This window comes from Dreissena polymorpha, chromosome 2 (genome assembly GCF_020536995.1).
Source record: "Dreissena polymorpha isolate Duluth1 chromosome 2, UMN_Dpol_1.0, whole genome shotgun sequence".
Taxonomy (NCBI): Eukaryota; Metazoa; Mollusca; class Bivalvia; order Myida; family Dreissenidae; genus Dreissena; species Dreissena polymorpha.
The window spans coordinates 11,220,388-11,282,030 of record NC_068356.1 but is presented as its reverse complement, the minus strand read 5'-3'; the positions used below and the strand labels follow the sequence as shown (position 1 = coordinate 11,282,030).

The 61,643-nt window shown below is 34.3% G+C and overlaps 3 long non-coding RNA genes across 3 annotated transcripts; all 3 read right to left on the bottom strand.

Moving 5' to 3' along the window:
• Window positions 1-2,264: 2,264 nt before the first annotated feature.
• Window positions 2,265-17,131, bottom strand: LOC127865855 (uncharacterized). The gene is made up of 4 exons (XR_008042789.1): window positions 16,516-17,131; window positions 10,623-16,388; window positions 9,825-9,939; window positions 2,265-2,437 (listed from the first exon to the last, which is right to left on the bottom strand). It is a non-coding gene; the product is annotated as an uncharacterized LOC127865855 (long non-coding RNA).
• A 2,015-nt stretch (window positions 17,132-19,146) lies between these two features.
• Window positions 19,147-21,784, bottom strand: LOC127865856 (uncharacterized). The gene is made up of 2 exons (XR_008042790.1): window positions 20,760-21,784; window positions 19,147-20,395 (listed from the first exon to the last, which is right to left on the bottom strand). It is a non-coding gene; the product is annotated as an uncharacterized LOC127865856 (long non-coding RNA).
• A 29,738-nt stretch (window positions 21,785-51,522) lies between these two features.
• On the bottom strand, window positions 51,523-53,141 carry LOC127865869 (uncharacterized). Its single transcript, XR_008042805.1, has 2 exons — window positions 53,032-53,141; window positions 51,523-52,558 (listed from the first exon to the last, which is right to left on the bottom strand). It is a non-coding gene; the product is annotated as an uncharacterized LOC127865869 (long non-coding RNA).
• Between the last annotated feature and the right edge of the window lie 8,502 nt (window positions 53,142-61,643).

The following is a 61,643-nucleotide window of genomic DNA, read 5'->3' as shown; positions in this document are numbered from 1 at the left end:
GGGGTGTGGGGTGTGGTGGTCATTTGTGAGATGATCTCGAAAAAAAAAAAAAAATTAGGGGGGGGGGGGGAGGGCGGAGGAGGGGGGGAGGGCACGGGGGATGTTTTGGGTGGAGTCTTTGTGGTATGTCAGGTAAGAGTAGTTTCGTCAAAGTATCAATCAAATCTAATCATAAATAAAGAAGTTATGGCAATTTTAGCAAAATTTAATAATTTGACCTTGAATCAAGGTCAATCAAAGAACAAGGTCAATTCAACTTGCCTGGTACAGTACCCTCATGATAGTAAGAAAAATTTTGAAGTTTGAAAGCAATAGCCTTGATACTTCTGAAGTAAAGTGGATCTAAACATAAAATTTTACAAAATATTCAAAGATACTAAGACAGAAAAGGGCCATAATTCTGTTAAAATGGCAACCAGAGTTATGCAACTTTGCCTGTACAGTCCCATTACAATAGTTAGCGAGTTTTCCAAGTCTGAAAGCAATAGCTATGATACTTTAGAGAAGTAAACTGGACCAAAATACAAATCTTAACCAAATGTTAAGATTCTTGTACGATGATCATAAACCAACCGACCAACCAACAGACAGGGCAAAAACAATATGTCCCCCACTACTATAGTGGGGGACATAAAAACCGTATGATTATCGCAAGATCTCGCCAAAAGTCAACAATTGACAGACCCAGCCGTACCTCATTTAAAACAACAACAATATTTCTTATATTAGGACCCAACAATATTTCTATAAAGTACCTGACAATATACCTTATACGGGACCCCCACAATATTACTTTTATGGGAGCCCAACAGTATTTCTTATACGAGACCCAACAATATTACTTATATGAGACCCGAAAATTAGTGTAAACATGTTTATTTCTGATATGGGACCCTACAATGTTTATTACTTGTAAGAGGTCCCAACAATGTTTATTACATGTATTTAGGCAGAGGAAGAAATATTGCAATAATAAAGCTTCAAACTAGGATACATTGTAAACAACCTAATTAATAAATATTAGGCCCATTGGGAATTGGCAAAAAATGACTTCGCAAACTGGAAATCTGAAATTGGAAATTCGGCAATTTTGTACAAGATGGCAAAGATCACAGCTTAATTGCTTTATTTGTCCGTCAGACCTTATGTATCTGTTTTACTTGAAAACATTTTTTAGAATAAAATTTTCACAATTTCAACCAAAATGTTGCTAAAACTTTCAGCATGCCCTTATTTTTGCATATTGAGTTTATAGCAGCGCCCATGCCAAAGTTTAACATGGAATATCGAAGAAAAAATATTTTATTGTAACAGAACAGTTTATTTCATTGCCAGTATGTGTACATTTTTAATTCTGCCAAAGTAAAATTGGAGTCTGATGCGAAAAAGATTAAGACATGGAATTATAATAAGTGAGACCAATTTCGGACAAATGTGTGTTTTCGGATTAACTGAAGGTCGGGTGTGTTAAAAATTATTGACATGTGGATTCGTAATTCTATTTTTGGAGGACAAGCGTATCTTTATAGTAGTATTCGGGTAATTTGGCGTCAGTTTTGTTTTGATTTAAACGCCCTTTGTTGCACGAAAAACTTACAAAGATTCTGCTTATAATCAAATTTTTGAATCACTCAAAATAAAATTTGCTAAAATTACTTGGAATAAACAAGGTACTCTTGTCAGGGGTGTGATTATCAAAAAAAAACATTAAAAAGCCTTCAGGAAATAGCCCCTACCCCTGCCAGGGTTTAAAAATGTATGCATTTCCAAACAGATCCAGCAGAATCCGTCACATTTTGTTTATGAAATTTTGTCATAAAAGATGAAATCAGCTGAAAAGAGGAACAATCGCACCCCTGGATGTGCGAGCGAGGTAAGTATTTTTATTTAATGTTCTTTTTTAGCATGTTCTATGTTTTAAAGCTTATATCTAAATGTACGATGGTAAACAATTGTTTGCGACTATGATGTCAATGTACGATGGGTCTGATAGAACAGTTGTACGAAGAAGCGTACGATGATCTTACGCTTAAAACGTATGACGATCTTAAGATAAACATACGATGTTTGATAAAATGAGCCCCTGGACTATATGCAATGATCATTGAAATTACCCAAATAAAAACGTATCTCTTTAAATTAAAATACAAGGCTTCAGAAAAAGGAATTAATAGCTTTCATACATCCTTATCTTCTAAAGATGTTTTATCATTATTAATGTAAATCATCAGACCAAAAGCTGCTGTTTTTAAAAATGGAAGAACATAAAAGTCATCTGCTTACCACCACTGCTTCCCTTTGAAAGAAAAGAAGAATCTGAAGACAGAGACAGACATTAGTTCTCTTTTATTGCCTTCTTCTCCTGTGATTAATTCTCCATGATAGGTAAGGAGAAAGTCGCCCTTGTTTCTATGAACTTCTGTTCTAACTCCTCTACCTGGTAAAAGTTGTATAAAACATTATGCTAACAACCTATATGCCATATGGAACAAGAGCACAGCAGAGGGAGCATTTTACACTCAAGGAAAATTACATAATTTAAGTATGACAATCATTTATCATCTGACCTTGAAACTGCTATATATATAATGACATTTAAGTGAAGTACATATAAACATCGGTCAGGTTAATGTATGGTAAAAGACAATTGACTTTGTCTCAAGTGTGAACAAGAGCACCACATAAGGGGTGCCACGCTCAGCTGCGAAAGCTTGTCATAATTTTTTTAAGGTCACAGTGACCTTGACCTTTGACCTAGTGACCCACAAATGGGTGTGGAGTGTAGAACCAGGGCTCCACACTAACGGTGGTCCATTGACCCGGGGTCAGTAAAAAAAAAGGGAGGAAATATATTCAGCTAAACTAGAATTTGGTTGATCCGTAGGACCAGTTAAAAATCCCGACCAACTTATCGTAAATACTGGTGGAAAGCCGTTTTATCAATAAAACAACTTCATATGTTCATAATAAACCGATAATTTCATCATTACTTTGTGGGCAATCTCGAGACCAGGATAAACAAGGGCTGTTTGTAAAACATGCATGCCCCCCCATATGGGCTCTCCATAGTGACAGCCATTGTCTACGTTAGCGTTACCGATTGCCAAAATCGCCATTGGCGTTTACAATTCCTGGCTGGCGATTAAAAATATGATTTTCATGAAATTGGCGATTGAAAAAAAGACCCTATGCTTTACAAATGCACACTCTAAATGCCTGTTTTCAGACCGTATAAAACGCCAAAAACATCGCTAAGATTACACAATCATTACCCTTACCGGAAAGGCCCCAGGGGATAATGACGACGGCCTAGGTCAATAATCCACATGGCTAATGTCTTAAGTGGTCATGCTTTACACTGCGACCAGACTTTTCGAGTATTTGGGTTACTTGGAGATTTACATGATAATCACTGAAGCGTGCCGTGTAATGGCCTATGCTCTAGATGTTACGATTCAACGTCATCGAATCGACCAGTACGGAATTGTCATTTAATCAGATGGGCAGAGTTATGGCATTGACATAGCCACTTAAAACTAATTTCAAAAGAAACAACGATTTTGATTGGCTAAAAAAGTAGATATGAGTAACTTCCCTTTACGGTAGCTATGCGACATGAAAGACCGATTTCGAAAGCGAGTTGCAGATTCTGGGAAAAATGGATGCTGTGAACGAAAATGGAAAGTCAAAGCAACATAAATTAACACAATTCTTTAGAAAAGAAAGCGGACAGAATAAGCTAAGGAAATTACCAAATGTTAGGTTCGCAATCCGAAGACGTCTAAAATAGCGCAGACCTGAATGCAGAATCGGAAACATCTACCTGTCAAGTCTCACGGTTTCGCCGTGAGTCTCACGGTTTTTGACATGGAATGACGGTCTCATGCTGACTAAGTAATTTCTCACGCATTTCTTCAAAACAAAAAAAAAATGAAAAAAAGTAGTGTTTGGATTACATTAAATGTTGTATAATTACTACCGAGACGGGAGGGCTGTGGTTTCTAACCTAAATACCACATGTACCGAAAACTGTTTTACGGTGGTAACAGGGATCATATTTTCCCGCAACATCAATCGGTCCGGATATAAAAGTATCCGAAAATGTGTGTCCGAAATCATGACAAATTACGTTAAAATATATAAATAAGGTGGTAAAATACATGTACAAGTACAATTCCCATAGGCATTTTTTTAAACGGAACGAGTTTTCTCAAATGGTTTTATCATTTGGTATTTCATTGTTGTTTCGTGTGCTGTTTTATCAGACTTTTTTCATCGTTGTCAATATTATTAATCTGTGAAAGTCTATACCCATGTTTTAAATTGTTGTCGACACAATAATATCTTACAAACATGCACTGAACCAAACAAATGTATGTGCGTAGGTTGGCTACTGACAACAACAAACCAAATAATTAAGAAATAATTTGTTGTCAAATAACCCACGTCCGATAGTTTAGATGCGCAGGGATTTAATCACCAGAGCAAAGCATTTGAAACCACGAATCTAATTTTCCGGCCGTGAGTTATTCAACAACGAAGTACAAGAATTATTTCGATTCTAACACGGTTTTACTAAAGATTTATTCAATGTATTTTATTTTTCTTGTGCACTATTTTATGTGAAGTTCCGCCCATAAAAATAACTTTCGGCTGTTCTGTCGATCAGATCCGCGACTTTCATTCATAATTTTATTACCGGATTATTACGCTGGTGGAAAATGTATCGGCATGTTTGGTTTAGTTACAGCGCGTGCATTCAGACGCGTCTTTTCGGGTGCGTCTTTAATCCGCTGTTCACAAGTTTTTGATTCTTGGTCTAACGTGCAATAAACCGGTCCTGACCGGTTTAGAGACTGCAGTGAATGGTTTATCACACATAATCGAGATAAGAATGTCATTAGGGTGTGTTAGCATGTCCACTGTGTAATCGATTTCATGACATGGGAATTTTAATAGCAAACAGAATCGGACCGACTGTTAGGGATTTTCAATCAGTCTTTCATGACCCCAATCGGTCTAGGACCGACAAAACCGAAAAAAATATGATCCCTGGGTGGTAATGTATCATTATCACTACGCCACCGGTGTCTGTGTAAACAAAAAAATCTCCTGCAAAATGTCAGCAAGTGGCTCACCAGCGAAGAAAATTTTTCAAGCAAAAAAAGGGCTAATTTCAGACAAAAATAGTCTTAATTTTGCTCAGGACATTTTCAGGTGGGGCATGCCCCCGGACCCCCCTAGGTTTGGCGACTAAGTTTTTTTTCCTTAGCGCCAACCTAGCATTGTGTGAATATGTTTTTGACACTGTGACCTTGGCCTTTGACCTAGTGACCTGAATATCAATAGGGGTCATCTGCCAGTCATGATCAATGTACCTATGAAGTTTCATGATTCTAGCCATAAGCGTTCTTGAGTTATCATCCGGAAACCATTTTACTATTTAGGGTCACCCCGACCTTGACCTTTGACCTAGTGACCTGCAAATCAAAAGGGGTCATCTGCGAGTCATGAGCAATCTACCTATCAAGTTTCATGATCCTAGGCCTGCGCGTTCTCGAGTTATCATCCGGAAACCATTTTACTATTTTGGGTCACCGTGACCTTGACCTACTGACCTGAAAATCATTAGGGGTCATCTGCAAGTCATGATCAATCTACCTATAAAGTTTCATGATCCTAGGCCTAAGCGTTCTTGAGTGATCATCCGGAAACCATTTTACTATTTCAGGTCACCATGACCTTGACCTTTGACCTAAAAATCAATAGGGGTCATCTGCGAGTCATGATCAATGTACCTATGAAGTTTCATGATCCTAGGCCCAAGCGTTGAGTTATCATCCGGAAACCACCTGGTGTACGGACCGACAGACTGACCGACATGTGCAAAGCAATATACCCCCTCTTCTTCGAAGGGGGGGGGCATAAAAATAGCAATATATTGGAAATTCAATTTTGTCTAGAAGCCCGGATGACAAAACCCTGTTGTCGGATCAAAAAATTGATTTGCGTTTCGCAATTGTCTCCCGCAAATGTCTCCAGACTTCGCAATGATCAATACACAAATAAACATAAAATTCGAAGCGTTTGGATTGAGAAATGAACAAAATGGTGTTTTATTATTTTGAAAAAGCAGCAATAATTAGCATTGTATCGATCTTAGTACCATCAGAATTTACTTTGTTTACCGTCAGGGTTCGACACTAAGGCACGTCCGACAGACATTGTCTAGTAAGATCGGTGGTCGGGCTAGTAAAACTGTGGGCTAGCTTGTCCGACTGGTCGTACATACAAAATCTATACTGATTCATATAACTATAACTAACCGAAAACCTTTTTCTCTTGATGTGTAAAATAACAATTGTATCCATTATTTACATCAGAACAAAACTAGCGTATATAAATAAACGCGGAGCATTCACATGATTCATCGCTATTTATAGACGCGAAGGAGAGCTTCCCGCAGAAATAGCTTGTTTCCATTGGTTGTCATGAATATTAACCCTTTGCATGCTGGGAAATTTGTAGTCTGCTAAAATGTTGTCTGCTGAATTTTTAAAATTAGCATTTTCAATTTTTTTCAAAGAATACTATCAGAATAGCAAACAGTTTGGATCCAGATGAGACGCCACGTTCTGTGGCGTCTCATCTGGATCCAAACTGTTTGTAAAGACCTTCAAAATTCCTTTCAGCACTGAAAGAGTTAATGATTTTCTACAGTGTCATAGAACTTTACATCATGTTTTTACGACTTCTATCCAAAATCGCTATCGTCGATGTAAACATTTTGGTGACCGCGTAGCAGACGAGAGAATGTAATTTAAAGAATGGCTTTGTTCAAGGTTGGATTTTCGTCCGACAAATAAGTTAATAAAGAAGAATCAGACGGTAAAACTGACACAGATTATGATGGAAGAGGGCCTTGGAGCTGTGGTAGCATGGAGCACAGCGGTCAAGGAGGCTAGAATTTGATAACGTTTAATAAATGTCACCTGCTGTACAGACATCATTTGTTTAACTGGTGATAAACAGTGAAATTATAACAAACAATTTATGTTGTTAAATAGTTTTATATTATTTTTTACTCTGTGCATCAAATAACTTTCTTGTGTTCACTATTAATTTTCTGATGAAACCTGATTAAACAGTTACACAACACAATTCTGTTTATTTGCTATGTCATTAATGGTCTAGTAGACATCAGATTCGGGCTAGTACATTTTAAGAGGAGCTGGTCCGATGGTCTGGCTGTAAAAAAGTTTATGTCGAACCCTGACCGTGCAAATTTACAATGGAGTGCGCCGAATAATGTTTTGATATCGCAGGAGAGTAAGCGTATGTATTTTCAAGATTTTCAAGTTTTCGCAATGTGGAATTTCATTCCAAGGGTGGTTGAACCTCTGCCTAAAAACCTTAAACTAATGAAGAGAAGCTTGAAGTACAGAGAAAATATGAAAAGGATAAGAGATAGTTTAGAAGATAGTAGTTTTCTTTTTATAAATGCACAATACATTGTGAATAGTCCGGAAAGTAAGCTGAACTTTATGTCAAATAACATTGTCGGACCACTTGAATCTTGGAGGACCAGTAAATTCTGAAAGCTGGTGGTCCTTTGGGTCAGTACGTAAAAAAGTTAGTGTCAAGCCCTGGTAGAACTCATCAAGGTGCATCTACATATGAAGTTTCAAAGTTGTAGGTGGAAGCACTTTCATTGTAGAGTAAAATGTCAAGGTTTTAGCATGACACAACACGACGAGCTGGCTATGACAAAACCTCGGGGGTTTTCTCCGAAAACATCGAACTAATAAAAAACTACCACCGAGTAAAAATCTTACAACCTTAAGCTTGGATAAATTGGGTTATATTATAGAATTTACAAACAGGCCTTTTTCTGTCTATTCTGGGAAAAAGTACCTGGAAAAATTGGGATTTTACCAGTCCCGGTTTCTTCCGAATTGGGAAGAATTTTCATGGACAAAAGCATTGTTTGGGAAATTATTTTTCTTTTTTTTTCTTATTTTATGAAATGTTTTCATACATAGGTATTGCCTAAAAATGCTATTTAAGTATTAAACTCTTTTTTTACCATGCAACAAGCAGCTGCAGCAACAGTCATTGTCCACTGCTAACGTAAGTATGAGTATGATAATAAAACACAGTCTTTGTTACGTTTGAAGTTCAAATGATATACATAGCTTGATATGTCATTAAGTATTTTTTATGAACATTCAGTCGAACGACCTGCATCCAACATATTGTTATTCAAAATTCAAGTTGCCAAATGTCTGAAGGCAACCATTATTTGAAACACAAAAGTATAGCTAAACATCATAAATGTATAGTATTGAAATGTTAAGAAGCTGCAAAGGGTAGTGACTCTGAATCTGGCAGTGGAAAATGAGTCATATTCTTGGTTAACCGTTGAGTAGACTGATTGGCGGTAGTATTTCCCCACAAAACATTCAGTTTTTGTGTGTCTTTCAGGTCATTTTTTTGTATTTTACTTCAATAATACTTAGAATTATGCGACATTTTTTTAAACTGCGTCAGATTTCTGTATTTTTTTACCTTAACTTACTCTTCCGAACCACAGTAACGTTGCAAGTTAAACTAGTCCACATTTATTTACCTCAGGCCATTGATAACGATTCTCAAACAATTTACAGTAATTAATGCGTACACATTGTTATCAATTGTTGTATACATACCTGATAATTCTGAATAATCCAGCACTTCAATATTTAAAAGCTAATTCTGACCGAAAATGACCGTAAATGTGTCTTAAGAAATGCATAGACACAAGCGTCCGTCATTGTTTGTCTGAAGTCTCAAGATCCCAAAATTGCATTATGGAACGCTCGATACTATGACATTTTACGCATTGGCATGTTAAAACACGGTGCCCAAATTATTTAAAACACAGTATCTACTGAGAAACGCATTTTTCGGCTCCATTATTTCGGTTGGAAATTGGGAATTTTTGTTTAGATAATTGCGAAAAAAACATCCATATTTGGCATTGGGAATGGGTCCGACTATCGTACCTGTGAGATAGGCAGAAAAAGGCCTGACAAATGTCCAAGCTACAGTGCTTAAGTTCATTTTGAAATATTTCAAATTAATTTAGCTTTTTTCCAATAGCTTTCTCTGGATTAAACTATTTAAGATGTAAAACAAGTTTTAGTGTTGGAAGGGGAAGCTTGGTATTAGTTTATAGCCGTATGGATACATATGGCTGAATGTTACTGCTTCAATATGATTATCATAAAGTCTTTAAAGAAAGCTACAACAATCCATATTCCATTAAAATTTTCCTGTACATTTTTGCAAAGAAATATTCAACTTAGTCCTTTATAAAGGACACAGAGGGAAAGTTGAGAAAAAAATCGGTTTAAAAATAATACAAGGCATTTCACATGAACAATTCTAGGGAACAGTTAAGCATTTGAAATGTTTGATTCCATTCATAAACCCATGTGGGACAGACAGACACAGTGATTCCAGTATACATTTAGCCCCAATCACTTGTGGTAGGGGAAAGCCATATAAAAAGATTCAGCTTTTAAATGGAGCAAATAATGGTTATAACATGTAATTAACCTTTAGTTTATGACGATTTATTGCAATTTCTCCCCAAAAGTGCTGGTCACATGGTATTTTTCCCCTTTTGAGAGGCTAAGGCTGTATCCCAGGTTTAATTGTTTGTTTGCCCTTTTTATTTCTTTAAACATATACAGGCAAATACATATAGTGCCAGCTGAAATTGAAATTAATAAACTTCTTTAAATGACTTAAGGTCAAGGCTATCTGTCAACAAGAAATACCTTTAGGTGGAATTGTATCCACACAAAATCCACCAAGATCTGCATTCTTTTTTATACTTTCCTCTGCCACCAAGTCTGGATTGGTTCTTTCGTCTTTTCTTCTTTTTGACCGCATCTGTTTATACATACAAGGAAAACCTTCACATTCCTTGGTAGATTTTGATACAAAGAGGAATCTTAAATAATGCATGAGCCACAGTGCAATCTCCAGGGATTTTCTTAAGAACTTTTCTTCCACTTGCACTGGGGGCAAGTCACTATGAACATCTACTTGCCCACAGCGAAAACAGGTTGTCCACTTTCACAATTATGCTTATTAAAATATACTTTAAAAGATAAACATAAGAATGCAATCTGTTTATTTTATATCATGTAATCAAGGACAGGTTTTATCTCCTTTGTGACCCGTCGAAAAATGGTCTTTTCCACTGGAATTTTTTTCCCCTCAGCCGGTAAATTTTTGCCTCAATTTTTGTTTAACCTTCAAATATATAAGTAAACCAGATCCAGTGTAGAAAATAATAAAAATATTGCATAGAACATTAACCAGCTTTCATACAACTTGTTAACAGTACCGGCCAACTTCAAGTGACCCACTTCATTCAGAGGTTGGGGAAGAATGACCCACAAATACAATGTCCCTGAACCAATCTCTCAGTTTAAATTCAGTAATTTGCAGAATAATTTTAAACTAAACATATAAATAAACTTAAACTAAAGATTATCACCACCAATATCAATGGGTAAACAGCAATAAATACGGCCTGGGGGCAAATACAATGCAATACAGTATATTACCTCGTGCACAAAAGAATCTGCTAGGCCCGTATTCACCAAACAATTCTTAGACTTAAGTCTAAGAATAAAGAAAATTGATTAGGTCGAGTCCGTCACGTCGAGTCCGTTAAGTCGGTCATGTCGGGTCCACTGTCCGCGTCGAAAAAGAGCATGGCTATCCCAGCAGGCATAGCATCCATCCGATTGGTCGCGAGCCCCATTGGCGGGTTTTCTTACAAAGTTGTCGTTCGTTTCTTTCAAAGTCCATTCGGAATGGGAATCAGACAACTCGCCCCAAAGAAATCTCACCCCAAGACAATTCGCCCCTGAAATCTGAACAAGCGTGAAATGTTAAACGACGTTTAATTTGACGGCATGCTTTCATTTTCTGTTCAAAGATTTTTTAATCAGACATATTGTATGATAGTTTGGTTTAAATATAGAAGAATAATTGAATGCTTTTGTGTTAGTTATGTTTTGTAAAAGTGTGAGTTGATGAAAATTAATTATGCCGACATGCTTTGATTGTCTGGACACAGATTTATGAGTAAGACATATGGTATCACAGTTTGGCGTGATAAAAGACTACATAAGGTTATTAACAAGCTTAACCAGACAACAATGCTCTTTTTAAAGTAATTGACCACTCGCCAGCTGTCAATCAAACTCACGTAATAATCAATCAGATTTCGTTTATTGCGGCCACATGGTCCGACAAACAAAGACTTACGGAGTAATGGAATAAGCGTTTTATGAAAACACAACTTAGTGGGCGGAGCGATTGCGTATTTGGCGACTGATCATTTAAGAGGGCTGTCTGTATATAAAGCGGGCAGTTTTCAGTGAATCATATGCCCCAGACCAGACCACGATACTAACCTGGCATATTACAAAAACACATAGGAATGCTGTCTTTGCTTTTATAACCAGAAACACTAACGTGTGCGCTCTCCCTAATACCAAATTTACTATCATCTCAAACTCAGCCCTCTCTTCTTTCATCAAATAAATGACCTATCAAAACTAGTCTGGCCCTTACAACACCACAGTCTCACAAGACACTTAACACAGCAATAAGAAAGAATTTACAAAGAAATTTTCTACCCCCAACGAACTAGTCATCGGCCCAATCAAACAAACATAGTCCCTTTCTTCTATCATCAAATACATGATCTTTCAAAAACTAGCCTGCCCTTCGCAATAACATTCAAACTATATACCAAATAGCAACAGAGAGAGCCCACGTTACCGTAAGATATGACACAAGACAGCAGAACTACACATGTATATAAGTACCGATACTAACACTATGTACTAATATGTCCTCCGCGAGAGACGTTAAACGGGGGTGCAGTGTATCGGTGCTATACACCGGGCACTTAAAAGAACCAGGGGCGCCTCTGGAATCGGGGCGTTTCCTGTATCCTGCTCGAACCCCCACTAACACCTCTCATGGGGCGGAGAGCACAATAACCACACTTGGGTAAATGAAAGCTAGAATACGGGACATAAACTATAATACTATGAGTTTTACAAATTAATATAAAACATAAATAAATCATATGATATAACAACGGCATTTTGAGATCATTTATTTACTTTACCTATCCAATTATAATAGCAAATATAACATAACTACAAAATAAATACATCCCAGCTTGATACATGGTCTGGATGTTTGGCAGGTGGGTGGGAAAGAACGATGGTGACTCCGGGTGGGGCTTTGGGGGGCTCCATGGTTGGTTCTTGACTGATCTGTTGTCGCGCGCAGCGAGAGGGTGGATGAGGGTGCTTGTCTCGAGGGTCTTCAGCGGTTGGGTGCTAGGGCCGGGGCCGTATGCGGGCGCGGGGGGGGGGGGGGCTCGGGCTCGCTCGGCGTGGGTGCGCTTGTGCGGGGGCGGCGTGTTCTGCGATCTGGGAACTGCAACGATATACAGCCCTTCACGACTGACCGACGACCGTAAATAACCGACAGACATCTCCTCTTCCGCTCCAGACAAATGCACAACAATCACATACCACATACTATACACAACCATACACAGATCAACATCAAGGGACCCGGAACACATGGGCGTGGCACTCTCATACACATCACCCGTTATGAGTGGGGGGTTGTGAGAGCGTTATGTGTGTGTATTCCGGGTCTTACTTACCGAGTGGTGTTGGTATGTGGGTCGCGTTGAGTGTCTTGTACATAAGTAGTGTGCGGGACACTCGGCGGGATCCGCACCTCATCACCACCTTACGGTAAATAACACATTAAGGTCTCATTGGCCAACGTGCACGAAACTCTCTTTAAAATTAAATTATTTGGCGAATACCCGGGAAGCCGGGGTAAATTTGACCTACTTTGGCTCTAAATTAATCTTTTTCCCCTGAGAGGTCACAGGGGCAGGTCGGGCTACCATAACCTCGTGAAGAGGCCAGTAGGACCTGTAAATAAACTCTGAAACACACACAGTGAATCATAAATTGAACTAATTTATATAAATATTTCAAACATTTGTGCTTCTTAAATGTAGGATACAATAATTTTACTGTGAGAGTAAGTGAGTTTTGTGTTTCTGCAATGGCAGAAGTGGTAAAGTGCATACATTGTGGAAAGACAGTTGGGCAGAGGCAACGTGCTGTTTCTTGCGATGCCTGCGAGCGATGGCAACACTTAGGTTGTGATTCTGGTAAGTGAACTTATAATATAATTATTTGTTATGACTTACATTTTTCAGGTCAGGCATATAATGTTTTCCCATAACTTATGAATCTAAATCATTTGATACTTGCATATTATCGGGTAATCAACCAATGTCCGTTAATCCGTTGACACATAACAGATACCTGATAACGATAATAAAACATGTCATATAAATGTGGGAAGTCGCTTGACCGTTACCTTTGCGTTATATCATATGGGTAATGTACACCGCTGCTACACCCGATAATTAATTAAGCATTGTTGAAATCCAACATAAAGTGCTGATTACATAGGATTTAAAACAATATGTTTGTACTTTTACCTGAAATAATGAAATATGAATGAATATTATAATATTATGTGCATTTTATATTTATGATAAGAATTTACATCTTAACGTTTTATCTAATTTATACATAGTAAATAATCGTGATTATTTTTAACTAGCTTAACGCCCTTAACAATATTATTTCAGATATAAATTTTTACGTTTCGCACGTCGATTTTGGTATTTTCTTTACGAGTGAAACAATATAGCCAATACAAAATATCCTATTGATTACTCAAACACACTCTTTTACTATATAACATCGTGCATTTTTAACCATGGAATATTTTTAATATGTTATATAAGACTACTTGCTATACTGTCAGTGCGGAAATTGACCTTATTTCTTTATATCCACCTTCACATTTTATTAGCGCCGTCTTTAATTAGGCTATCTCTAATAAAGAACAGATAACTGTGAAATTAATAACAATGTGCAACGGTGATGTGGATACATCCTCGTTTTTAATTTTACATGTACACAACAATTTAGCCATAAATGAAATCAATTATTTTGGCAGTAAATCCAATTTTTCCAGTACAGTAGCCAGGTGCCTGTGTATTTAGCTGATAAGATATATTCACCACAGCAGGTTGCTAATACACAGTGTAGACTTCCCCTGTTTTATTATTGTATTTGTTATTTACCTGATTGGATTAAATGAGTCGCGTTCTGGGAATAATGGGCATAATGCATGTGCGTAAAGTGTCGACCCTAAATTGGATTTTTGCTAAAAAGACACTTCATTTAAACGAAAAATGTCATAAAAGCGGAAAGTGCCGTCCCTGATAATTCGTGCGGATTGTACAGGCTAATCTGGGACGACACTTTAAGCACATGCATTATGCACAGTTTTCTCAGAACACGACTCAAATAAAGTATATTCATTCGGGTCTGCTAGCGTTATGTTAAGGGTCATTTTATTTGAAAAGCTGGGTTTCTGTCATAATTTCCATCGTTTTGCTTGTATACACAATTTGATGAATTTATTGGCGCGATGGAGTATAAAACATGCTGACAGAATAGTATCAGTTTTTAATTATGTGTAATTTAATTCGCATCTTTCGCTTAACTCGAAGTTCAATGTCACGCGCACTTCACAAACATCACGTTTCATTGTATTTATTTTTATAAATTATGTACAAATATTAAATGTTATATACATAATTATGTTTTGTTTATTTACGTAACTAGAAAGAAATAATAAAACATTGCTATATATAAAGCGCTTTACTTTTGCAAAATTCTACAATAAATAAAGACATATCGTATTTTATTAAGTGCACGTGCTTGACATTATAAAATATTAGTATTTTATTGTAAAACAATCGAAATTTGACCTGAGATTTGATGCAAGTCACAATTTATTTAGCGGCCGGTATTCTGCTCTCGGCCGCTGATGGTGTATTGTAGTTTATACAATTATGATAAGAAACTGTAGCAGGCAACAGGCATCAGGTTGATAAGAAGAACTGATGTATTTATTGAACGCGAATAACATCAACAACTAATAATGTTTTGAAATTATAAATTTGCCCATAATAATTGTATAACATTATTCATCAAGCGCAAAGTGCATTAAACGCTCGCCCGCTGTTGGGTATTTTATATTTAGTAACACCTTAATACCATCATTTTTAAACGGAGAACTCTTTTTGTTAAGTGTACGTGCTTGAAGTAATGTTGCTCTTATTTATATAAGACTACTTGCTATACAGCCAGTGTCATGCGAAAATAGATCTTATTTCAGTAAATAACATTACTTCGGCATTGTAAAATTGCGTATTGTATGATTATAATATATAGACATTTATTTAATGTACTGATATCTAAATCAACTTATGATTTTACCGGTATTATGGCATTGAACGCGTGTATAAAAGGCACATATACTATTCTTATTAAATCATATTAATACTTATACTAATTTAAGTCATCACATAATCAGATTGCGCACTGCGTGTAATCAGATTATCACCTTAAAACGATTCCGATGGATTATTAAATCGAGCTTACTATTCAAATCAGTGATTCCTTGTGGTACAATCAAGCATGGGATAATGGCAGACATACCCATGGCACAGTTCATGATTTATTTTATGTAGCTCACAGCCGAGGATCGAACCAATGGTATCTGATATTTTGAAGCGGATATGTTGCCACTAGGCTATACGAGGTTTCAAGAATGAACATGGGTCAGTTACTCTATCGGTATAGAATCTGACGGTGTTTACAACATGATACAGAAGCATAAATATTACGTATCTGAACATCATTCTTTCATGTTAGTTTGAAAAAGTATGTGTATTTCTAGGTCTTTGATGTGCTGATTTAATTTTATTTGTTTACCTTACAGACTCTGGAAAATGGCCCTGAAGCAGATGAGACGAATTCCACACCAGAAACTGAGGAAATGTCAGATAACCGTTCACCAGACTTGAGTTTCGAGAACGAGGCAGATGGTTTGTTGGTTGAAAGCAGTGCATCACTACTAGACGTATCTCTAAGAGTGAGTTGTTTTATCGTTATACAAAATGTTGTTGAATAAAGATAATTTGAAACAAGATGCGTTTGTGAAACACAATGTCCCCCTAAATAATGTTTGACCTTGAAGGATGACCTTGACCCTTCACCACTCAAAATGTGCAGCTCCATGAGATACACATGCATTTCAAATATAAAATTGCTAGCTTCAATATTGCAGAAGTGACATTACATGAGCAATTTTGACCCATATATTTGACCTTTAAGGATGACCTTGACCTTTCACCACTCAAAATGTGCAGCTCCATGAGATACACGTGCATGCCAAATATCAAGTTGCTATCTTTAATATTGCAAGTGTATTCATAAAATAAGCGATTTGGGCCACATATATTTGACCTCTGACCTTGAAGGATGACCTTGACCTTTCACCACTCAAATTGTGCAGCTCCATGAGATACACATGCATGCCAAATATCAAGTTGCTATCTTCAATATTTCAAAAGTATTAATAAAATAAGCGATTTGGGACAAATATGTTTTACCTCTGACCTTGAAGGATGACCTTGACTTTGACCTTTCACCACTCAAAATGTGCAGCTCCATGAGATACACATGCATGCCAAATATCGAGTTGCTATCTTCAATATTGCAAAAGTATTCATAAAATGAGCAATTTAGGCCACATATATTTGACCTCTGACCTTTCACCACTCAAAATGTGCAGCTCCATGAGATACTCATGCATGCCAAATATCAAGTTGCTATATTCAATATAGCAAAAGTTATTGCAAAATGTTTAAGTTGGCGCAAACCAACCAACCAACAGACCAACCAACAGACAGGGCAAAAACAATATGTCCCCCACTTCTATAGTGGGGGACATAAAAAAATATTTGTAGTTCAAGGTCGCGGTGTTGTAGTGGATGAGATATCCGCCTAGCGATCGGGTGTTAGTGGGTTCACTCCTTACTTGGGAAGCATTCTAATTATCTCCTCCATGGACACCAAGTACTGGTTCTTCCCAGGAAACCGACTCGATAATGTCCATGTCTGCATACCATGCTCGAAAGGGCACTTGGCAGTATAAATAGATAGTTGTTTTTCATGCTCTTCCCATTTTTAAAGAAAAAAACTGAAGAAGTTATCAGTTTGGTGATGCCTTAGTAAAATACAGAAAGACCTATAATCTTTACTTCAAACTGCATTTACTTTGCTTGTAAAAATGTATTTATTTATTTCAGCTCCATGACTATGGAAGGTTTACACCAGTACCCGCCATAATCCGTCATCAGTGTGAACAAGTGCAACCGGAGCTGATTTCTGTGGTTACTCAAACCGACGATACGAGAGTTCCCAGAAGTATATCAACCCAGACTTCTACTGAAACGTCGACAGTTGGGATACAAGTGGATCGGCCTAGCTTCACCTTTGAGGATATAAGGGATGATGACGATAAGGTGTTGTTCTACACTGGTATCCCAACTGCTGGAACTTTTGAGTGTTTATTTGATGAGGTCAGTGTTGGAATGAAAGCAGGGTTAGCACGAAAAACCTGTCCCCGGAAAATAAAGTGTGTTTATAAACTGAAAATAGTCATGCTAATATAAACTGGAAAAGTGGCTCCTTAAAACTAGTACAAATTAAGTTTGATAAGAAGCTGAACAAGTGAACTTTGTGAGAAATTCAGTATACAATTTAACTAGAAGTGTTTGACCATTGCATGTATGTATAAGTAATATACTATGTAATTATGTGAATAATACTTAATTTCACATTTTACAGTCAGCTTTCATTTGTGAAAATAAAATTGTTACTGATTATTATTTTCTTGTCTCATATTCCATACAAACATTTTCAGGCAAAAAAAGAAAATTGTGTTTCTGCGTTTGTGTGTTTGTGCCAATATATTTATACATGTTTTCTTGCTTGAAAGCAGTTTTGTAAGACCAAACAAATTATAAGACTGAAATTCTGATAAATATTGTACTGGATTCAAGTTTACATACATTAATTGACACAGAGCGTTGAAAACACAGATTTCTTTTGTATACCTAAGTAAATGTTTGTCTTTAAGGTTTAGTACTGCTACTGAAGACTTAATCAACAGTTAATTTATAATTGGGAGCAATAAACCCGTCAAGAATTTTTATGCCCCCGAAGGAGGGCATATAGTGATCAGACTGTCTGTCGGTCTGTCCGTCCGTCACACTTTGCGTTTAGGTTTCGAAAAATCCTCATAACTGCTATGTCGCTTTGGATAGCAATTTCATATTTGGCATGCATGTGTATATGGACAAAGCTTTTCCATACGCACACAAATTTTGACCCCTGTGACCTTGACCTTAAACTAAGGGTCCGCGTTTAGGTTTCGAATATGCATTTAGGTTTCGAAAAAAGCTCATAACTTCTATGTCGCTATAGTGATCGGACTGTCTGTCGGTCTGTCCGTCACACTTTGCGTTTAGGTTTCGAAAAATGCTCATAACTTCTATGTCGCTTCAGATAGCATTTTCATATTTGGCATGCATGTGTATATGGTCAAGGCCTTTCCATATGCACACAAACTTTGACCCCTGTGACCTTGACCTTAAACTTAGGGTCCGTGTTTAGGTTTCGAAATATGCATTTAGGTTTGGGAAAATGCTCATAACTTCTATCAAGCGTATATAGGGGGCATAAGTCATCCTATGGTGACAGCTCTTGTTTAAAACCAAGATTTCTGATACAAGTAGCAACACCTGCAGAGTACTTGTCAGATGTAAAGCAGAAGTCATACCAGCAAAGCTTCCAAGGTGTCTATTAACTCAATGGGGTTCTGAAATGATCTATACTTGGACAAAAAGCATTGTGCACAGATTTTTAATAAGATGCAGCTGTTGATACCTCTGTGTTGATTTTCTTAATTTGGTTCATGCTTGCCACTCATTAATTTCATATCATTTTAACATTTTGAAACAGATTATTATCGTAAACCCTTCGGTTTTTCTCCAAACACAGGTAAGGTAATAAGTGATGGATAATAACATAGCAAAAGTTCTTTTTATGATTTATCATTTTAAGAGCAAATCAATTTAGCGGAATAACAATTGACAATCACGTTGTGATGGTATTAATGAACCGTACACAAATCGTTGAAAAGCATTCTACATGTACTACTGTAAAATTCATAATATGAACAGTTGATAAATATTTATACATTCATACACTTTTATGTACAATATTTATATGCTTTGTAGAGCTAAATGACTATTGAAACATAAAAAAGGAGGGACCTCAATGATGTCCTGTACTGTTGTTACTTAAATTATTTTCTGATCTGGCGTTAACTTTTGTTATTTAACCCTATTCCACTTGGAAGCACAGTGAAAACAGCATAAAACCAGAACAGCATGCTAGTAACTCGCAGTCTGTTCAGGTTTTATACTGTTTGCTGCTCATCAGTATTTAAGGGTTGGAAATGAAGCCTTTAAAACTTAAATTTAGTAATAAAGGTACTTTATTACATTTAACTTTTTAAGGAACTACAAAAGCTTGAAAATACATATTTAAGAAGTAAAGGGTTAATCTCTAGAGAAAAGTGAGACATCAAAATTATAAAAACATATTCTAGGAGCAAGGGTAAGCTTGCGAGAAATTCACAATTGTGATCTTAAATTCATATTTGTTACTATTCTTTAAAGATTGCACTCAATTTCTTTTAAATCTTTCAGTCTCTTGTTTCAGTAAAATTACTTCACCAAAATTGGATGCAGTTACACGTAATTTTCTTTCATCTTCCCAAAGTACGTTCTTTCCCTGACCTCTGGTTAATTTTTCAATACTTTGGCATTCAAGTTCATCCATTTGTAGCATATCCATCATTTTCGACATTTTATCCTTCACAGTTTCACTATTCAGATCTACGCTATCACTAAAGTTATATCCAATTTCTATAAACTTTGGTAATTTCACCTCTTCCTTCTCTTCTACAAAGTTCAAAAGCCATCCAGCTGTTGGGTTGCATATTTTCGAGTTTTGAACGGAAACTGTTCTCATTTACAGAAATCGCAAGAAGTTCTTTTCTGGTGTTATTTTCGACTGGCTCTAATTTTGACTCAAAGGTATGTTTCCGAAATGTAAATTCGCTAGACTTTTTAGGCGTTCGCTTTCTTTTCCGGGGATTATTAAATCTGTCCCACACGCATTTTTTTGAGGTTGATCTTAGAGTGCCGTCCTTCTTTTTAGCAGTGAGATCAGAAAGGGCATACATAAATGCACCAATATGGATACATGCTTCTCCGCTCCTGAAAATATATAAACATAATAATTAGACATACTTTCAAACTGCACTTTTTTTTTTGCTCGAGCATCTAAATTTTGATGAAAATTTCCCAGAAACTGGTCCATCCCGAGAATAGCTTGTGACCAGTATATAGATCTATGAAAATGATTGGTATAATGCCGATTCGGGGATCGTAACTACTAGTTCTTCTTGAATGCTCTGAGGGTTTATGAGTACATTCGTACACCTCACAACCCAGAGGGTAAATATAGCTGGGAGTTGGATTATTGCAACTAGGATTGTAACAGAGGCATGTCTCTTGATAAATTATTTATAACCTCGTTTCAATATTGCAAGAACTTATATGAAAAACTGTGTACACTCACCCGGCTGTGCAATTACATTCCGCTGAATGAACCTGTCCAGTGACCTTTGACAGACAGAGCCACACACTGTGATCTGGGTTTTCTTTCACATTTGCACTCGGTAGTGATGGTAATACTTTGCATTTAACAAAACAATGTTCCCATTTGTCACTTATGTCATGGTACAAAATACTGTGTTTATGTCTGTAAACATAATACAATTTTTTGATCTCAATTGTTTTTGTGTGTTCATTTTCAGCACAAAATAATTGTAGATGTCACTATCTATTAATGTAGGAAAGTCCATTAAGTCACTACTCAACGTTTTTAATACATCTGGATGTGGCAGCTTTTCACCGAGTGGCGTAAAAAGTTTTTCTGTTTTCCTTTTTTCATAATTTACTTCCGCATTCCTGTGCAGCTGTCGATCATTTAATCCTAGCTTTTGTACGCCTTTTGTCCTCAAGACAAGTTCATTCTTATTCCCTGACACATAATGATTATGAAATCGTAAATAATCCTTCAATTGTGCAACACTTAATTTGTCAATTTCGATGTCAGACAGATAACGATCGTTTTCTTTCTCATTCGACGCCATTGTTACTGGAAATCAATACTACCCAGCGATTCAATCGCACATTCTCGGCCCTTTCCGTCAAACATCGGATAAGTATTATGATAATCTGCGAGGGGTACCGAATGCCAGCGATTGAGAACCTCCAATTCCGGAGAATACTCAGGGGAGATATGCGACTTTCCGAAAAGGGCTCAGTGGCCTCCCTTATTCTAGAAGATGCCCAAGGGAAGTAACTGCCGTGAGGAGTTTGATCTAAAGTTTGCGAATGGGAGATATAGGCCCGACAATTCGAGTAAAATTACATACGCAAATTTGAATTAAAAAATAGTCATGAGGATGTTAAGCAGCCTTTTATTAAGTGGGTCTTCAACTGTCGGGTCCAAGTGCCCGATAATCGACTTTGGGACCCGACAATCGACTAAAGACCCAACAATACGGCGGTAAAATGGACGTTTGACCCACCATTTTACCCAATCTGAAACTATACATATATATATGTATATACTTTGGTTTTATATAAGAATATTTCTTTTCTAGGCTAATGATTTTAAAACACAACAAGAACATATATGCGTAAGTAGTATTAGATAGTATCTTTCATCGATTAAATTGTTATATGAATGTAAGCATGATGTGGTAAACGAAATGTGTTTTCTTCCGTCTAGCTGTCAGTTAACCACATGCACAGCTAGCCCTGTTGGTAAGAACAGTGGTCAGTAATCAGCTCGTATGCACGAAATCGATGAAACTCCAGATAGATTGTCTATCTAATGTCTTGAACAGCTAAGTGTGAAATTTGTCGCGTCTTTAAATAGATTTTGGTTTGTAATTAATTCTGAGCTAAGTGAGAGGTGCATATAATCGGGTTTATACCCACATGCGTTATATTGACCGTTTCAAGGCGGTGATCCCAACTTAAATTGTATACTTATTGTGTCTAGGGTAGCTGTCAACAGTTGGTTATGACCTAGATTTCTTTCGAAAACGGAATGCAGAAGACTCAGCGACAGCCGAGAAAATTTTATAAAGTGTCATTGTTAAGATAATGTATAAATTCATGTTTAATGCATACCAATAACTATTTGATTAGTTTAGAGTTAAAATTAAACACGAGTCTTTACATCCTTTAATTTAAATAAATGGAGACTTCTAATCGACAGAAATAAATAAATAAATACATATAAATAAAATAAATAAATAAATAAAAATAGAAATAAATAAATAAATAAATATATATATATATTCGAACTTACTAAAAAATGCACGTCCTTTTATTTATCGAAAGTTAGTCGTATTGCTTTATTCAAATTAGACATTCAACATTGTATCGCTTAAAAGAGCGATTGTACTAGGATTCTCAAATATTTGATAATCCATTCCTAAACGCCGCAAGTGAAATGTCGCAAGGAACGTTAATCAATACTATTTTTAACATCATCTAATAAACGCATAAACTAAAGCATAGGTTTATGGTTGTTCCTGGTCCGTCCATTTGTCCGTGTGTGCGTGTGCGTCCTTATATGGATCTTGTGTTAACACCAAAAGAACGTACGCTATATTGATGAAACTTGGTATGTGGATAGAGGATCTTATAAGGAATTTGCATCAAATTTCAGTTTTGCCGTCAGAAAAATTTGTGTTTGAAATGGCTTAAAAATAATAGAAAACTATAATTTGCATGCTGCGACATTTCAATTATGACTCAAGGTTGATAAAACGCGGTAAGAGAGCCATTAAGGGAAAATTAATTATATTTCTGTTCTTTTTTGACGAAAAGGTGTTGCTATGGTAACTGGAGATATGTTAATATAAATAATTGAAGACGTATTTCTTCATCCGACGATAACATAAAAAGTATTTCAGCAAGGTTTACGAACCCCCGTAAGTGGCTAGAAAGACGTATCTTTTTTTCATTTTTATAGAAAGACGTATCATGTGAACAAGAGATGTGTTTGTCAGAAACACTATGCCCCCTACTGCGCCGCTTTGATTTTTTATTTATCATTGGGCAGGTATATATAATTATCTCCCATTGAAGCTTATTACTTCTATTGGATTTGTATTTTCGACCTTTGACCTTGAAGGATGACCTTGACCTTTCACCACTCAAAATGTGCAGCTCCATGAGATACATATGTATGCCAAATATAAAGGTGCTGAAGCGACATTGAAGTTATGAGCATATTTCGGAACCTTAACGCGAAACCTTAACGCGGAAAGACAGACTATATGCCCTCCTTCAGTGGCATAAAATATCAACATTCATGTTTCAAATCTGTTTTATATTGTAGAATAATATTGAATAAGCAAATGCCACACGTATCGTTGTAAAACCACCCAATAAACAACACAAATTAATATTCATTTATCCATTTCATATTATTATAATACATATCAATAACATATATCTCTGTTTAGATTCTTTTATTTATTCAAATGGTTCTATAACTAAAATCAGTTGAAAATATGTTCTTAAATCAAACTATTGACTTGATCAAGTCTACACGTACAGATATCAAAAGAAACAACACTCAACCGCTCTTAAACAATACTCGATATCGGTTCCATTAACTGTTATCCTTTAAAAATGACAAGTTCATTTAAAAAGGCGCATTATTGCGATGTTGCTAGTTTGCGGAAGATAAAGTTGAAATGTTTCATCGAACAATTACTATATAGATCATGATTCATCAAAGTATTAAAAAAACAGCAATGATGAACAATGGAACAACACACGTTGTAAACATGAGTTAATGGATCATTTACAGAAACTTTTAGTCGCAGCTTTAGTTGTGGCAGATATGCACCTTTGCTGCATTTCGATGAACAAGTGGGCACTTATCGTGTTTTTGTCTAGTTCAATTCATAAACGCATGTAGATTTGGTTTAAATATACTTTTATTGGATTTTTATGAACAAAGCGATCAATCTACGTGTTGGTCAAATAATCTTAAGTGTAATATTTTTTTTCTCAAAAATCTTCATTTTTATTGACATAAAGCGTATCATCTGTGTTTATTAAGACGTTTTCATTCATATTTCTTTTCTATCAAAATGAGTTTGCAACGCCTAAATAATCCACCAAAAACAACCATCAGTAACATATCTTTGCATATCTGACTTTGCGAAACGCGGGCAAAAAAATGTACCAATACATAAGCATATGAATCATTTATCAAATGTTGAAGGCTTTTGCGATTGAGTTTCATAACGTAGTATTAGTTAATTTGCTAAATATTCGACCTTGATGTAGAGTCGTTAACATTAAAAGATACGGTTGTATAGGTAGTACAGTTCTTCTTGACTAATACATCAACTAACTGTCATTTACATTACAGGATGCTGTACAAAGCTCAGCATGAGTGTGTGCATACATGGTATATAATGACAACTCCAGCATGATCTTTCTCTCGTGTTATCATTTTGTCGATCTGCGTACAGTAATGCGATGAACACAAGGTTTGATATTATCGGGGTTTGTTATTTTACAACAAACGACATATGTTTTTTACACCTTCCCGCAAACAGTTGTTGTAGGTGTATTTAAGCTTCCTAATATGAAGAATATTAGGAGTTTAATAACAGCATGTTCAAAATAAAATATGAACGCTAATACATAAGAGTACATGTGAATGCATTTATGATCAATTTATTGTCCGGTTGGCATTAAGCGACCTAGCGATCGGGAGGTCACTACTTCGATCCTCACTGTGGGAGCGTTCTTTCGATTTCCCGCATAGACACCAAGTACTGGTTCTTGTCCAAGTAAACGGACTCGAGAGCGTTTCAAATAAGCCTTAGGCTTTCTTTGCAATCGAGCTTAAATGCAGATGATGATCGTTAAGTCTGCGTTGTCCTTTTCAACAATGCCTAGCTGGCCATTTCTTGTAGCTCATCACAGTGATACTGACGCTTGTTTGAAATGTGCATGTTAATTAGGACGCAAGCTGCTGGCGTAAGGGATGCCTTGTGATTGTTCCGTCGGTCTCTTTCCAGCAAGGCTCTCGTAGAAACCCGTTTTATTTCTGAAAACCAACAAAAAACAACAACAACAACAACAACAGCATTTAACAAAAGTTAGTATTTTTTAAATGACTCGCTTCAATTACACCCATTAGGTTGAAAATGCTTTAGGATGCTTTTGAAACAAGCGGATTATGTTAAAAAACGCAACACCACGGTACATGTTACTGGAGGCGTGTATCGGAAAAAATTATGTTAGAGTGTAAATAGTTTTTTTTAAAGGATTTCAACCATTTATAATTGTTACCAGATAAATACCTCCACTAACAGAAAGAATATGCATCATTTAAAAGCCTGAATATATTTGGTAGAAACCTTTCCATGTAAACATAAAAATATTGAATTATGCAGGTTATTTAATGGGGTGTGATCGTGTAGATATCCGCAACTTGAAATAAATGGACCTAAACGTTTAAAACTTTATAAGTACATACGAATTCGCATCAGAAACCGCTCCGGCGCCTGTAAATATAAAAACAAAATAATCAGTGAAACAAATTCGACAGGACAGGCTTGTATGTAAATAAATCAGATTTAATAAGTCTGGACTAAAGGTTGTTAACTTAAAGCTATGAACATATTTATTGAAGTCCAGATGGCTAGTGTATCACATTCGCGTGCATTAGGAACACTATAGCAAAGTCGTACTCATTGTGTATACTTATTTTCTGAACACAAGTACAGTACACATTTTATTATCTTAGGTTATTTGCATAAAATATTCCATATGGTCCAGATGATGTACATTTCAACTGCAAGTCAATGTCACTTGGCGATTGTTTGTTTTCTTCTACAACATCAGACACTACCGCATTTGTGTTCTCGTTTGTGTGGTAGGTATCATGAACTGGTGCAACGATAGAAACAAACGCATCTGTTTGTCCAAATTATATTATATAAATGATAATAAATTTCACATGGTAATGTTAAACACTATAAAACAAATTCACGTCTTCCAACTTGTAAATAAACTATTGGGGGTTAACCAAAGAAAACATTATTACAAGTTATTCAGGTATTGAACAAATTGATTAAGTTTGACAAATGTATATTCGATATAAGCGGATTTTAGTTAATGTAATTTAATTGGTATAACTATATGAACATTATATACATACAAATTGTTTAAGCTACCTTGCAACTAAAAAACTGATACTCAACTTTAATTAATATATCCGTTGGAACACGTGTTAGTGTACTGATATTTTCAGATAATGATTAGATCTGAATATATATACAAATCTCATTCAATCTAAAACATAAACGTGCACTTACCTGATAAACGAGTGTATTTCCTGTAGAGATATATCACCAGCGATGCTGCAATAATGACCACAGACACTGCTGAAGAACTTAGTATCAGTATAAACTTTTTATAGAAGGTATCTGAAAGTATTGACACGCAGCGTATGATATCAAGTAGTTTTTTATGTTTGAAAATATGATTTCATGACGAAATGTGTGTTTCTTATAACAATATACCACCGATGAATGTGAGCCATGAAATAAATTGCATCTAACATGTTTGATGTTGATTTAAATATTGTTCAGGTATACGAAACTTTACAGATCACCGCTTCAATTTTTTAATAAAACATATAACTCACCTACGATAGCAGAAAAATTCGAAAAATGAAACCTATACTACAATCGAATAAATGACAAACTATTTCTCACCATGTCAACCAGCAGCATTTATATCAACATGGTGAACGCTTCTGTTAAAGTCTGCGTGTGTTTTGTCCAAAATGTTATCTGACATTGTTTTTGTCTCGATTGTATCTGCATTATTGTCTATTAAAGAAATGATTGAATTATATGTTCTCGCGATCAGACAAAACTTAAGTAACAAGCAAGTAATTATACTTTGAAATAATTGATAGGTATACACCTAGTGTTGGTCCTGCGGGCTTAATTATATTCAATGTAAGTAGCCGAATGGCTTTATTTTTACACCGCTGTATTACTTGAGATCGTGTTATGTCTCCGCTTCTTATTTCGTTTATTTATTTTATTTTTATTTCTATTTATATAACATGCACATTTTCACATAGAAATGTATTGAAGTTAGAGAAATATGGGCTTAAATTGTTTGTTTATGCATTTTGAAATACCCATTTTTAAATTTTGATACAAAAAATGTTTTATATAAAATATAACAAACAACATTGCGAGAAAAAAAAGTATTATAATAGTTAACTTTTGCACAAGGTGGCATATAACTGACATTTACATAATAGTTATCAGTCGAGCTCTAAATGAGGATTCCTTTTAATGTGACAATGTTAATATGTCTTACTTGCAGCATGTGATAGCATTTCTACCGTCGCGGTAACTGTGCTTGTTTTGTTGTCAAAAATAGTAGTCATCTCCTCTTTTGCGATTTGTTTTGTAAGTGCTGTCGTTGTACACTCATGGCTATCTACGTTGCAAACAGTTAAAAAGTCACTATGCAGATACATTTCGTCCCATAATTCATATTGTTCATTATATTCAATTAATACGCATGTTTTAGAATAATGGTACATTGGGTTTAATAAAAAGAACCAAGCTTTAAGAAATAAGTTTCAACGCGAACGATATATTTTATCTTGTATGTATCTCGTACGAAGGTTAAACCTTATTAAACAGAAAGCATCAAGATACTAGGACTCATAATATTAATGGCTTGATTAAATATAAACATAAGGCATAATTATTATATTGTACATTCAAAATCAAAGTTTAATACAAAATCACCGACAGATTTAAGGATTCTCAGACATTCCATGTTTTAAACCATCGATCTTTCCCCCTTTTTAACAACCATTTAATAACAAAAATCACTCTTGTGAACATACATTTTGATTAAGCAAGTTTTATTTGGTATAAATGATGAGGTTTAACAATCAGAAAATAAAATATAAGCATAAAAGTGCTGTAATTCCCCTACAGAAAAACAGATAAAAAAACACACACAATATCTTCTCATAAGTCATTTAAAAAATAAGTTGTTCAGAACAATACAGCTTCATCTGCAACGGAACCCACGTTTTCACACAAAAATGCTGCAGTTGCGAATATTTATAATGAATACTGTCATGAAATGTGTAGTTTTTATACACAAGTATCCTACACAAATCACTAGTACGAATGGCACATAGTAAAGCATTTGTTAGACAAAAGCAAGCGGACCCGAAATATTTCATTTTACTCAGTTCATATTGCGTACCTAAGCATTGATATTAAAACACCATATCAAATAGTTGATATATTGAAACGTATCTTTAAATATGTGACATTGATTTTTAGTTCATATTTAACTCAAATCGTTACAAACAATGTTTAAATCGTACCTGATAGATCAGGAAGGATTTTTTTACAAAACACTTGGGATTTCAAATATGATTTCTTAAATATACAAAACAGGGTAAATAAATGGACTTGTTCACAATTTAAAGCTTTTTTACAAGTTATTTAAAGTATTTCAATAACACTATGATATTTGGAATAGACACGGACATGTTTAATGACAAAAAACTTGATTGAAAAGTTTCGCAAGTCGCGAGAATTGATCCCGTGACTTTTCGATGTAAAAGCCTATGCTAAACCTCTACAAAACAGTGATTGAATTTTGTTTGGTGCTTATTGTTCCAGCGTTCATTGTTTAGACTAACGTTTGCGACGTATCTGTTAGAAAGAAAACTCACGCACAATACTTAATATGCTTGTTTGACAACGCACACAATTGACATGCAGATTTTGTCCCTAAAGTGCTGTTTAAATATTAAGTACTAATTACACAGGCTTCAATAAATGGGACATAGAGACAGCTGAATACATAAGGCTTTCGTCGGTAATTAAAATTAAGGACATGCAATTTATAATCTTTGATGTATACTTACCTTGATTATTCAAAGTCACAACATTGCTTGAATGCCCCCGAGACTCTGGTAAGAATGTCAATAGACTGATCCCGGAAAAGCAAAAGTTTAGAAAACCCCCACTAATCATCCCGGTAAAAACAACGCTGGTCAGTTATATCAACCAATGATAGCTTAGTTAAAATCATAACGGTTGATACAGTATGTGATTTTGAAAGGATTATAAATGGGTCAGCTTTATTTGTACCAGCAGATTAGTGTTTTTTTTCCAAAAATCAGTTTTTCCGGGATACATATATTTCGAACAGAACAATTGATCGCCAAAATTAACTGTATTGGCGTCAGATATAATGCATGTTACACCTGTTCCATTTATGCACTCGCATTGCGATGCTGTTATAGTTGATAGAAAAGTTATTCTGCATGCTGATTCATTGAAAACTACTCTTGCTATACGTAGCACACCCTTTGCTTGGCTTTGTATGGCAAATACCGAGATGCCGTAAGGCGTATCACTAGAAGTGCAGGAAACGTCCACGGTTGATGTACACGGCACGTTTACAATAAAATGCTGTTTTGAAAACACTGCAATGTAATTACATGTATATATAAATACTGTCAAGAACATACACTGCTAGGTTTTTCTAATTAAATAGCATAATTTCTTTGTGATTTTAAACAAACAAAAGTCATTGACCCATGCATTTATCCGGTTATATTAGTAGAAGCAATAATGAAACTCTAATGTAAAGTTGTATGCATGTCTTGTCAATCACTATTGATCATAGTAAATCACCAAAGGCGCAAATAAAAATAGTGAATAATGTTAACAATACAGTTAATAATCCCATATGCTTTCACTAAATACTGACAGAGTATTATTCATATGCAATTCTTGGCAAACGTTAAATTTTCAGCCATTTGATTTTCCAGGCTAACTATCTTATCCACTTATGTTGACAATTGGTAATAAATTGAGCAAACATCAATTTATTACTATCCTTTTCATTATCGTTTCACCCTTTCATCGTTTATCTACGACTACGTTACATTTTGATGAGCTTGTATCAATGCATTCATCTTGTTCGCAAGAAATGTTTGATTGTTTTCATTCAAATTATGCCTCGTTACTGCTTGGGTAATGTCATCTAAAATATGACGGTCCTATTCATGATGCCTATTGTAAGGGCCGGTTATTTTCCCACCAGCCAATGAAATTAATTTTCATTAAAAATGGCTCTGGTGTGTGTTCATAATATAATATAATTGATCCGCTTAAAAGAGAAAATAATTTTGACATATTACTCCTTAAAAAATGTAATAAATAAGCCAAAGCATTAAACAACAATATAATATTTTCTTGCATGGTAACACCGTGATTTATTTGTAAATGGAGACAAATTACACATTTTCAATCGAGCAAGCGATCGTACAAATATGAATTTTCTGCCTTAAACGATGAAAAAGTTCTTGGAATGATTGGTTTTAAATTGCATAAAGCTACTTTGGTTTATGCGTCAAAATAAATAAATAAATCTTACTTGAAATAAGACTGACATGCACAGCCATAAATCCGAATAGTATTTTCAAATCCATTATCGATTGTCAGATCAACACACGCCCGACTTTTTTTCTGTCACGATTCGCCCTTTCGTTTGGAATTGTTATGGTAACTGAGATTTCTACAATCGTATGTAATTATTTGCCACAAAAGATAGATCAGGGCAGTTAATGATGAATAATGGGCGTAAAATGGAAATTGTCGGCTTGATCTTGATTTATTGTCCGTGAAGTAATAGTAGTGGAAGAAGAAGAAGTAGTACGAGCAATAGTAGAAGAAGTAGGAGCATCATTATCTTTTTGTCCGGACCATTGTTTTTACTGTTCTTGTGAAGAGCATAACATGAAAGTGTCATTTTCTTGTGTAAAGCTTAAATAAAATACGATTTAAGGGATGGTATTGATAGTTCATATAATCATAATAGGGTTTGAAAAAGCGCATAATAAAAGGGACACATCTTTTATGCTTATTTCTATCCGGGTTATTTTTCTCAACATGTCTTTTTGCCGGGCATTACTTCATCTGTTTGTTTTAGGAATCTATATTTATGATTCACATTACATATATTTGTATTAAAGAGGCCCTTAAGAGGAATGCTAATACAAGAGCCATAACTATCTTAATTTATTATTGATTTATTATTTGCTTTTACTTAATGATTTATGAGTGCTAACATCTGAGCGAATGTTGTAAGTCAGTTGACATTTATAGTATTACAGTTGGAATAATCCAAACATTAAAACTGCTGAAACGAATATGCATGTTACAAAAACCAGCAAAATACTAAAACACAATAAAATTAGAATTCATAAAAAAGACAATGTATATGGTGTTGCCGGCCTTCCACTTATCTTGGATTAGTGGACAACAGATCATTACCTTGGTCAACAGCGATCCTAACAGACGTTTATAAACAATTTCATACACGTTAAGGATACAGTTGTATATAGGCTTAGTCGACCTTTATTATTGTATAACTGTTTTTCATCTATAATCATAACAGATCATACTATAAAACAAAGGATGAGCTCATTATAGTATTATTAACTACTAAATAGTGAATACTTTAGCTGGCATTATCAGAAGGCAACAGCAGTCATGAGAAAATGTGGCATGAAAATATTTCAAAAACATCGATCTGGCGTTAATTTGAAAATGATTTGAAAAATAAAAGTGTGCATGTTGAAAGGCATACACTTTTAAATTCTCGAAAAGTAGTTTTATATAATACTAAACCCCTAACTTAACTTGTATAAAACTACTTTGTTGAAGTAAACGGTGCCCAGTTCGTAATAAGTCTGCAGCTCCCAAGCATGAAAGTCTAGACGGGTTTAAATTCTTGCAGGTTATTATATGGGCTCCATTTTGGCTTCAAAAATAGAACCCTTATCCGGAAGTGCAACTCAATAGTTTGGTCCCATATGTGTCGCATAAGTGTGGGTCCCATGAGACGCACATGGGCTAACAACTGGACCATTATGGGCAAATACAGATGGGACGTTCGTGAGATACTAATAAGAATCCGATGTGTCGGAAGTGGAACCCGATTTCTTACGGGTCTAAACGTTGTTAGAACCATAGTCCAACATGGGAAAAACGTGAACTTAACACTGATAAATTGTGACCAAACACAGAATGGACCGTCTTATGATACTAGTATTGTTTCCATTGCCGAATGTTGCACACGATTTTTCTAGTGTTCTGTGCGGGTTAAACATGGGTCCAACATGGAAATACATGGACTCAACTATCGTTCATGATAGGCAAACAAAGTCATAATGGAAAACCTATTTGGATCCCATCGCCGGTAGTAAAATGAGTCCACGTCTGATTACATCATTGGTCGAACATAAGTCACACGGAATCAAAATTGGACAAATATGGGTGAACAGAGATGGGAATTGCAATGGACACTGATATGGGTCCCGTCATCGAAGATACACTTGGATTTGTGTAAAAGACCCAAACGGATTACAATATTGCTCTAACATTTGCCAATTTTCGGCTCAACATGGGCACAGTATTGGCGAACATAAATGGGACCTTCACTTGATATCAATATGAGCTACATCAAAGCCTTTGGATTTTGCATCGGTATGAGACGATAACATATGGAACACGGTCGAACGTGGAGAAAATAAAGGTTCAATTCATGGACCCAAATAGAAAAGAATATAAGAGACCGTTTATTGTTGCTGAATGCATCTTTATCATACCACCCGTGTAATGCACCAACTTAATGAAAGTATTTTTTTTTTAATTCAGAATGCAATTTTACGTGTTTCACAGTACCATACAAAATATTATTCCTTTTTAATAATAATTAATTTTCATTAAAACAAAAATATTTTATGTCTCTTGAGAGTGAGATTTCATTAATTTAAGCATATCATAAATGTTTTACTTATAATGTGAACAATATGAATAACTTAAAGATAAATATGTCTTTAAAAATCTTTTACATTTGCCATGTGAACAATGGAATGAAACAGTATAAGTACTACAAAATAAATCGGGAAAAATCAGAAATTACTAAAGAAATACATCTTCAACAAAAAATAACTTAAAAGATGATTAATTGGATTTTACTATATTTGTTAATAGTATTTCCAAACGGTATAGTAATACAAAATAATATGTTGAAGAGGTATTTGACATTTTCAAGTCAATTTTTTTTTTTTTAGTAGTTTTGGAGTTGTTGACTTTTGATTTTGAAAGATAATATGTAATTTTTGGCATAATATCATCAGTACAACAATAGAGAAAATATTGCACTTACTTGATGAATTGATACAGTTACGTATAAGCATCTGCAGAAAACAAAGGTAATTAGAATCGGAACGAATTCTTAATGATTACAACTAAATGGTACCAACAAAGTTTTAAACGTTTGGTATTCAATATCACGGGACTATTCAAAATTTTATTTACCTTAACAATAAGAAAACATTACAAAAATGTAACATACATTATTAAGTTAAAAAAAGAACAGTAACATCCATTCAACTAATTGTGGTTATTACTAATTAATTTAACTTATATTAATTTTTTGCTCCTGTAATAAAATATAAATTTTAAATTTGTAGCTTTATAATATGCATGTGGACTAAACATTCTTAATAGTTACTGTCGGCATTAAAATAGTTATTGCAATTAGTGTTGGGGTAAAAATCATATTATAATACAATGACTGATATTTAGCGTCCCGGCATGATACTACATACATATTTTAACGCATATAAATCTAGCAAAACATTCATTACGTATACACTATGTGAAACTTGCTTAATTATAAGTTTTTAAAACAACAACAAAAAACTCACACTAGTTAGTCAAAACGACAATAGAGTTGTTGAACTGAAGAACACGGCTTTGTTTCAACTTTAACGGAATGACTGTTCAACGTGGACACTAAACATAATGTCTCGTTTTTATTTCTGTGAAAAATAATACTCTTAGGGAATTTAATAAGATGGTTAAACGTATGCGGGCGTAGGTCGGGGGTTGTTTAAGTTATGTACATCCATGGCTAATATTGGCAAATAAAATCATTTCTCGAGTAGGTTGCATGAATAGTCAGCATGACAACGTCGAAAAAGTCGAAACCTGTCATCGTCATGAAAATATTTATAGGTGAAGAACCAGCCAACTTTTAAAAATGAAGGTATTATTAATTTGGCATAGATATCAGTAATCAACTTACGCATTAACAAGGTTTTTAACTGCAATTTACCATATATTGATGACAAATTGACAATTTCCTCTAAAATAAATACTCAACTTGGCCTTACTGTTGAAGAAACAACAACATGTCAGTTTTGTTCTCTTACTTCCGTAATAAGAATATAGGTTACTATAGAAATGCAATGTTTTTAGTATCTCTCGCATTTCTTGATACATGTACAATTGATTACGACAATGACGACAATGTAATCAAACAATATCATCTTGTCATGGAATATTTTTTTCATGCCGACTATAGGGATAATTAATCACATTTTGTGTTCGATTTGTTACCAGAAATCGGACATTCTCTCATCACGGCATGTGTAGCAAGGCTTTCAAACAATTATTGTAGGAATAACACGATAAACATTGAAAAAAAATCACGGTTTGTAAATTTTCAAAGTGTATATGGTAAAATAAAGAACCCTATTAACCACGACAGTTGGTTTGCAATGTCCTATACAAATGTAATTGTACATGATTGGCCTATTTATATATACTTGCTTTATAATAAAAAAGCGACATTAAACATGTTTGTTAGTTCTTGCTTTGAATGCATACGCCAATTAATTGGTCTCTTATATACGTCGAATTATCAAGTTGGTTAAAGGCTCTATAAAGGTGAAGATCCGTAATTATTAACGGAATTTTAAATATTTTTTTCATATTTTATTTATAAAGGTTATTATAAAACATTATATATATGGTATTGAACATTACAATAAAAATGAGCAATACAACTTGTTTTGAGCTCAAAATAAAGTGTCCTCCAAGTCAATTGTGTTTACAAACAATCAGTTTATTTACATCGCTGTTTACTCGGAAAAGAGAAAGTAAAAGTGACTCAGGTCACCAAAAATAAAACGATAATTTTTAACGTTTTCCGGTATCACCCACAAAGTAGGTCTCTTCTTAATGGTTAAAACGTTTGTAGTGATCTAATAAGTTACTTACTGCTGGTTAAAAGTTGTTTAAAATAGAATTAAAATTGAATTTTCTTTCGGCTATTTTTAGCATATGTCACCGCTCTGAGGCTACACATCACGTTAGTTGCAAAAATGTAAACAGTTCTTCCAATTATGAAACGGGTTTATCTTCCATAATTCTTGACAACGTTGTACCTAAGCTTTTTTATTAGCAGTTTTTATGCAAGAGTAAGTGAAATCTGGTAAAAATCAAACCATTTGATATGCATAATGATTGGATTTGTCACCTTTATAGAGCCTTTAAATGTATATAAGTTTCCCTAAAAGTCAAATACACACAGCACACAATGTGATTTATATATTCATCTTGTAAATATGAAATATGAGGTGATGGTGTACTTTTGCAACTTTGCAAATTAGCTATATATTTAAATTGGAATCAAGGAAATAAAACGTACTACTTACACCATCATTTAATTGTTGCATTGAATAACGAACGTGGTTCTTATTGTTTTCATCTAAATGAATGGTTCACATGATTTCGCTTTTCATGAACAGCGGTTAAGGTTTTGAAAAGTTGGCTTGTGCAATAAATTAAATGTTTTCAATTATGTAAAACTAACTTCTTGTGAATACTCACGATGTTACAGTTAGAACTTAAAAAAACATCCAGCGGTCTAGAAATTAAATTTCAGTAGTGATTTTTATCCGAAAAAAGAAAGTCTCGCCTGTTCGCTATAATTGTAGAGTAAATTATATCGATATATATTTTGGCTTGAGGCCCCATTTTCTAGTGAAGAAATAGATGGTTCAAGCCTAACACTGCCATGCTCCCCTTGGTCCTCCTAAACAAAAACCAATACCGTACGAAAATCCGTTTTAAACCCCAATAAACATGCTATGTTTTGAGAACATTCATATAACTTACACATTAAAATGCATGGCTCGGGTATGAATAAAACAAGGCATTGGTTAAGCATTAAGCATGTGATAAAATGCTTGTATGCTTTTTAACATGTGTTCCTATCAATTAAAGTTTTGATAGAAGTAGAAGGTTTTACCAGATAGCGTTCTACTCACATACTAAAAAGCAAACTCTCAAATTAATTTATAGAACACCATATGAACAGAAAACGACTTCACTTACACTATTGTTTGTGTTTTGCTTTTGCTTCATTTTTATAGGATCCATCTCAATATAGGGTAAATATTATCAGTCATTGCTGAGCATGACACTTTTTGTATCCCTGTTTACACTTTGATTTATATTTCGTCAAATATATAGTTTACATAAATCTATCATATTTCACATTTAATTATTATTAGTTAAAAGCGAACACACCGCTCGCTGTTGACGAAATTTGTCAAGCAATATAGGCAACGGAAATAGCGTATTGAATCACAACATACATTTCAGTTTCATTTCATTTTCAAATACGTCCTTTATATCGAATGATAAATTCCTTGGTGTTTCTTTTACATCCTCTAAACATAGCTGATATATTATGCATGTTTTTTTCAGGTTCAAACCAAGAACTTCTCTTATTGTGGCAGAGGGTATTTCAGTCAATTTTACGGTTAATATTTTACGTAGTCGTGTTATGTATCTATCAGAGGGGGTAATCACGTGATGATCTAAAGGAAGTCAAGATGGCGACGTCCGTGCCGAAACAGGTATTTTTCGCAGTTTTATACCCTTTATTACTTTTATCTAATTATTTGATGCCGCTCACTTTCAAGCCATATCAGCAAGTAAGTGATTATCGTTTATTTCGTAGTAATATTCGCTCGGTATCTCGACTTTACCCTCCGCAAAATTTCTTAGCGGGAGCCTTTTGCAATATAATTTGTGATCTTTGCTGGGTTTCACTTATTAAATATCTCTCCTGCATACAAACAAAGACATATTTGTATTTAAAATCCATAAACGAGTATTCTTTTAATGTTTCTTTCTGTGTTTTGTAAACAATAGATGTGTACGAATCGTTTTTCAAATAGTAAGAACTTAAAAGGTTTTACGATCTAAATAGGTCCCGCTTTTGAGATGATCACAAAGGGATCCCGATTTCAGCCGAAAAAACGTTAGCTCGTTGAATGCTTTTCTGGTATAAAATGAAACGTGATAGAAGTATTTTGACTAGATACATGTTAACTAGGACGAAACTAAACGCTCTTATCTTCCAGAACCAAACATCTTTTAAATGCCGCTCCCATTCATTTCATATTACGCATGCCTTAAGCTTTTCTTATCCTTTTTACGGGAAAACGTTTGGCCGATAAAATTGCTTCCACAAGAATCATGACTGCATGGGATGTAAGTATGAATAAGTTTCAATTATTCTTGTCTGTATTTTATTAAGCACCATTGTAGATACACGCTTTATTTTACACAAATACAATTTATTCTATGCATGCATTATATTTTCTTTTAAATTTCATCATTCGATGCACGGCATTACCTTACAAACATTTTACTTCATTAATCACCAGAAACATACACACAATTCCAATTAATGAGGCCTAAATAACTGATTCCATTTATTGAGTTCTTCAGAATCTCATTTAAAGACTGAACATCTAAAAGGTAATACTTAAACGTTCATGATGAACAGTCTAAGTCTATAACTTTTACGAAAAGCTCTTGGTACGAATAGATTTTACACGGACCAGTATTTTTACAAGCGAGTATACGTCAGTGGCTTCATTAGGAAGGGCATAAATAAAGTATGTTATATATGAATGTCGCCATGAGCGATAGTAAATTTACCAATAAATGCTTTTTGATCATGTATACAATGCAACAAAACGATCTGTGGTTAGTTTATTCAAATTAAAGCATCACATGGACATAATTTATAATATATTTTGCCTTATACGTTTTTTCCCATGAATTTTTGCATCTTTGTTTTACAAAACTATTTTACAAAATCAGTTACTAATAAGAGTACAATTTAATATTGTGTATCGATGGCAAATCTATGATATTAAATTAAAATGATAACTGTCACCTTGTTGCTGGACCGGTAAAATTACTTAGAGTTGAGAAACAATAATGCAATTAAATGTACGAGTTTATTGCGACAAAACGTATCTGTGTGACACAAATACCATCAACATGTCCCTGTACGAGATGAAAGAGTAATTGTTTAACTGATTTAAGATCAAAATTTTAATTGTTTCAGACGATGGCTAAGAAAAAAGGTCATATTCAAAAGTATAGGTTCCGACATCAAGACCAAGCCAGGCAAGATTCATCATCCGCTGCGTGGAGAACGATTACGGCAAAGTTCTCCGATGGAGGAAAAACACACTATCGTATATCATCATGAACACTTATCTATCAAATCTCCTTCAAAAATGAAATTCAAATCTAAAAGAACTTTGTTTTCACCTTGCAAGAAAGAAATACAAGATTATACGACAAAATAAAAGTAACGGGTAATGCATGCGGTAACGAGTTTGAAGACTTATCCATAGAATGCCATCAAATACTTAAAATACCGACAGATTATCCAGAACGAAGCCAATGTTGGAACCTTTAGAAACACAGCTTCTATGTGTTACAGAAGATCGCATGTCAAATGAAGAAAATAATGGAAGTGAATCAATAATACTAAATCTAAAATTAAAGGTAATGAGAACATTCTATTACACTTTTTTTAACTTGCTGACATCGTTAATATATACATGTATGTACAACAAATCATCTTGCTATCAGCCTGTGTAAGTTATATATTAAGAAAAAAGTCATTATGTTTTGTTACTTTAATTCTTTTCTTCATTCACAACATATTATCAAATATTTAAAACAACAAGCTATATCATAGGTTGTATTTCAGATACATTTAACACTGATCAGATAAAATATCCATTAAATACTGACAAGAAGTTTTAAAAACATTCGACACGACCTCAAACAATATTTGAGTATTGTTGATTGTCAATTGTATAACATTACAATAAATCACAGTTTCAAAAAACCTAAATCAATATATAAATGAGATTGACTTTAAATCACAGCTTTAAATCGCATAAATCAATGTATAAGAGATCAACAATACTCACAATTTTCAATAACATTAAACAATATATAAGAGCTTCTTAATTAAGAAGAAGTCAACATAAATGAAGACAGATGCATGTACATAGTTTTAACAGTATCGGCACATATGTTTAGTGCTTTATTGTTGTTGTTTTTACCTATTTAAATGTGGGTAGATGTGTATATTCTTTACCGCATTGGCAGGCGCTGCACGAACCTTGAACTCACTAGCCGAGTCATCCTGGAGGCATTGTTTCGACGTGTACTTTGAGCAACACGTGTCGCACATACAATTTCATGGATTTGAATTGTGCACAGCAGCCACGTGTTATGTTACCTGTTGGCGTGTCGCAAACAGTTTTCCACGCTGGAAACATGCCTGGCGGACCGCCTCACTGTGAATATAATTTCTTCAAAAAACAAAAAGAATGTAAGATATAACGAGTTAGCAGTTGTCAGATTTTCAACTACTCGAGCTTATTTAGCTTGTGTTCTGACTGTATTCGTTTGTGAAAACGTATGCCTATAAACCACTCACTGTTCTGAAAGATAAATATGAAGCTCACAAGGCTATAGACTTTTAACAACGAAAAAAAATTTCATCAATATTCATCAAACAACATATCCACAAGTAATAATAGTAATAGAGTTGGTAGCAACTTGTCTAATGTATAACAAGGTTACAAGGCACCAACACATCGAGATCTTTTTCATATGATTACTAGCAATATATGTTAATTTTTAGTTTGACCCTGTCAAAAAACATCTTCCCGCAACACCGGTATGGGGCTTGTCCTTTGTGTTACATGACGCCTGAAGCCACTCATTGACTGGAACTGTCGGCCACACTCAGTCCAAAGACCCGTCGTGTTTGAGTTCGATTCCATATTCGCTTGGAAAGTTTGGTTTAATATTTGAAAACATACTCTGTTCATTATTTACAGCATTTACGTGTTTACATTTTAACATTACCTGAAATATGTGTAGCAAAACCTAGCCATATCAATCAACAACTAAGGGCGACATTTCAATTTTGCCATACTATACGTATAATATAAATGCCTAAATACAAACCAATTTTCACACACGCGCTCAAGCATATATATTTGCAACCTGTGTGAATACAGTGACTTACACGAGCTCAACAATGATAAATATCAAATTGAAATTCAGTTTTCCTATTAACGGGTCCCCTTTTTGATCATTTCAAATCTGAAACCCATTTAGATCATGTACAATTTTGGTTCATGAATCTTTATATAACAGGTTTTAGACGTCTTCTCCAAACCAGACCGCAATATAAACATAAAAAGAATACTCGTATACGGATTTTAAATATAAATATGTATCTTGTTGCATGCAGGAGAGTAATTCAATAAGTGAAACCCAGCAAAGATCACAAATTACATGGCAAAAGGCTCCCTCTAAGAAATTGTGCGTAGTCGAGGTATAGAGAGAATATTACTACGAAATAAACGCTAATCACTCTCTGGCTGCTATGGCTGGAAAGTGAGCGGCATTAAATAATTAAATAAAATTACCTGTTTCGGCAAGGACGACGCCATCTTGACTTCCTTTAGATCATCACGTGATTACCCCGTCTTATCTATTGACATGTTTGCATGTACATTTTTACAAAAAAAAGTCGCCGAAGATACCTACCATGACCTTATCATTATCCTTGCTTAAGTCATACTTTTGATGACAACTATTCACGATTGCCAATGAAATAGATATAAAATAATAATGTTCTTCAATGACATTTTGTTTGGTTCGACGTTTTATGACGATATTCAATAAATCAACTTTACCGGCTAGTTGCAATGATATCAGAACGTTATTTTTACAAAACCGATTTTCAGAATTGTATTGAAACATAACATATTTTATTGGATCTATAAATGTCTTTCTTAAAAGATAAAGATCGGGATTGACAAAAAAATTTAACATGTCCAATCATTTGCAATGTTTGCGGATAAAATTGTTTGTTAACGAGAAAATGTATCATGTCATATTTTAATAAAGAAGAGTTAAAAAGAGAGTTCTCAAAGGAACACAATCATGCTTGCATAATTTGCATAGATATCTTCGATAAATGTATGCTAAATTTATAAACGTTGCCGTGGCGTAGTGGATATGGTGTCCACCCAGCTCATTGGTTCGATCCCCACTGAGGGAGCGTTCTTAAGATCTCCCCCATACACACCAAGTACCGGTTATACGAGAGGCGCCCAGATTATATTTGAACAAAATCTGAATACAAGTTTAGACCGTACCGCATGAAAAACCCATGTAAATTTCTTTTACTCTATCTTGTACAATCATAATCTTTATGTTTCAATATTGATATTCGTCATTTATAGCATGGTGCGTCGAAAAATTAGTGATAACGTGGAAGGGGTAGTTGTTGGACTTTTGAAGACTAAACACATATATAGGATTATTCAAAATGCGTTGAAAGAAATGGGATTTTCGATTTCCTTGGGCTCCATCAAGAACATTCGTGATAATATTGGACACCAACGCCAAAATATCAATGCTGCCTTCCGGACCCATCTAACCAGAAAATTGCCTCAAATTAAGAAGTGAAGGGTTATATCATGGCAGTTATACATGAAGTGAAGAGGTGGAGGATTGAGGAACTTTGTTACTTCTGATGAGGCAATGTTCTATTTAGATGGGTCGTACGGGCGACGCAAAGTTTGCTATATGAGAAAAGGCGAAACAGTTAGCGACAAAATTAAGTTCGTTAAACGAGACTCTTTCGCCAAGGGTTTTATTGCATGGGTTGGTGTCTCTAATAGCGGAAAAACCGAGATTCGCTTTATCAGCAAAGGAACTAAAGTTAATATCAATTTCTATATCAATAAGGTATTGAAGCCGTTTCTTCGAAATGAGGTTCCGAAACTATTTCTAGAAGGTCGGAAGTCAATGGTCTTCCATCAGGACACTGCATCAAGCCATACATCGAAATAGACCCTCCAGTTTCTTAAGAACGAGAAAGTTAACTTTATCGTTATCGTTATTAATGGATGCCATAGTCTCTAGATGCTGCTTCATTGGACTTTGGTATTACGGAAATCCTTAAACGCCGTCTACAGAAGCGCAACGTTAACTCTGTTATAGGTCTTAAAAAAGCTCTTAAGGACGAGTGGAGAAAACTTGACCAACATATTACTAACAAGACTCTTAAATCGTGGCCAAAAAGGTGTAGGCTTAGTTACGCATGTCATGGATCTCATATCTCTTAGTTTGCGTCATTAGTTGTTTTCAAATTTAATCTGGGCGCCTCTCGTAGTCCCAGAAAAAGGACTCGAGAGCATTTCCAATAAGCCTTATATTTTGAGCTAACATAATTAGGTTTAAACAAAAAGTAAATAACGTTAGAGACAAAGACCAAATAGGTCAACAATAATAAATTATCTGTTTTTTGTTTAGTGTTTAAGAGTGGGATTACTATCTTTGGTCTCCCGTTATGCCTTAATGATTGATTACATGTTAAAAAACATTCGCGGGATATGGCAGGAAGTATTCGTCCAGCTGACATAAGGTACCGAAACAATGGAAACAGATTCGATGACCCTAGTCCATTCATAAATGAACGTTTTATATTTAAAAATTATCCTATTATTTCGAAACCATAGTACATAAAATACACAAAATCGATATATGTATATATCTTTGTTTAATTCTCAAGATAAAAAAAGAATGTACTTTAAGACCGTGAGTAACAAATCTGGTTCGCAATAAAAGTGACTTTGAGTTTGTGCAAAAACTGCCTGAAATGCTATAACGGTGATCGATATGAAATCAGGGATATAACAATATGCACATCGAAAAAAATATTTAAACAACACTAGTAAAGCAAGAGACAATGCAGGTCAGAATCGTGCAAAACATAAACTAGTAAATATATTAATTAAACAATTTGAATATTGGTACTAACAAGAAAACATTAAAAGCCCCTTATTACCGAAGTTTGCGAGGTATATAGGCGGTTAACGTATTTAGGATGATCGCTATTTACTAGTCTTCGTGTAAAATCACATTTCACGTGTATCAACACACTTGAAATACATTTTACCTTAAAACATATACACATACACATGCAACATCGAGTTGACAAGGTCGATTTAATAAGCTCTGCCATATTGTCTGGTAATAAGACCTGTGTAAACAGGGTTTGTTAATTCTACTGGCACTTTAAAACGTAAACACGTACACTAAACGCATAATTAATCGTCGTAGTGTGAGTATAAAGATTCCGGGTTTGATCCAGACTGCGGGATCGTTGGTTATGTCCCCGGAAAGGCCATCAAGTAACGGAGGAATGAATAATCGAATGCTGATCATTAAGGACTACAGTTGCAATTCAAATCAATTTAAATGAAACTTGAAAGCTGCGAAAAAGAAAAAGAAAATAAAAAATTATTCAATAAATTGTATATTGTCAATTAATACCAATTCTAAAGTGAGTCTACTATAACGTGTTGTGTTTAATGTTGATTGTATTAAATATTATTTTAGGGGATTTCAAAAAAAATATTATTAGGTGGAAAATATAAGGCCCTTTACACTCCACGCCATTTACAACGTCATAGTTCCTGTAAGGCTGAATGTTTATAATTACGTCTGCACCAACATTTCCTATATTGGTTAAACAAATAGATTTGTAAACTGTGATTTGTACAAAGACACGCGATAAGAAAAAAACACTAACCGTTTTATAAAAAAGCATAATTATATCTGCAAACATACATTTTATATGCGAAAGAATGAATTAAAAGCCTTCACAAAAAATAGTTTCATGATGCGCCGTTTCCAGCATTCTAGCAGCAACGTTTTCTGATTACATGTATATTACAAGTATTGTATATCGAATTCAAGGAAAGATTGTTGATTGCTAAGGGGTTCGAAGATAAAGACCAAAACCATATTGAAAAACATTCACAAAATATTGAAGAATATAATGTTCATTGTGTGTACAATTGTGCAAACTTGAAAGCAAAGCTATGAATGGAATTTTGATCTCAGCCTCATGCAAACACATTTAAATGACGATGCATCGTCCATCATTAATTTTGTGTTCAACTGGTTATACATGTACATGCAATACCAAAATATCAGACTAGTATTTAGTATAACAATTAATTATAATCATTACCAGGTTTCATCTTTAAAGTAGACGGGCATTTCCGATACTTAAAAAAGCCAGAAATTTGTCGGACCGAACAGAAAACATTCCGTTAGAATTCCAGTCCTAACATTGGTCACCCCATTGTGTTGATGCTCATGTATTATTCATTTATGTGTAGGTATTAAGCATATTTTTTTTAACAAATAAAATATGAAGTTGCAGTTGCTATAGTTCAATTTAATAAGTTGCTTTGCACTTGTTTATAGAACGCAACCAGCAAGTTTAATACGACCTACTACTTCTTTTCATTACAATGGTTTCGCCGGCTTCGACTCTCACACAATGCACAAACCATCGACACGTAACATACCAACAATTGCCTTGACCAAATCAACCGCATGCAACGAATAACAATCGTCTTAATGACCATCTAACAATTGCATCATTCAAATCTGAAACGCGATATGATTACGAATGATAATTTAGAATCAACTTAAGAACAATGTACTTTGATTTAATTGAAACTACGTTTTCTCTATTACAGATGAAACGTTTTATTTTTATAATTTGGTCATAACAATAGTTCAAGTTTGCTATTCGCATGTTTTAGCTTATTTTATATTATTATATTTGAGTGAGTCGATGTATGAAGCATATATACATTGAAAAGAAATAAAGACAAACAAGACATGTTAAAAAATGGTTTGATTTGATTATTAATTTAACGGGTATTCCGTCGTCCCATTGCTAATAGGATCCATTGCACAAAGTTTTATTAATCTGTCGCCCCGTTGATCGTTTGCTCCATTTGCTCGTTTTAATGCCCCCGAAGGAGGGCATATAGTGATCGGACTGTCCGTCCGTCCGTCTGTCCGCCCGTCTGTCCGTCACACTTTGCGTTTAGGTTTCGAAAAATGCTTATAACTTCTATGTCGCTTCAGATAGCAATTTCATACTTGGCATGCATGTGTATATGGACAAGGCCTTCCCATACGCACACAAATTTTGACCCCTGTGACCTTGACCTTGAACTAAGGGTCCGCGTTAAGGTTTCGAAAAAAGCTCATAACTTATATCAAGTCATCATATGGTGACAGCTCTTGTTTTCAAATAATTTGTTTGTAAGTTAAACCAGTCGTCGACTCATCCAATAGCCGGTTGATCTACCTTTTTGTAATTCCGTTTTAAAGCTACTTTGGTACGAACATTTTTAAATGAACGTACGAAGTTTCTTAGCGGGAGCTGCAATGTTGTGTTCCCGCTGAGAAAATTCGTAACGAGTAAGATTGAGATATATAGCGGATATTAATACGAAATAAACGCTAATTACTTTCTTGCTGATATGACTGGAAAGTGAGCGGCATTCAAAACAATAATACAAGTAATAAGGTTTTAAACGGCGGAATATACATGTCTCGACATGAACGTCGCTATCTTGACTATAACGTGTTTACCACATCTGAAAGTTAGTATTGTTAACAGTAGCCCGTATAATGCGTCACGCACATGACGCACATTTGTTTAACAAGGGGAATCACGCATGAAAGAAACTTAATGCATATCCTGCTGTTAAATGCACTTCAGCTCTACTTCAGAAAGCGTTTACCAAAATCCAGTTTATATTCGGCTTCCAATTTTACGTTACTGTGTCATGTCGATTTGTTTACGCAACACACTCTTTCGTCGACTTTGATATTGCTTCAGTTTTATCCATGTAGTTTCTGTTCTGTTATTAACGTGCGATAATTTCTCTTATTGATGAAATAGAGGAGTTATCATTATATGCTGATTAAACAAAATATTATCAGACGATGTGATGATATCAGCGTAACATTCGTTTTTTTGGAAAACAGAAGGGCTAACAGTTAAGGTCAATGAAACGTTAGGACATGATCCGTTCTTCCTAAGCTTAGTCGTAGTACTATCCATTGCCAATTTAACTAAGCTTCAAAACCAAGAAAATGTGGTAAAGCCGTATATGGAAAAATGAGCACCTAAATTACAGTTAATCGTTTTTCAGACAGAGCCACTGTGTTTAATTATGATCATTTAGAATCGTCTAAATACAAAAAAAAACTCTGTTGTTAATACACTTTTACTAGTGTTTCCGACTTACAGTTAAGGCATTTTTGTTAATAATGAGGTAAAAGCATGTAAGCCAACAGTTTTTCAATTCACATATACAATAATTACCCTTCTTTTGAGGACAATCTACATTTTTGAGAACCATCTTTTTGACGCGTAATTAAAGATTTTTATATCTCTAATTTGTTGGACACTGCACTTATCGAAAATTAGGATTTACCCTTTATTTTTGGACAGTTGCGTTTAATCGCAAGTTATCTTTTTTGCATTAACCACATGACAAATCACACCTGTGTTTTTACAACCGGATTACGGTAATAAATCCTAGCAGATGAAGTAAGCGGATCGCTATAATATCTGCTTTATTATGGTTATAATTTCACTTGATAATTTCAAGTAGTTATGCAATTAAAATTATCTTTAAAAGGAAAACAATAAATTCACAGTTTATGGTTTTTATCACATTATAAATTATGATCCCTGTCATTGAGTGCCAATAAGGATAACCTCAATGCTTTTAAAATTTATGGTTAAAGATAACGGGTCAGTATTATCTAAAGCAACAGGCTCCAGCTTAAAAGTGTGACAAAAAGCCTCCAATGGTACATGTGTTTAATGGTGTAAGTTTAGGTCTGCAACTGGTGTCTCCTATACCAAGTGTGTAACGTGCAAAGTATGTAATGATATGTATGTGATTAAGAACATCACGTGCATATCATCTTACAAATCAGTTGACACGTTGTACAAATAATCAAATGTTCCAGGATATTATCTTCTGATCACAACCATAATTTGATCGTAATTGCCAATCTGATGACGTTTCTCATAACGCAGCCTGGATTTTGTGCAAGTGCGACCTGATCAGTTCTTCTCGAAAATTGGCAAACTGGTGGATGTTAAACCGTATATTGAACTCTTGTTATTTAGTTATAACAGCTACGTACTATATCATCAAAACGTTACGTGTGTTTCATGTCAACACATACTATCATATAATCTTGAAACAAAAGTCCTATTTTCAATCTGAAATTTGATGCGGCATCGCACAACTGAAGAGGTACTCAATGACTACTAGAAATGCATATACACCAATATTCTTGTTGCCTATCATATTTTAGTTATCCTTTATAATAAGTCTTATGAATCATTTTATTCTTACCACCTAAAAAACTTATTTAATTTATTTATCGCTTTTAATCGAATTATAAAACAATGAGTTTGGTTTATCATCAAATTGATCAGGTAAGTTTCGTGTTTCTATACCTGTTTGAAGCAGGCATAAGTTGAAGTCCACGATGCAACCTCTTGGAAAATGTCATACATAACTACTCTGTGATTTAACGAGTGTTCTAAAACTAAACAAGTGGAACAAGAACCGTTTTATTAGCTGTTTGTTTTATAAGAAACATGTATTATATAACACAACCTTTTCATGCAAGTAAATGGTCAGTATATGTTATTTACTTACTGCATTCAAATTATGTTATCTTTATAAGTATAGGAGTACAGTAACTTATATGTGAACTACCAAGGCTTTGTAATCACTGTTTTCCTAAAATTGCGCGATGTTACATATATATCGTTCCATCTAAACTACGAACTAAGGTTTTCGTTCACCATTGATCGATCGCTGATTGTGTGTTCTACATCTCTGACTAAACTCAGTGTTGGTTGCACGAAATCAATTGCGCTGAGTTGTAGGATCGGCATCTGCATTAACGCTAGCTTGCTATGGTATTGTTTTGAAATGTTGATCCTCTTTGCTTTTTGTGTTGGTCTTTTTATGAAACGCTTCAGCAATAAGTTGCTTTTTATGGTAGTGTAATCCAATGTGCAATCGTTTAACGGTATGTTATTGTCGTGTAATGCAATATAAAATCGCTTTGCTGCTTGATATGGTTTCGTGTTTTTTTTTCCACAGCCTATCCGATTGAAATCGTTTTGTAGAGCGATGGCAACTTAAGTCAGCTTTATATACTGTTGTACGGTGCATTCGAATCTGTTCTTGTCCCGAGCAGACTCTCATAGAAAACATGCGTAGCTCTGCAAAATAGCAAAAAAGTAATAGGTTGATTAGTGTAAACTCGAAAAAAGTAGCTTTTTAAAGGACAACACTTATGCCTTACGTTTAATAATACGTTTGACGTGTATTGAGTCCTATTCCACAATGTTCAAAAACGTCTGACTAAAAAAACCCTCATATTTCATAAAGAGATTAACTGGTTACTGCATGATAATTTAAAATATATCAGACAATCCTTAGAATATAATAACGGCGAGGCTTGCCGAGCCTGATATACTACAAAACGATCAAGTAACCTGGTTTTCTGTTTATCATGCCACTCATACCATTCACCCTATTTTTCAAAAAAAAGAAATATACACCCGGCTGCCGATGCATTCATTTAAGGCGTATGCATGTATTGGAAAATAGAGATGTTTCTCAACACAAAAAGTAGCGCCATTTAGCGGAATTGTATATCCTGGTTAAGTCTTTTGTTTCTTTTATTACACAACACAAGTTTAAGCAGAAATCAAAAAATACATACAACATGCAAAAGTAACACTTTATTAGCGTTTTTAATATGTCAAGACCTGTCGCTCACGTCTTCGAAGTGTGTTTCCACGAATAATTAATTGAGTGATGTTTTCATTAGACATTGCGAATTCACAGCGTGTTTCGGTGTGGTTGTGTGTAAATACTTAGGTCTTGTACAATCAGAACAGATTTTAAAACATGCCATGTGTTGGATTTATTTTGCAAGGATATTGTGATCGTGCAACTGCATGGTGTGCGTGGAAAGAAATGTTCATTTTTTCAGCTGAGGAATGATGGCGTTGTTCCTGAATGATTTAATTTATGCATGACACATATGGAAAAGAATGGCAAGTTACAGCGGAACATGTTGCCAACAGGTTTGAACATCTTGTCGGTGTATCCAAAGAAATTATATGTAACTATATAAACATAATTTCTGCGGCACAATTGTCAAACTGTAGCATACGGAAAATGTTACCTGAATAGATAAAATGAATTTTATTATTAAATGTTTTACTATTGTGTATTAAAAATCCATAAATTAATGCATATTACATTGGCTTGTATTATTAATCAATAACTCTTTTCAATTATTTTTGCTACTATTTTATTGTTATATTTTATTTGCGTTTGTGTGCGTTTATTTATATTTTGTGCTGAAATGTTTACATGTTTTTTTACCTTTGACATTTGCATAGGAAGGCGTGTCTAAAAAAAGTCAGTCTGTCAGACCTCATGACCATCAGCACATTCACTCTTAATATTTAAAAACAAATGTTTTGGTTTTATTCTATGTGCTGCTCTCTGTGGATAAAATGTAATATTCACCCAGCGTAATACCAATCGAGCAGCGCTGTGTATTTACGCATGAACTTATATAGGGTAAATAAATTCGAAAAAATAAAAATGTTAAGAGTCCAATTTGAAACAACTGTGAATTAACATTGATAACAAAGGTATTGGCCTACATGTAGAAAAAATCCTGACAATGTTTCTTAAAAAAATAGCAAAATGTGGCTCCCTGAAGTAGAAGATCGGGAAAAATGAGCCATGTTCAGGTATTTAGGGGAGAAATACTGCTTTAATTTGCAAGCCCTTACAATAATGAAAGGATTTATACAAACTTACACATGTCTGCCATAACCTCTCAGCAGGGTTTCTCCAGAAAACTCTATTTCTTGTGGAGAAATTTGCGTTTTTAATGACCATGTTGGGAAAACATGGATACCAAATGGAGAAGACCAGGAAACCTTATGTGAGCTGCGACTTTATAATTCTTTTTCGTGACAAAAAAATAATTTCCAGCCATTTTGTTACAATGTCTTTGCTTTGTAGAGACCTATAGTAAGTTTATGTGGGCACATAGGCCTACAAATATACTTTTAATGCTTTATAATACATTTTATGATATTCTTTGCATTTCATCCGACATCATTTCAGAAACTTGAATCCTTTGTCTGATATATACTGTGGTTATACTATGTCCACTTTTAATAGATATGTAAAGCTGATAGTTTAATCTTAATTACTAACTCGTTTGCCAGTTTGTGCTAAAATTACAATGTATCACAATGCTAGTGTTGCCCCCCCCCCCATTATTATACCCCCACAAACTCTGTTTGGGGGCTATATAGGAATCAGTTTGTCCCATCCGTCCCTGTCCCAGTACGTCACGTCCGTTCCGATTTTTTGTCCGTCTGTCTCGATTTATTTTCATGAAATAACTTTTGAACAAATGAACATACAACCTTCAAACTTCATATGCTGATGCACCCTTATGAGCTTTATTTATACACTACATCGTCTTTTAGGTCACTAGGTCAAAGTTCAAGGTCACTGTGATCTATTATAGAAAAATGTAGCATAGGCTCCAGAATTAAATTGCTTCCACCTACAGCCCTCAAATTTCAAGTGTAGATGCACCTTGATGACATTCACATGTCACACGCTGTTTTAGGTCACAAGGTCAAAGGTCAATTTGATCTCTTATAAAAAACTTTATCATTGACTGTATAATGGAAGTGCTTCCACATACAGCATTCAAAATTCATATGTTGATGCACCTCTATGAGTTGTACAGGTCAAATCCAGTGACAGATCACAAGGTCAAATGTCACTTCAACCTCTTATAGAAAACTTAATGTTGGCTCCAGAACAAAAATGCTTCCATAAACAATCTTCAGATTTCCTATGTAGATACACCTGACCTCAATGAGTTCTACATTATCACACTACATTATTTGGCCATTAGGTCAAAGGTCAATTTTACAAATTGTTATCATAAAACTTATCAAACAACAAAACATTCAGGAATCATAAATATATTACAGAGTTAGTTACATGACAATGATGAAAACTTTGTGGTTAACATGGTAACCAATTAAAAATAAATAAATGCATGCACTTATTTTAAAGAGATATTATGGGCATTTTTCACTGTTGAACTGAGCTGAAAAGAATTAACAGGTCAAACGAGTTAGTTAAAATGTGGTTACTGACCAATTATTTGCAACTCATCTTGCTACCAGTTGTTTATACAAATATATTTTATATTCGATATTCTTACGTGACCCACCCAGTCCTGTAAGCCGAAATGATCCTTAAAATAAAATTGTGTCTTTGTGTCGTATGAACGAATCTGCACTAAAACTAAATTTAGAATCACATCGTACATACATGATCAGTTGTCAAACGAAAGTACGGTTGATATTCAAATGCATTATTTTTCTCTTTCCGGGATATTGTTTTAGTATGTTGATGCTGCATTAACAAATATAAGTGTATATGACAGAAGTGAAAACACCAAAAATAAACAACGGTTGCGATAGACACCTATAAACTGTTAGATGCCCATAATATCACTTTAAGCCGCTATTGTGGATTGGAATATAAATTATTAAAAGTGCATAATAAAGTGAGTATAAGTAAAATGTCTTCTACATTCAAAAAAATTACATCAACATGAGTGCTATAGTTACTCTAAAATCTATCATTGCCATTGCACAATATCAAAGACTGCTCGTGATTGTTAATTTGTTACAGAAACTAGCTGTAAAATGAGCTTTTAGTAGTCCCGTATTGGTTGGCAATTTGGTTTGTTACATCTGCAAGTGGAATAGACAGGAATAGTTGCTTTTGCGCAGTACTGTTCCATTTCTTCGTCTTAATATATCACAGGCATTGAGCAGAGATGCTTATTGTTTACTGGTGGTGTGGTGTTAATAACTTATCAAACTTCTTCTCAAGAAGGTCATGTATAACTTGACATCATCATGATCGTCTGCAGAGAGACCCAGTCTGGCTTTTAATCTTCCAGCTGGCTTGTCTGATGTTATTTTGTGCTGAACAAAAATAAGATGTAATCAATAGTCATGAAGTTATGCAAATAAAATTCATTATACTTTATCTATTGGCAACATAAAATATCACATTTTACTAATGCAGCAACAGACAATGATTGTAGGTGAATTTCTAGATAGGTAATTTCTTCAAAACAAAAATGTAATTTTGTTATAGACAAATTTAGGAATGAAATATCTATAAAAAAAAGCATTAATACCAGATTGATTTTCTCGTTCAACCATAAGAAAACAGTGTCGAACTTCATGTGTTAAATTAAACTGTAAACAAAACATCACAGGAACTTCGAAAGGTCATGGTAGCCAGGGACCTATACAAACGATATTTGTTTGTATAGGTCCCTGTGGGCGCCAATTTTACTTTCGTTTTCGTTTGAAAATATGTTTTTTTTGTGTGTTATTATTTTGTACATTTAACCATAAAAAGTAAAGTTGATTAAAAGAATAGCACTTACCTTGCGCACAGACAAGTTAAATCCAAATAATATAAATAGCATCAAGCTAAAATCGGTATCAACATGTTTTTCAAGTCTTGTTTGTGTCTATAAACTCGCCATGACCAAATTCGTTAAAAGGGGAGTAACAAGTCAGCTCATTGAAATTAAAAGGTCAAAATCAACTATTTGTTTGATAGACAATTCCTTCCATGGCCAGTCTGTGCCGATTTTTATATTACTTAAATACGCGAAACAGTAAAATCACAGAAAACATTAGGCAATCTAAACAAAATTAAGCACAAGTTAAGCGACGTCATTTCAAATGAGTTTTTCTCATTATGACGCTTGCAGAATTAGTACCAAATTCCAGAAGACGCCACAATTATATATTATACATACAACCCCCACATACACACATCATTCTATGTACCTAACCAATAAATTTATGTGACAAAGTAGTCAAGTTTTCTTTATATTTTCCAAAATAGTGTTGGAAAAAAGAAATAAAACTGGAGCATGTTGAAAAGGCACTATTGATAATATATAAGGTATTAAAAGTACATTTGTAGGCATATGTGCCCACATACAATTACTATAGGTCTCTACAATGCAAAGATATTGCAACAAAATGGCTGGAAATTATTTTTTTGTCACGAGAAAGAATTATAAAGTCGCTGCTCGCATAAGGTTTCCTTGTCTTCTCCATTTGGTATCCATGTTTCCTCAACATGGTCATTAAAAACGCAAATTTCTCCACAAGAAATAGTTTTCTGGAGAAACCCTGCTGAGAGGTTATGGCAGACATGTGTAAGTTTGCATAAATCCTTTAATTATTGTAAGGGCTTGCAAATTAAAGCAGTATTTTCCCCCTAAATGCCTGAACATGGCCCATTTTGCTTCATCTTCTACTTCAGGGAGCCACATTTCGCTATTTTTAAAGAAAATTTGTCAGGATTTTTTCTACATGAAGGCCAATACCTTTGTTATCAATGTGAATTCACAGTTGATTCAAGTTGGACTTTGAACATTTTTTATTTTCCCAATTTACTTACCCTATGTTAGTTCATGCGTAAATACGCAGCGCTGCTCGATTGGTATTACGCTGCTCACCAGGCATCGGGTTTCCTGGGTTGATATTGGTATGAATGTAATTATTTTGATTAATCTGATTAATGTTTACCATCAAAAATATTTTGTATGTTATACGCTTTAGTTATATGAACTTCCTCCAAACAACGACTGATATAATAAGTTCCTTTTAAACATGATATAAAAATATATCATGCAGCGTTATATAAAGCAGATAACAATGAAATGATATAATAAAATAAAATTGATTTAAAACAACAATACAAAACGGACGTTTTACATATAGAGAAGAAGTTGTTAGACAACTAAAAGTGTATACTGAAAATCTAAGCTTTCTTACATACAGATGTGCGTTTGTTCCATCCACGGCGCCTAATAATAATGAGCACAAACAGCAGGTTTAATACAAGCAGCCGTCAAAACAATATCAGTAGAAATTGTATCTTTCAAGTGTTTTTATTGTAAAGTATTGACTGTTTACACGACTCCGAGTGATATTGTGGACTTTATTCTGCCCAGTAAAATTATACATGTGTAACGAAAAAAGAGATTCATAAAGTTCACAGCGCCCGATATGTTTGTTTATTTGAAGTTGACTCATTAAAAATTGAAGCACTTAGAGATATAGAGAATACATGGTTGGTGCCGAGATGGAGAAAGTTTATCCGGTGAGGCTTAGAAAAAGAAAATAGGGCGAGCTTTAGCGGCACCAACCATGTATTCGATTTATCCTGCTTCATGCCGTTGACACATTTTATCAAAGACAAATGATTAATTTACATTACAATATAAATTATTCTTGTCGGGCCTCCTTCATTCCCGACGACCGAATAACTACCGATTGTGTCACGCTAAAAATAGTTCCACATTAAACTGTTCCTTTTAATACTTTCCTATCGAAACTATTAAGAGAAGAAATAAAACTCGAATCGAGAATGTGATATTTTTCTTGGTAAAAAAATGAAATCACAATGCATCAGCAAAACAAAAACTAAACTTTATTTACCTTAATGACAACTTTAATCCATTGCTTATAACAATAAATGTACAACGATATACACATTCATTGTCTGTTCTTCCATCCCTTTGTCGGAATCCATTTTCTGTTTTTCCATCTCTATTATCGGAATGTATTTTAAACCACACTCTTTTTTGAAGGCGTTTGTATCGAATGCTAACCATTCTGACCCAAAACCCGATTAACGAAACCGTAATCCTGTCGTAGCGAATTATTTTATTCCTATCGAAGTTAACACTTATGAATGACAAACACACACTCCGAAAATCGTTTATGATTCGTTCGATGCTTTAAAATATTAAAAAATACTGTTAAAACCACCACGTCAAAATTGTTGTCCCTAAAATCCTGAGAGAAACTAGATAGTATGTTTTGTCAGAGAAATGACGTCACACTAGATACGTCATAAATTGCGTAATCAAGTAAATGAACATGATAAATACGGAAGTCTGGTTCGGTAATATATTTTTAAGAAGATAAAAATGATGATATATAATATTACGATAACTTTCATGATGCGTCCCAATAAATTTCAAAGGTCAAATATTAGAACATGTTAATCGGCGCGTATGAATACATGCTTACGGTTAGATCACGGTCACGTGATGTACTGCCAGATATCAACTAGTTTATCCGACCCTGCTTTATTTGGTCAATGTTTGCAACTGAGGCAGGATAAATAAAAAAACTGCTTGAATGAATCGATGAATAAACAATGACGTATGAACGCAGCTTATTTGATATAAACAAACATTTTAGACTCATAACATACATGTACCATCAGACGATGCCCTATCATTGTTCAGGGAATCTCGAACAGTATCCTAATAGTTCACATTATCAACGTTCAAATCACTCACAGAGTCAAGCAGGTTTTCGAGAATGTGTGCGTCTTGTGGCAGAGGGTAACTGTCAGCCATTGGTGATATAGAGGATATTTGTTGGATTCGGTGGATTATCGATTTTAATTCACGAGTGATCATAGAAAATAATATTATCACGAGTGGCGCAGCCACGAGTGAAAATATATTTTTTATGATCACGAGTGAATAAAAATCGATAATCCACCTAATCCAACGAATTTTCTTTTTATTTTATGCTTTTTTACACAGTTAATATGCATTGTTAAAGAGTTTAACTAAAGAATTTCGCTGGGATAATGACGTCATTTCGTAAAAAAATGACGTCATTTCACAGAAAACAGTGAAAATTCTCGATAATTTTCACTGATAATTTTCATTGTTTGAAACAGTGAAATTATCAGTTTTAATTCACTGATATTTCTCTATAAACCACCGGAAAGCATAAAATAAAAAGGTGATACATTCGTCATTGGAATGGTTTCGTTAATTTCCAATGTTGATTGTCTGTTTTGTGGTACATCTTCAGTCATTTGATTTCCGACTCTGAAGTTTTGTTGTATACAATACGTTCATAAATATATCTTTAAAGAATTGTGTTCTCGATTTTCGTTTTTCAATCATTGTAATTCCTTTAACACTTTCTAATAGATTTTATATTAAAACCTGTTTATTAAAACTTTACTTCATCAAAAGCCTTGTGCATATTGAGTCCATTTTCTGGCAAGAACCAGTGTTTGGTGTCTTGAGAGAAGATATCAAGAGCGCTCCCTACTTGATGATTGAGTCTGGAACTTCCTGATAGCTAGGCGGACACCATATCCTTATCGTCAGCGGAACCTCTTTTCATACAGGGAAATTACCGATGAAATGCATTTATATGTCCAAAATGTGTATAATGTGGAAATAAGATTAGTTAAATTAAGATGGAAGTACAACCTGCTAGATGATGGTATTTCCTGTAGACGCAAACCAACAGTGAGGCAGCAATAATGACAACAGCAACTACCGATGACCCGATGATGCTAATGATATTTCGATAAATCGTTTCGGAAAAGAATGTGAATTATTGTGCCTTGACGCAACATATACATACATATAGTACTTCATGTACTTGTAACAAGCAAATAGAAACAAAGACAACTTAACAAAAGATGAATCGTGTGTCAATTAGCACATTTTCTTTGCTGTTGTAAAACGTCGATTTAATCCAAAATGCATGTTACGATAACAATTTAGGCGTAAAGACTCAGAACATAAACTGTTAACATAAAAATACAAATTCATTCTTCCATTACATTTTATCTTTGATTCATACCGTTATACGCAGTTGTGAACTCTGTTGTTTCTCCTTTTTCCTGCGGCAGGTATTTTGATACAGTTGTGTTGTTTGTGAAGTACTCAAAACGTAATGTGGTTGTTGTTCTGTTTAAGAATATACATGTTTTATTCACAAAATATCCAGTATTGCCTCATGTAGTAGTTAATAAAATAATTGAAATAAATATGAAAAGACAAATTCACTATAGTTTTAAAATTTGCATAAAGATGATAATCATTTAATCTACCATTAATATTACCTAAAGATGTCGTGGCTACCAGCATTTGTTCCAATCCATTGACAGAAGAATTTCGACTTTTTGACGCTACATTTGTCGCTGATGTTTTCGTTACGTTGCTTAAAACGGCCATTAGTTTTAATATATAAAACTGTTTTATTTGTCTTCTCTTTTCGTTTCAAGTATTGTTTATAAAAGTAGAGCTATAACACTTTCTTAACCATATTATACAATATCATACAGTTTTGTATGAACGCCATTACTTTTCTTAACTCACAATTATAATGCATCGTACTATGGAATGTTGAGATTATACTTATGTAATGTAATGACGAATTTGTTTACACTCGATAACTTCATATGCATGCTACCTTATGTTACCTGGGATATAAGTATTATGAACTTCTAGTATTTTCTTGTCTCCTGGAATGTTTTGCAGCGATGTTGTTTGATCCAAATTGTAAGTAATGGCGGTTACAGCCATGGCTTCAGAGACGATGTTTATTGTTTTTCTGGTCGTCTTTGCTCTACGTCCCCAGAAAAATTTTCTGCTCCAAATACCTACAAATAATGACGTTAATATTATTATAAATACGACTAAAATACAACAAACTACATAAAAAAACAGGTTACATATTTCATTATAATCGAACAATTAGGGGCTTAAGTCTCCATGTAAATCAATATATTTTACTCGAAAGCATGTTTTACACTTTAGTCAGTTGTTATGCTTTAATCTTTTTGAGATATAAATAGAGTAAGCCTATGTGTTCGATACTATTTCACTGAACTATAATTAAGTAAGAAACAAAAACTGTCTCCATCGGAAGACATATGCCCCCGAAAAACGCTTTTTTCGAAACCTAAACGCAGATTTCGAAATCTAAACGCGGACCCTAAGTTCAATGTCAAGGCCAAAGGGGTCAAAATTTGTGTGCGTATGGAAAGGCCTTGTCCATATACACATGCATACCAAATATGAAGGTTACATCTGAAGCGACAAAGAAGAAAGAGCATTTTTGAAACCTAAACGCAAACGTGTGACGGAAAGACAGACAGACGGACAGACGGACAGTGCGATCACCATATGCCCTCCTTCAGGGGCATAAAAATAGAAAAACGTTGCACTGAAACTGGTTTAATTTCACTAGAAATCAAAAAAAAAGGTGCAAAACAGTCAATTTTGAATTGTATCGATTTCTGTCTGTCTTACTTTGTACATGTTATATAATTTCGTATTGGTGAAATCGAATCAGCTTCACATGTCCTTTAATAAAAGGATGTAACATTTCGCATACTCTAATCCCTATAGGCTCAAAGGCATACGAGTGCACAACATCACATATCATAACACAAACGCACGCGCCTGTAATTTCATTGGACAAGTAATTATGTTCGAATTTCTTAATCAGTTTGACAATGATGTATATTTATCCGATCACACATAAAATATATAAGTATAAAGTTTGAAGCATTTATCGCCACTCATACAAGCATTTTCAAGCGACGTAATAACATGAAGTATTGATGTGTGAAGTATCATTCATATCGTTTGAATAAATGGAAGTGTTTCTATATTTTTTGTTAAGAAAAATATTGCTCATAGTTCTTTGGCATTTTCAGTGTGAGTAGTTTATGTTTTACAATAGCCATTTACTTTGTTTATTTTATTATCGATTAAATGAATTATCACAGTTAATGCAATTGATCAACGCATACATGCTGAAAACACACGTATTGAGTACATTAAAAGACTTGAAAGGTAAGTAATAGTTTTTACCTTACAATATTATTTGGATTTATCAAGAGTGATTGACATTGATTTAGTCGTATCATTATTGTGTATAATACGTTAACTACTTTATAAAATGTATTTACAACATACGTTATGATGTGGCTATTTCACTGTTTTCAACCAAGTACACCCTAGTCGAGCTTTCGGTTGGAGACCCTATGTCTACATGATCGCGTGCATTGTCGTTTCCGGTTTTACAACACTTGTAGTGTCCTTCATTATAAAAAGGCGCCCATATCATATTTTAAAGGCTTCTTTAATCGGACTGATTTCACCCTGGATTATTGTTTTATCCTAATATGAATAATGATGATCTTGGATTTTTACAATACGATGCCTATTACTCAACATTTGGAATTAAGCTAATATTTGAATTAACTTCATTTTATCCTGCCTCCAAAAGTTGATAGTATTGGGCTCATTATACAATTAAGTTATTAAGTTGCAATTCAATCGAATTTAAATTTACTCTTTTTGTTTAAATTTTTTATAAAAATGATACGATATTACTTGTTTTTACACGTCGTATTTGTTAGTGCAAGGTTTGAATATTCAATCAACCGGTTCAAATTCACCGATATTTTGCATTGGAAGCCCAAATGCAGTTACCCCAGCTTTGATAATGTTATATGACAAATGCAAAGTTTCTGAGGCTTCATGTTTCCTATAATTTTATTCCAGATATTTTCACAACCAAATAGCATACGATCAATTGTAGATCACACTCTGCTACCAGTTGTGTTGTTCTTGATTGTAGACTTCTGTATTATGATTTTAATTATTCGTCTGACAAGCAGTCCGTGGAATAGCTAGTTCGGTTAAATGTTGGTGTAAGGACGTAAAAACTCATCGTTTTTTTATATAAAAACTCGAATGGAAGTTTATACTAACTGATTTGCGTATCACTTACAATTAGACTTAATTAAACATTTCGTTTCAAATAATTAAAAATGATATATAATAAATATTAATAGAAATAGCATTTAATGTAAAATCTAGCTAACCTTTAATACAACACAATAAAGCAATCAGTTGCAAAATCGGCATTATCTGAAAACAGAATGTCAAACTAATGTTGAGTTGTTTTACTTAATAATCGCACATTTTATGTTAAACGCATAAGCTTCACACATGGTTGTTAAATATAAAACAATTCGTTTAGTCCATCTCTTGCTAAGAATGAGCTAATTTGATCGCTTTTGGTCTATTCAGCCTAGAGTAATGCATCGTCCGCAAAATTCGTATTGAAACCGATTGTTATATTTTACACCCTAACGGGTTTATAATTTTAGATCTGCTCTATCATACGTTCTAAAGAATTATCTTGCATGAAATCTAGCGGCCCAGCTCATTAATGTTTGGCATTTTACACCAGACAACGGTCTTTTTCAAAGTTTGTTTATATCATGTCGCCTAAATCAAATCTGAAACGGCTGGACATTAAATGTTTTGTTTTGGAAAATGTATTTAGCACACAAGAAAAAAGCTTTACACATCTTCTGTAAGACAAGTCCAGTGGGTTTGGTAAGTAAACTTTTACATCGCATGGTAAAACTCCATAACGTTTCTTCAAATCGTATGTAGTTAAATATGACAACGTTGCTGAGTGACATGTTTTGTTTAGACCTTGATTGCAGAGTCAAAAAGGCCTTTAACGTGAGATAATTTTTTTAACGTCTTATTCTCGTATCGTGCAATTGAAAGTTTTTTTTTAATCTTGCCACTGGCATCAACCATTGGATGACATTGATTATTTTACTTTATTGACATAATACTTAAATATGTTAACATAAAATTAGGCAGAAAATGTGTGGCGATAGACGTTAAATCGTTATGCATGAAATGTGTTTATGGTGTCACTTAACGCAGTATATACAACGGCAATGTTTCGTAGCAATATTTGATTAACGTGATAGATTTCTTAGTTCAAATTGCGCTGGAAACGTGCACAATATTTGAAATATCAACTCTTGAAATATCATTTGAATTCACGCATTTTGATCCCATATACTAGTTATACCAAAATATATTTCATGGGAAATATAGAGTATATTCTAAATGACATATAATTTTACCAATCAATGCTCGAATAGCCTCGATTTAGTTCGTTTAGAAACGTTTTTTAAAATAAAGTTAATATTATATTGTTCTTTCAGAAAGTAATTTGGTTAAATTTTGTGGCAAATATAAGGCGTATAATTGAAACGCATGTATATACGTATAAACACACTGTTGTACTTTTAATTATAAAACGTATGTGTGCAAAGAATTATACATTATGACCATACATATTAACAAAAAAAATATAC